This window comes from Chenopodium quinoa, unplaced genomic scaffold, assembly GCF_001683475.1.
Source record: "Chenopodium quinoa cultivar QQ74 unplaced genomic scaffold, ASM168347v1, whole genome shotgun sequence".
Taxonomy (NCBI): Eukaryota; Viridiplantae; Streptophyta; class Magnoliopsida; order Caryophyllales; family Amaranthaceae; genus Chenopodium; species Chenopodium quinoa.
In genome coordinates, this window is record NW_018744464.1 from 371,993 (window position 1) to 444,081 (window position 72,089).

At 38.3% G+C, this 72,089-nt stretch overlaps 2 protein-coding genes, 1 long non-coding RNA gene and 1 pseudogene across 4 annotated transcripts; 2 read left to right on the forward strand and 2 right to left on the reverse strand.

The window, feature by feature from the left end:
* Nucleotides 1-19,233: 19,233 nt before the first annotated feature.
* Nucleotides 19,234-30,265, forward strand: LOC110697476. Its single transcript, XM_021874848.1, has 16 exons — nucleotides 19,234-19,398; nucleotides 20,204-20,802; nucleotides 21,078-21,306; nucleotides 22,118-22,389; nucleotides 23,079-23,246; nucleotides 23,379-24,152; nucleotides 24,240-24,334; nucleotides 25,050-25,112; nucleotides 25,190-25,275; nucleotides 25,391-25,453; nucleotides 26,052-26,624; nucleotides 26,794-26,868; nucleotides 27,199-27,266; nucleotides 27,348-27,405; nucleotides 28,492-28,717; nucleotides 29,293-30,265. Exons 2-16 carry the CDS (start codon nucleotides 20,381-20,383, stop codon nucleotides 29,949-29,951), a joined length of 3,831 nt encoding a protein of 1,276 aa, XP_021730540.1. The 5' UTR covers nucleotides 19,234-19,398; nucleotides 20,204-20,380; the 3' UTR covers nucleotides 29,952-30,265.
* Nucleotides 30,266-32,724: 2,459 nt separating this feature from the next.
* Nucleotides 32,725-45,068, reverse strand: LOC110697477 (annotated as a pseudogene).
* A 12,156-nt stretch (nucleotides 45,069-57,224) lies between these two features.
* Nucleotides 57,225-62,543, forward strand: LOC110697479 (uncharacterized protein YnbD-like). The gene is made up of 2 exons (XM_021874849.1): nucleotides 57,225-58,012; nucleotides 62,046-62,543. Exons 1-2 carry the CDS (start codon nucleotides 57,469-57,471, stop codon nucleotides 62,276-62,278), a joined length of 777 nt encoding a protein of 258 aa, XP_021730541.1. The 5' UTR covers nucleotides 57,225-57,468; the 3' UTR covers nucleotides 62,279-62,543.
* A 2,062-nt stretch (nucleotides 62,544-64,605) lies between these two features.
* On the reverse strand, nucleotides 64,606-66,859 carry LOC110697480. Of its 2 annotated transcripts, none has more exons than XR_002506486.1 (4): nucleotides 66,515-66,859; nucleotides 66,191-66,297; nucleotides 65,328-65,421; nucleotides 64,606-65,196 (listed from the first exon to the last, which is right to left on the reverse strand). It is a non-coding gene; the product is annotated as an uncharacterized LOC110697480 (long non-coding RNA). The 2 variants fall into 2 exon arrangements; XR_002506485.1 differs by having other exon boundaries at nucleotides 66,187-66,297; nucleotides 66,515-66,856.
* Between the last annotated feature and the right edge of the window lie 5,230 nt (nucleotides 66,860-72,089).

A 72,089-nucleotide genomic window follows, 5' to 3' on the forward strand; every position in this document is an offset into this window, starting at 1 on the left:
GAAAATTCCGTCGGAAGAGGTATATTCCGATGGAAATTTCCGTCGGAAGAGGTATATTCCGACGGAAATTTCCGTCGGAAAAGTCAATAAAAAAACAAAAAAAAAAACGCCTCCACCACCCCCACCACCAGCCCACACCACCAACCCCCCTACCACCTTAACCCACCTCCCCACCTTAACCACCTCACCAGACCCACCCACCCACCTCACCGAAACCCACCTCCCCACCTACCACCTTAACCCATAACCAACCCAACCACCTGCCCCCATCGCCCAGCCCACCTACCACCTCACCAGACCCACTCACCCACCTACCGAAACCCACCTCCCCACCTACCACCTTAACCCACCTCCCCACCTCCTCACCTCACTAGACCCACCCACCTCACCGAAACCCACCTTACCGAAACCCACCTCACCGTAACCCACCTCACCACCGAAACCAACCTCACCACCACCGAAACCCACCTCACCACCCAAAACAACCACCTCACCACCCAAAAAAAACATAAAAAAAATCCATAATTCACCAACACCATTTATTTCAAAAAAATCTGAAAAATCAACAAGTTAATTAAAATCAAAATTAAGAAGAAAAAAAGAGACACATACCTTAATTTGACAAAAAAAACGTCGAAATTGGGTTTATAAGGTCAAATTCGACCATAAAAACTCTAGATCTAGAGTTTTCATGGTCGAATTTGACATGAAAACCTTGATTTTCATTGAAAATCTTGAAATTACCTTGAGTTGAAAACCAAAGAAAACGAAACGAAAAAGAAAAACAGAGGGGAAGAGGAAAGAGAAAGAGGGAAGAGGAGAGGAAGGAGAAGGAGAGGAAAGACAAAGAGGAGTGATGCGCCGAGGAAGGAGAGAAAGGAGAAGGCCGAAAAGGAAGGAGAAAGAGGGGAAGAGGATCGGAGATAGAAAGAGAAGAGAGGCGGGGAGAGGAGAGGAGAGAGAATAGGGTTTATTAAGGTTTTTTTTTAGGTTTTTAAGGGTTTATTTTTTTATTATTATTTAATTATTTTCCGACGGAATATTCTGTCTGAAATTTCCGACGGATTTTAATTATGTCGGAAATTTAATTTTTCGACGGAATATTCCGTCGGAAATTTCCGACGGATTTTATTTCCGTCATAATATAAAATTTCCGACAGAATATTCCGTCGGAAAGCCCATAAATTCCGACGGATTTTTATTCCGTAGGAAATCCGTCGGAAATTTCCGACGGAATATAAATCCGCCGGAATATATAGGATTTCCGATGGAATTTTGTGTCCGTCGGAATCTGGCCTTTTTCTTGTAGTGGCAACTCCTCGGAGGCATCAAACAGCCTGCCTGAGGTGCTTGTTTTAGGTTTGCTGTCAGAGGAGTCGGACCTATCCTCCACCTGACGGGCTTGATCAATAGAGCCTGGCATGTCATTTTGAACTTCTTCCCCTTATTCTTCTAAGATGAAATCACTAGGGGTACTTGGGGTGCCAGGCGGCACGTCAGAAAGCTCACTGACAGGCGCATAGAAGGAGGAGCCGTCTGAGTTTGTCACCCTTGTAGTTCTTTTAGTTCTGGCCATGGTGTCCTGCACAGACACATAGACAGTCGGACTAAGGGAAAATCGCAAAGGGTGTTCCAGAAAAGGGTAGTTGGCACTCCTAGTTTTAGATTTAACCGTCCCCGGTGACCGGCTGATTACTAACCTAGGCCAAGGCATGTGCTTTTGGGATACCATTTTAAAAAAAGAAAACAAACAAAGAGAAAGTATAAGAGAATACAGGCGGTTACCTTTGGTTTAAAAATATTGAAGGTGCTTGAAAAAATCTGGCGGCTGTAAGAGCAGGCGGTCAGGTAGCAAGCGGCAATCGTTCTCCAAGAAAATGTCAAAGGCTAAAGTCCAAAGTCTGAAAATTCTAGAACATCCAAACAAATGATTTGGACATCCCCTATTTATAAGGGGTGAATTTCAAGAGACAGTAAAAAAAATAAAAAAAATAAAAAACAGTAAAAACCATTGGCCAATCAAAGTGTGACACCTGTCACAAGCGCCACGTGGCAAGCCACGTCACCCCTGTGAGGGGCTGACGAGCGCTAAATCGGTCGCACAATTTAGGCTCATTCAAACACATTTATAACAAACACCTCACTCAAACAAGTACAATGGCAAGCAAAGGTTCGGTCCACGGAGAACGGGAATCAAATGCTAAATAATCTTAATGCTTAAGCTAAATCGAAATCAAGGTATAAGTGGTGATTAACTAACAAACTACAACTAAAGGTTGAATTCAAGGGATTAAAACACTAGGGGAATGGGATTCACTCAACCAATAGCAATTAGGCAAATAGGGAGGAATGAGGGTAATGGAATAGCAAAGACCACATGTAAGATCAACATCAAACGATATGAAAACAACTCAGATTACTAAGCTTAGATCCCTCATTAACTTAGCAACAAAAGATACATAATCATATTGCAATAGGTAATGAAACATTCAACTCACATTTCCATGTCGAACCAAACATTTCATGCCATCAAGTTCAATAATCTAGGTTAATTACTCCTATCATGAAGAACTAACAAGCAATCCCATATAATCAAGTTTAGTCGCAATCCATCATCAAAATCACTCCCAAACTCACATAATCACCAATAGGTTGAGTTTCACCCAACCCCTAGCCAAGAGGACTACTCACAATTCATTGTGAGTACATGCAAATTCCAAGTTTGGATTATAAGCGATTCTAAGATTTGGAAAAACAAGTGATTATCTATGGACAAAGCTAACATGCAACAACAATATATCAAGATTGAGAGAAAATCAAGTGGCTTACAAAACAAAAAATAAAATCAGAAAATAATGAAGGACAAATGAAAGAAGTTACTATTGAAGCTTCAAAAATGTTGGATAATTGCTGAAATTCTTGAGATAAATCTTGAAATTTGCTTCTACAATGATTAGATTTGAGAGTTTCTAAAACTAAATCAACTAATATAATGAAGTTGCTAACTAAGAGAGAGTATCTTTTTTGCTGAAAACTATTCTACTGTTTTTCTTCTCTCTCCCAAAAAAACGATCTCAAAAGGACCTTAAAAAGTCCGTACAAAATTGGCTGAGATCGGGAAAAGGTCCGACCGAACTCTGGGTAGGTTCGGTCGGACTCAGGGTAGGTTCGGTCGAACTCTGTGTAGGTTCGGTCGAACCTCCCTGATCCTTGTTTGGTCGAACTTTTGAGGTTCGACCTCTCCTGCAAAATTGCTGAAAACTGGTTTGACACTGCCTTCACTGCACCCAGGAGGTTCGGTCAAACTTTTCAAAAGTTTGACCACACCTAGGTTCGACCGGACCTTTCAGAGGTTCGGCCACATCTCCTCTTGCACTTCCTTTTCTTGCTTCCTCTCCTTCCCTTTTGCTCCTCTTGCCTTTGTCCATGGCTTCCATACTTGGCCAAGGGGCCTCCCACCGTGCATAGGACCGTCATGGAACCTGTAGAAGATACCAAAGTTCACGAGAGCATGGGGATGATAAAATAATGCATAAAGATTATCAAAATAAGCGCAAATAAGCATTACTTTTCATCAATACATAAAGAAGCCATAAGAGGATAAATGAGGTGGAAAAAACTAAGAAAAATAAGAGGAAAAAGACCTAAATGCTACCCCTAAGAGTGACATAAATGTCACTCATCAAACTCCCCCACGCTAAGCCTTTGCTCGCCCTCGAGCAAAGAAAAGGAAAATGAACAAGGGAGAAAGTATTAGTTATTCAAACATGCAAGGAACAAAAGAAAAACCGAAATTGCTTTTAGCAAAAGCAACAAGCCATTTAAACCCCAAGGTCGCCGATGAGGACGAGTTGTGATCTCGTGAGGGTTTCCAAAGAGCATACCCCACAACTCTTACAAAATTGTGTTCAAGACAAACCAAAAACAAGGGAAAGAGAAACAACAAATCCAACACAAATCATAGCCAAGTCGAGCTTTTGGAGATAACAAACATGAATGAGTGTCAAACTTTCTGAGTAGTAGAAGTGAGAATGTAAGGGGATGCCGAAAGTTGATTGAAGGATAAGTCATGCTAAGCATAGAGAACTCAAACATGCATCACTCCCCCCGCATTCCATACAATCTTACCGCGTTCCTTCATCTAGATTCAAATCCGCCCTTGGAGATAGCATCAAGTGACTCCTCGAAGGAGTCGGAACAAAGATAAAACACTGCAAAATAGAGGAACCCGACATCTCACCAAGTCATGCCTTCTCCATATGCTTGAGTTCCAGCTCCCTCCACCGACTAGTGACTCAACCAACCTAGGTCAACAGGGCATTGAAAGGGTTGTAACGTTGACTAGGGGGTAAGGGTGTGGAAGAATTTGGAAATTGGTGCTTAGCCTAACCGTGAAGCAAAGGGTGATCAAGCCTCTTTTTCAAAATCAATCATCAACCAATTTTCAAACTACGTTGCCACAATCTTGAACTATAATGTCAAACACTTTTGAGCTTTCGCTTTCCTCTTACATCTTCATTCATCAACTCTTCGTTTGTCACATTCTCTCTGTTTTTTTTTTTTTTTTTTTTTAGCTTCAAAGGCTTTTTCTAGGATTTACATTTGCTTTTCTTGAACACATATTCACAAAAACACTGCTTCACTTTCCAAGTAGAACCATTCCCTTCCAAATTTCAAATCAAAACTACAATAAGCCCTCATGGCTTGAGCTTCACGATTCTAAGGGTGAAAGTAAAACCAAAGGGCCATGGGCTTGCAATGTGCTATAATCAAGGAGGGGAAGACTCAACATGGTAAGGGCAAATGCAACCCAAAAATACAAAAGATAAAAAAAAACTAATACTAGAAAACAAAAATAGTCACCGAATGAAGAATGCCTTTGTCATTCGTAGGTTAGTTCGGTCTCGATCTCGGGAGCCAGACGCCAAGTTCTAGATCTAAGCATGCCTTGGTGAGGATCCTACGCCGCTCATACAAGTAATGTTGGAGGCTTGAACAATAAAGCTCACATCGGGTTACAAAAACCATCTCTATGGCTTCAAATCCCCTAATGAGAGCAACACCTTCTTACCACAAACAAGTGAATTTGGGTTCGATGGGCCTAACGAGTTCTAGAACAACTACCTTAGCATGAACATGTCCCAAAGTCAACCAATGGTAATCCTGAAGCATGCAAACTTATAACACTCAAGAAGCAAAGCATTCAAACACACGAGTCAACATTATTATGCTCGAAATGAAAATGAAACAACTAAGCTTTTCGTGGTTTGCCATGAATAAAAAGGAAAATCTTTTTCATTTTTTCACATTTTTCGATTTTTTTTTTATTTTTTTTTTAATGCAAGGAGTACAAGAGAGATAAGAGGCTAGTAAACATATAATTCTCAATCGACAAACAAAGATCGTTCGGCATCAATACCAACGATCACCAGATTCCGTGGAATCAAATGCAAACAACCTCGAACAATCAACTCCATTCTAGTCTAAACTAACTATGCACACAAAGAAAAATAAAGGAAAGTAGGGAAAGATCTCACCAAATGCTGCTTGAAATAGAACACAAGGCAAAATTGCGATCTCACCAAGGTTTCCGGAGCTTGAGTTGCTCCTTATTCCATCATTTTGTGCTTCCGTTTTCAAGCTACAAGGAAAGTGAGCCAAAAGAAAAGAAACACTACAACTATACAAAGAAAAGTTAGTGAACAAAAGGAAAAGACTAGAATTATAAACAAAAGAAAATGATTGACAAAAAGCTATCTACAAAATTTGGATTAAGGGATTTGGATTTTGGGATTTGGATTATGGGATCAAGAGAGAAGAGGGAAAAACAACTTCAAAATTTTTTTTTTCTTTTTTTTTTTTTTTTTTTGGAAATGAAGCTTCATAACATCATCATCATAAGAATATTACCAACCAAAAATCATCTCTAACTACAATAAATTCATTATCCCTGATGGTTCTCCATATGCACAAGCTACCATCCTACCACACTACCCTCCTATGTACACTTCAACCAAAAGGAACATCCTCCCCCACGCTAGTCTTTTGCACGTCTCGAGCAAAAGGAATAGGCATGAAAGTCCGGGGGGAAAAGGGAAGGAGAGAACCCTCATTGGGGGTTTCTATCCTCCCGTTCCTTAGGAGGGTTCATGAAATCAAACCCCGGGCGATCCATGAATGGATGGAAAGGTTGGTTAAAGTGCTCATAGGGCCACCCTTGTGTATCCCAACCACCATCAAAAGGATTCGGGGTTGATGGACTTGCCGGATCATAGGCGTAGTCACACCCACCCGGCCGATAAGGGTTGTATGGTGGGGTACCAACACGTTGGGATGGGTCGATAGGACCTTCCCAATAAGCATAGGTGTTGGGGGAGGGGTTGTTAGGGTCATAGGGGTCCCAATGTGGAACTGGACCCTCTTGAGGCGGGTGGTAGGGATAGTTAACATAGGGCGTTTGAACGCCCGCTTGCACAAGACTATCATAGTTCATCCTTGCGTAGTACCCCCATTGTTCAATAGAAGCCTGATTATCATAACGAATACCATCGAGGGTACTACGCAGGGCACTCATATCAAAAGGAGAAGAGGAAGAAGAAGAAGATGTCTCACCTCCCCCACTAGGGGGGGGGGAAAGGGATGCTCCACTTGGTAGACCGGTTGAGGGTGAGGGATTGCACCGCGGACTTGATTTTTCCTTAATTCATCGGGGATGAATTTTCGCGCAATCTTCCACCTTAGCGGGTTGGAAGGGTCTACCGAAGTGTGAGGAGGATCCGGGAGGACACACCATTCTTCTCCATTATCAACCAAGAGGATAAATTTGCGATTCTGGGTGGTGTAGTTGATGAAGCGTTGGTTGCGGAGAGCAACAATAGAAAGAGCATAAGGAGGGTAGCCGACGGCCTCTTCTTCTTTGTTTTGGAGCACATGGGGGAGCAAATCAATTTGGTCCTTGTAAGCTCCACCATTCAAAGAAAGGGCAATGAGGGTGATCATGCCCCCCATGTGTATCTCATCACCAAGCCGCCCATCTCGAGTGTCCAACAATCTCGAGATAAAAGTGGTAGAGCATTTGAACTTTAAACGCTAAGGATTGTCGGCCAAGTAAAGGCAAGCTACCTCATCTTTCACCATAGAGCCGAGGTTTGCCTTGAAGAATACGGCATACTGAAGGAGCCGGGCAAAGTATCTCAAAGCAATATGGATGATGTTGTTGACCTTTGCGGTGTTAGTTCGAAAGACGGGCTTGGTGGAGATGCTCTGCCACCATTCTTGTTCATTATAGGGAATGCGACACATTGAGGTCATATCGGAAGGTCGATGCATCCCGGTTGCTTGCCAATGGAAGATCTCATTGAGCTCACTCTCGGTTAGGGAATGGTCTTCGTTGAACATACGAAAGTGAAGAATAATTTGAGATTCATTCCCTTCATCATCTTCTTCAATGACTTCCTTGCGGAGGGAAGCAAGGAACTCCAATGTGACGCGCTCATAGGTGTGAGCGTGGAGGTCAATGAACTCGCCCCAACCAAAGTTTTGTGCGAGCCGGACTACTTCATCCATGATGCCAAGCTTTCTTAAGGTGTTCCCGCAGAAGAACCTTGTAGATCGTATGGGACGGTCTATGAGGGTTTTATAGACATCCCAAAAGTGTTTGTTTGGAGCGATGATGCCATGATCATAGATGCCAGGTGGAGGTGGAAAATTGGACGATGAAGATTCACCCGTCCTCTTCCTCTTGGACTTGCTTTTGCCAAAAAGATGCATTGTGAATCTACAAAAATCGCCAAGAATTAACATTAGGAAGATTCAAGCCAAAAGGAGGCACAAGTAGCTCGCCGAGATAAAAAGTGTGTGCAATGAGAGTAAAAGCCATGAGTTGTGAAATAGATGTAGACGGTAGCAACAATACAATTCAAGGCATTAATGGACACTTATAAACCAAGGCATGAGCTAAAAATCCTATGGCAATCGAATGCAAATCCTAAAAAAACCTAGGCGAAATTGGGCATGATGTCCCCTAAAATTCATGAAATCCACTCAAAACTCATCGAAATCAAACTGAGAACAATGAGTAATAGTCACAAAATTCCATCCAACTCAAGAATTTCTCAATCAAAATGTAGCATGAACAACCTAGTGAAAGATTAACACATTCAAGCAAACAAATTGAAATCATGAAAACCCAAGTCATACATGCATATTCATCATGAAACAAGTTCTACTAACAACAACCAACCAATTACAACAAGGAAATCCCAATAACCACTTAAATCAAACAAGCCATGACTAACAATATCAATTATACCACATATCATACTTGAACATGTAAAACATGGTAAAACAAAGAGAAATTGAAGAAATGAGCTTGCAAAAGCTAGAATAACCATACCACAATTGATTGGAAGTAAGTAGAAATCAAGAAGTTTCAAGTCACTCAAACCCTATAAATTGGGGAAAATTTAAGGAGATTGTAGGAATTGAGTAGTGGATGTTAATGAAGTGAGGAGGGAAAAAGATTGGAGTGATTTTTATGGAGATTTGAGGTTGAAGGAGGGGTGACAATGGAGTATTAGGGTGAGAAGGAGAAGAGAAGGGAGAGAGAGAGCCGAATGTATGAAGTAAGAGCGAGAAAGCAGCGGCTCAAGCCTATTAATTCTGGGCAAGCTCGAAAAAGGTTCGGTCGGACCTTATGAGGTTCGGTCGGACCATAATAAGTTCGACCAAACTTTTGAAAAGTTCGGTCGAACTTTTGGATTTTCCAGAAACTGCCAGAATTCAGCCTAATTTGATTTCCAGAACAGGAGCGGCCGAACTTTCTAGGGGTTCGGTCGGACCAGCATAGGTTCGACCAAACTTTTGAAAAGTTCGGTCGAACTTTTTGATTTTCCAGAATCCGACAGTTTTTAGCCCATTTTGAGTTCTAGGGGAGGAGCGGCCGAACTCTTGGGTGGTTCGGTCAAACTTTTGCAAAGTTCGGCCGAACCTTGTTGCAGTTTGGTCGAACACCCCTAAATCCCTCTATCTGAAAATTTGCACAAAACTTCCCCTCAAGACACACTAAAATACAACACAATCATGCCTAAGGTATATGGAAAATGCATTCCTTTTTAAGGCAAGACAAACAAGAATACCAACACAAACCAAATACACGCAAAACCATCAATCCAAAGTTGTGAAAGAAGAAAAGAAAACATCAAGCAAATAGAATAGAGGAGGGTTAGAAACTCAGGTTGCCACCCGGAAGCGCTTCTTTAACGTCACTAGCTTGACGTACTTCACACACTCAAAAGATGAGATTGCATTGCATTGACTCAATAAAACCAACATGAGCATCCTCATAATAAAGCTTGAGGTGATGCCCATTGACCTTGAATGACCTCGATCCATCCAAATCATTTAGCTCAACGGCTCCATGGGGGAACACCTCCTTAACGGTGAATGGACCACTCCACCTTGACATGAGTTTTCCGGGAAATAGTTTCATCCTTGAATTGTAAAGCAAAACCTTATCTCCAACATTGAAGGTCTTCTTTTCAATTTGCCGGTCATGCCACTCCTTTGACCGGGTTTTGTACAAGCTTGCACAATCATAAGCATCCATCTGTAGTTCCTCTAACTCATGCAAGTCTAGCCACCTTTGTTCACCCGCACTCGCCAAATCAAAGTTGATTTTTTTGATAGCCCATTGAGCACGGTGTTCAAGTTCAACCGGAAGGTGACAAGACTTACCATATACAAGCCGGTAGGGGGTAGTGCCGATGGGGGTTTTGAAAGCGGTTCTATAGGCCCAAAGGGCATCATCTAGCTTGTCCGACCAATCTTTCCTATTCCTAGCCACTGTTTTCTCAAGAATTACCTTGATTTGGCGATTGGAAACCTCCGCTTGCCCACTTGTTTGTGGGTGATAAGTCGTGCCAAAGCGTTGATGGACCCCATTCTTTCTCAGCATCTTTTGAAACACATTATGAATAAAATGAGAACCATTATCGCTAACCACTGCTCTAGGGATCCCAAATCTTGGAAATATCACCTTTTTGAACATCTTCATCACTACCTTGTGGTCATTAGTTGGGGAGGCAATGGCTTCAACCCATTTAGAAACATAATCAACCGCCACAAGGATGTATTGATTTCCATTAGATGAGGGAAAAGGTCCCATGAAATCAATGCCCCACACATCAAACACCTCAAGTTCAAGAATCGGTTGTTGAGGCATTTCATTTCTCTTCGAAACATTACCGGTTCTTTGGCAAGAGTCACATGTTTTCACAAAACCCCATGAATCTTTGAAGATATGAGGCCACCATAACCCGCTTTGTAGTACTTTCAAGGTTGTTTTGTTGGCACCCATGTGCCCTCCACAAGGATCGGAGTGGCACATCTTCAAAACACTCTTCACTTCATCATTTGGCACACATCTACGGAGTAAACCATCTACTCCTCTTTTGAAAAGGATCGGATTATCCCATATGTAATGCCTTGCTTCCCTTTTCAACTTCTTCTTCTGGTTCCTTGAAGCATTTGGAGGAAACTCCCCACAAGCCAAATAGTTCACCAAATCCGCAAACCAAGGAAGATCTTTCTCGGCCAACAAGTAAAGCACATCATCTTTTAACTCATCACAAATTGGGACCCCATCGTCATTATCTTGCACGTTCTCTAACCGGGATAGATGATCCGCAACCACATTTTTGGCCCCCTTTTTGTCCCGAATCTCTACATCGAATTGTTGAAGTGATAGCACCCAACGAAGAAGACGAGGCTTGGACTCTTTCTTTGCCACAAGGTACCTAATAGCTGCATGATCAGTGTAGACAATAGTTTTGGAACCAATGAGGTAGTTCCAAAACTTCTCAAAAGCATGAACCACGGCAAGAAACTCTTTCTCCGTTGTGGTGTAGTTCCGTTGAGCTTCATTCAAGGTCTTAGACATGTAGTAAATCACGTGAAGCCTCTTCTCTACCCTTTGCCCCAATACTCCTCCAATCGCAACATCACTTGCATCGCACATAAGTTCAAATGGCAAATCCCATCTTGGCCCTTGCACAATTGGAGTTGAGATTAAAGCCTCCTTTAATTTGTTGAAAGCTTGGAAACACTCTTCATCAAAAATAAAGATGGAATCTTTTTGAAGAAGAGCATTTAGGGGTCTAGCAATTTGTGAGAAATCCTTGATGAATCTCCTATAGAACCCGGCATGCCCCAAAAATGACCTTACTCCTCTCACATTGATTGGTGGCGGAAGCTTTTCTATCACTTCAACTTTGGCCTTGTCAACCTCAATCCCTTTGTTTGAAATCTTGTGACCAAGGACAATTCCCTCTTCCACCATAAAGTGGCATTTCTCCAAATTCAAAACCAAATTGACCTTCTCACATCTTGTCAAGCACTTGCCCAAGTTGGACAAACAATCCTCGAACGAAAGGCCCCCTACCGAGAAATCATCCATGAAAACTTCCATTTCGGCTTCAAGCATGTCCCTAAAAATACTCATCATGCATCTTTGGAAGGTTGCCGGTGCGTTGCAAAGCCCGAAGGGCATCCTCCTATATGCAAAAGTTCCATAGGGACAAGTAAAAGTTGTTTTCTCTTGGTCATCCGGGTTTATAGGGATTTGAAAGAAACCCGAATAACCATCAAGAAAGCAATAATACTTGTGCTTGGTTAGTCTTTCAAGCATTTGGTCGATAAAAGGGAGAGGAAAATGATCCTTGTTGGTGGATGCATTTAGACGTCTATAGTCTATGCACATCCTCCAACCAGTCACCGTTCTAGTTGAAATGAGATTACCATTCTCATTTTCAACTACGGTCATTCCTCCCTTTTTAGGGACCACATGAACGGGGGAAACCCATCTAGAACTCGAAATGGGGAAGATGATGCCGGCATCAAGGAGTTTGGTGATTTCTTTCTTCACCACCTCCCCCATTTGAGGATTGAGTTTCCTTTGCCTCTCAATGGAAGGCTTAGCACCCTCCTCAAGTGTTATGTGGTGCATACATAAAGCGGGGCTAGTACCTTTGAGGTTATCTATGGTATAGCCTAAAGCACCTTGGTGATCTCTCAAAACACCACATAACATTTGAGTTTGGCACTCGTTCAAAGAAGAATTCACAATAACCGGAAAAGTTGAATTGGGGCCCAAAAACTCATACCTTAGGTGTGATGGTAGAGGTTTCAACTCTACCATTGGAACACCCTTACCTTCTCTTGAGGTAGCTACTTCTAATGCATCATGCGTTGTGATTCCCATGCACACTTGCTCATTGCTTGATTCTGTACTTCCTTCAAGCATTTCTTCATACAATGCCATCTCTTTGCTTTGGTCACCTATCTTTTCCTTGTTCAAAAGGACATTCTCAAGGGCATCGTTAGTAGTGAGCAAGTGCTCATGCATAGAATTTACAATAGAATCAATAGTATCAATCATCATGCAATTATCAAGACTAGAGCTTGGATATTTCATGCTCTCATTCAAATCAAATTCTATCACCTCATCTCCTACTTTTAGTGAAATTTTAGCACTTTGAACATCTATTAAAGCACCCGAAGTAGCAAGAAAAGGTCTTCCTAGAATTATTGGAATGTTAACATCTTCATCCATCTCTAACACAACAAAATCCACCGGAATTACAAACTTTCCCACTCTTAGGGGAACATCCTCTACCTTACCCTTTGGAAATTTAATGGATCGATCGGCCAATTGTAAGGTAATGTTAGTGGTTAGAAGTTCCCCTATCTCAAGTCTTTGATATACCTAATATGGCATAAGGCTAACACTAGCCCCAAGGTCACACAAGGCATTATCAATTTGCATTTTATATATTGCACAAGGGATTGAAAAGTTACCGGGATCTTTTAACTTTGGTGGCATCTTATTCATGATAATAGCACTACAATTCTCGGTGAGATTCACCGTTTCCACCACATCACACTTTCTCCTTCCACTCAAAATATCTTTTAAAAACCTAGCATAGTTAGGCATTTGCTTGATAGCATCGGTAAAAGGGATTGAAAGGTGAATTTGCTTCAGCGTTTCAAGGAATTTTCCGAATTGCACATCTAATTTGTGTCTCACAAATTTTTATGGGGATATGGAAGTCTTTGCAATTGTTTGGTTTCTTTTTCACTATATTTTTCTTTTTCATTCTCTTTTTCTTTTTCATTCTCAGAGGCTTTCTCTTCTTCATGCTCAAAATCACTCTCAAGGGGAGGCTCACTCATGTTCACTTTCTCATTGTTTTCCTTAGGGACACTCTCTTCCAACACTTTCCCACTCCTAGTTGATATAGCATTCACCGGTTTCTTGGGGTCAAGTCCTTGGGGTGGAAGTTTAGAAGTGCTAGCTCCTTCTTTTAAAGCATTGGCCAATTGAGAAATTTGTGTTTCAAGCATTTTGTTATGGGTCATTACTTCATTAAACTTCTTATCACTAGTGGCCATGAAAGTGTTGAACATTTTGTCTTGGCTTTCCATCATCTCTTCTAGGCTAGACTTTTGTGGAGGTGGTTGAGTGTAACAATTGTCTTGTTGTGCTCTAGGACCTCTCACATTGGAATTAGCATTTTGGTTGTTAAAGCCTCTATTACCATTATTATTCCAATTGTTCCGATTATTAGAACTCCCCCCTTGGTGGTATTGGCCTTGATTTCCATAGTTTCCTTGATTGTTATGATTATGGTTACCATAACCACTTTGTTGGTTGTAATTACCTTGGGGATTTTGGTCCCTTTGGTTTCTACCACCCCATTGGTTGTGGTTGTGGTAATCATAATCATTTCCTCTTTGATTGAAATTATTCCCTTGCCCTCTTTGATTGGGTGGTAAGTATCGTTGGTTGTCATTCATAGGTCTATTATCATAAGACAAGGCATTGACATGTTCATTTTCATACTCATTACCATCATCATTAAGGGGTTGGGATTGGGAATCAAAATTACAAGAAGATGTATCATGGTCATAAGACCCACAATTATCACAAAATAAGCATCCGCTGGGCATGTTATTAGATGTAGAAGTAGAAGGGTTAGAACTCATACCTCTCCCCTTAGATTGGGAGGAAAAGTCTTGGCGCGAAGTGGAGGACTCAAGCTTAGCTTTGATCGATGTCATCTCCTTTCCAAGATTTGTAATTTGGGATGTCAAGTTGTTTATAGCATTGAGGTGATCTACCGAATAAGCCGCCCCCACTCTTGCTTGTGGATTCTCTTTCATTTTCTTGCCAATCCATGTGGTGCCTTACCACATCTTCAATGATCTCAATCACTTGATCTTCGGTTTTATTCATGATTGGCCCACCGGCTCCCGCATCCAAGCTTGTTTTGCCTTGAGAACTCAAGCCTCCATAGAAGATTTGTAAAACTTGGTATGTTGGGATTCCATGGTGAGGGCACTCTCTTTGGTACTCCTTGTACCTCTCCCAAGCTTCATAGATAGTCTCACTACCCCTTTGCCGAAAGCCTTGAATTAGAGCTCTTGCCTCGGCCGTCTTCTTTTGAGAGTAGAATCTCCCTAAGAAATCTGTGGTGACCTCATCCCAAGTCCTCAAAGAATTGGGTCTCACCTCCTTCTCAAGCCATTCGAGAGCCCTTCCTATTAAGGAGAAAGGAAATAGTTTTAGTCTCACAAACTCTTGAGTGACCCCATTCACCTTGATCGTGTTGCAATATTTCTCAAACTCGTTCAAATGTGCAAGAGGGCACTCGTGTTTTGCTCCACTAAATTGTCTCCTCTCAATCAAATTTATCATTGCGGGCCTAATCTCGAAGTCATTGGCCGGGGTGTTTGGGGGAGCAATCCCACTTGAAGCTCTATAAGCTCCCGGAGTTCCCATCTCCTTCAAAGGTCTTGGAGGTGGTGGTGGTGGGTTGTCACCCATTGGATTTCTTTGTGGTTCCGGGTTGGATTCTCTTCTTGGGGAAGTGGAGGACCGCGAACGAGATCTCCTTCTTCTTCTAAGGGTTTGCTCAATCTCGGGATCGTAAGGCACCAACTCACGATGTTGAGTCCTACGCATACGCACTCAACAAACACAATTAGTAGCAAGGCTACAAGCGTAGCCAAAAAGGAAAACAACTCTTTTTGTGTTTTTTTCAAAGGTGAATTAGACTCAAGCAATCAAATAGAAATCAACAACACCGCTCCCCGGCAACGGCGCCATTTTGACGAGCGCTAAATCGGTCGCACAATTTAGGCTCATTCAAACACATTTATAACAAACACCTCACTCAAACAAGTACAATGGCAAGCAAAGGTTCGGTCCACGGAGAACGGGAATCAAATGCTAAATAATCTTAATGCTCAAGCTGAATCGAAATCAAGGTATAAGTGGTGATTAACTAACAAACTACAACTAAAGGTTGAATTCAAGGGATTAAAACACTAGGGGAATGGGATTCACTCAACCAATAGCAATTAGGAAAATAGGGAGGAATGAGGGTAATGGAATAGCAAAGACCACATGTAAGATCAACATCAAACGATATGAAAACAACTCAGATTACTAAGCTTAGATCCCTCATTAACTTAGCAACAAAAGATACATAATCATATTGCAATAGGTAATGAAACATTCAACTCACATTTCCATGTCGAACCAAACTGAACCTCTTGATGTAGGAGCGCAGTCCCTCCTTCTCTCCCTGCTGTACGACCCCTAGATCAAGGGTGGTCTTCTTAGCAGGAATGTTCATTGCAAAATTTGAAGTGAACAAGTAGGCGAGGGTCTTAAAATTGTTGATACACCCGGCCGGCAAGTTGCCAAACCATTGTTGGGCAACTCCTTTCAAAGTGGCCGGGAAACACTTGCACCATGTGGCATCATCCAACCCTTGGAGGTACATTAAGTTGGTGTATGCCATCATGTGATCTTCTGGGTTGGTAGTGCCATCATATGCCTCTACCAACACATTTTTTACTTTGGCCGGCTGAGCGGCCTCTATTATTTCCTTAGAAAAGGCGGATGGTTGTTCTCCAAGTTTGAGCAACCTAAGTTGCCAGTCCAAAGGCTGGACATTCCTTGCCGCTTGTCCTCCAAAAAGAGTAGGTTACATGAAGTATTGGGACCGCGGGACGTATGGTTGAGGGACATACAGGGCCACCTAATGCTTTTGGGAAGCAGAACGAGAGGAGGCTTCGGGCGTCTGGCTCTCATAATTTAATCTTGAATACCTCAGGGAGGTATTATGTGGGCTGTCCTGAAAATCAGACGTAAAGGACGACTTTGACAGTCGGTCACTCTTCTTCTACTCAAGCAACATTCGAGCATCAAAAAATGTTCTCTTTGACCCATCCGGCTGAATATGACGAATGGGCTTTCTCTTCCCTGGTGAGGGAAAGCGATACTTAGTTAGGTCGATCACTGGCGCCCCCCTCTCCCTAGGCTTAGGGTAAGGGGTTGCCTCCCAATCCTTTACAAGCTTCTTCCTCCCAGATTGGGAGGGTCTTCTGGCCGACTGTTCCTTTGGTGGAACAGGCGTCCTCTTATTGATCAGCTCTTGGATCTCCCCTTTGAAGCTATTCATGAAGGTCATGAGTTTTCTTTTAGTGATGGGGGCAGATCCCTCGGTCGCTTGTTGATGGTCAAGCGGCTGGCCGGCTGGTTTACTAGATCCAGCCAGGCAGTCCTCCCGTTCCCTCCTTTCGGTGGGACGGGTGCGTCGAGCTCTAAGGGTCCCGTCAGGGGTCGTGCGAGTCTCGACCTCGGTATCATTATCTGTATCCTGGTCAGTGTAGACCTGAGGGTCATCCATGGGACGCATGTCACTTAAAATCGATACAGACTGTGATTCCATCTCGAAAGTACTCTCCCCACAGACGGCGGAAAAATGTTTCGGGGTTTTTTTATGTCCTGCGGGAGAGTTACAATTTCGGGACTAGATCCGTGCGTCTGTACCTGCAAAACAACGAAGACTTCGGGTGGTGGGAGCTCCGCCTCCGACGATCAAGTTAGTACTGGTATATGGAGTAAAAAGGTGCGAAAAGTAAAAGGGTGATCTGGTTCCTCTAGGGAGAGGAGTGATAAGGAAGTGCAAATAATGCTAAGTTTGGTCTAGCGATTAGTATGCACGTGTGCTTAGGCTTCTCTTGGTGAGATGATTCTTTCTCAATGTGTTAAATGGAGGCTTAAATACTGTATTTATAGCCTCGAAGCGTGTGTCCAATACTAGGTTTTAGGTAAACCTAGGACTGATTAGGCCTTGCCTCGGAAATCGGGCCTTGGTGGCCGTTCTCCAAGTTGGCATGTCATGGGCCACGTGGCGTGGCACGATTGGTCCATGCTGGACTGATTTCTTCTTGACACGTGTCAGGTCCTTGTTGGTCCATGTGGCGGACACATGGCAGGACCTGATTGGTCCACGTGGCAGACAGTGATTGGTTGGGGGAAAATCTCCTAATCAAATAGTCATTCATATTTCTGGTTTATTGCTATATATACTTAATAAACGATCTATCCACAACCCACACCAAAAAAATCCAAGATTTCAAACAAATACAATGTCTTCCATTAGCTCAACCTCTAATTCATCTGATTTGGATAAATATGCACAATTTGATGAACTAGTTGACGAACTCTTCACAAACCACTTACCAACTATGTTGCTTTCCCAACCACAAGCCCATCCCGTAATTGAAATTAATGTAGTCGTAATATATTTATCTTTGTAATGTTATCAAACTTCTAAAAATAAATGAGTTTTTAATCAAATGGTTGATTGTTCGTGTAAATTCTTAATTAAACTAATAATTACTGTCAAATAATTAATTAAATAATTACTAATTATAATTAGATTTATTTGTTTCCTAATCGTTATTTTATAAAAGTATATACTTTCTTCGTTCTTTTTTTATTGCACCATAAGGGATTTCACGCTTGCCAATGCATTATTTTGACTATTAATATCTTTAATTATACTTTATTAAAAATTATAAAAATTTGATATTTGAAAAGTAGATTTCGAGACGTATCTAACTAGACCTCACACAACTATGTTTTTCTTTACGGATAAATCACAAAAGATGGTCAAAGAAGATTATGTGAATAGTGTAAAAGTCCTTATGGTACAATAAAAGAAAAACGGAGGAAGTATTTTAATAAAAACATAAGTTAATAAAATATGGTGATTTGTAGGAGAGAGAAAATGTTAGTGGGATATTGAAAAAAGTAAGAGAGAGAGTGGTAAGGAATTTTTATTTTTATTTTTTATTTTTATCATTGGTGGGATAAAATTTCCTCACCAAATTTCCTCACGAGGAAAATGAGGATTTTAGAGAGATTTTTCTCTCATTGTTGACAATGCTTTTTTCATGCTCAATAACTTTGGAACTTGTGAAACTATATGGCTTTGGCTAACCATGTAAGTTTGAGCAAGCTACAAATATTTCTTCCAGACTAGCTAGCTTCTACCAGTGCATTAATATTCTACCGCTGTTGATGCTCTTAGTCATTATAAACAAATTCGTGGATTTGAATTCAAGTTAAAAACTAAAAAGGTTGGATTAATAACATGTCAAGTCTAAGACTCACTAGATTAAATAAAAGTTAAGTTTATATGTATTGAACAAGTGATTTTGAGTAATAATAATAACAATTTGGTACTAAGTAATTATAATGTCGAGTAATATTATGTAATTTTTGGATATAAATGATTTTGATTAAAAGGTTTTTTGTTATAAAGTGGGTGGTTGATAAGTAAAATTTCAAATTGACTATATAAGATGGGTTTGAATTCGAGGCTTATCGACTGAAACCAGACTCAATTTAACTTAAAATTTTCAAATCGAGTCAGTTTTTAATATCAAACTAGAGTGTGTCCCGGGTGATGCCTTGGATTGTTAGTTTGTACTTTGTACTTCTTTAATTTGATAATTATGTTCAACTGTTTGTATAACTAGTGTGTGATACGGGCATTCCTAGGAAGTTACGGTTTTTTTTTTACCTCATATGTATTTATTTTCAATCTTGTGAAGAATAAATAAATTAAATAAAATCTAATTTAAAAGGAATATATAATGTTAATTATGTGAAATTTAAAACACTAATAAAAGTTGGTTGAGATGGTAAGTGCATAACTTTTGCAAGCTTACTTGTCGCATGTATTTCGAATAGTGACGTGACATTGTGACATGGTGTCATATAAGTTGAAGAGTGTCACGTGACACCGTTCCTTTAAAAGAAACGCCTTCTAATATATAGTATAGATATGAGTTGATATTATAGGCGTGTCATTAATATTCGTCTTAGATCTATATTTTTCTTTTCCCCCTTTCGATCTTTTTCACGTTTGCGCTGCACCCCTTCCCCCTCTTCTCTCTCCTCCATTGAAGCGTACTCTGAATTCTCCATTGAAGCGGCTTCGAAGCTTTTTCTCTACAATTGAAGCAGCTTCTAAGGTAAGATGTTTTATATTTCAATCATCGAATTTCAATTTCACAATCTAGTGTTTAATTGTTAATTTAATTTTCAGTTATAGTCAATTTAGGGTTCTTCTAAGTTGGATTATTAAACTATTGATTGTAATTACTGAAGTTACGAAAGATTATAACGAGCGATCTCGTTGCTATAATTTTGCAATTCATATTGTTAAGGAAGAAAAATTAGCGTAATTTATCGAGTTTAGTTTGATAATTGAGTCAACTTTGGTTGTTAATATGTTGCAGGCTTTGGTTTATATAACTCTTTAATGTCAGGCGAATTCATGAAAATAGTTATTTTTTTCTTAGGCCCAGGATGGGTTTGTTTTGCATATATGAGATTTTTATCTTGCTCAATTTGGGTTATTTAAAATAAAAAAAAAAACCTAATTTTGGTTGAGCTAGGGTTTTGAATTTTTTAGGTAATTATTTTTGTTTGCTTACTTGATTTGTGGTACTCTAGTTGTTTATTAGTTGCTTAATTTGTTAATTTTTTTGTCTATTTTTTTGGCATGATTTAGCTGATATTTTTCGAATCCAATTGGGTTTATTAATTATGTTTATTACTTGCTTTAAATTAATATTTTCTTAGATTTTTGCTGAATTTTTTGGAAAGATGATCAGTGTGATTATTGATGTGTTTAATCTTTGCAAGCAATTTTTTAGTAAGGAAAGTAGGTATCTTGGGACATTTTGGGTGGAGGAATAAGTAAATAGCCTTTTTTTGTTCTTAATTCCTTTATTTAATGTGTATCATGGCTTCATTTATTGCTATTTTTGACAGATTGTTTGCTAAATTCTGGTCTGAGTTATGGGCTTATTGGACTGTGGGTTGTGTCCTTGACTTGGTACTTGAGGAATCATGGGTCGTTGATGGGCTGATACTTTAGCTAGTTAAGTTGTTCTGGGGTAGAAATTTATAAGTTTTACTGGACATGAGTTAGTATTTGGACTTGAGCTAATGGCTGGAAATGCGAAGTTTGAATTGAGTTCTGCCAGTCCGGATAATTCAGGCTTTTCAGGGAGCTATTCAAATGGACAGCGAAGTAGTTATGCGGGTCCTACTTTGGATAGGTCCGGAAGCTTTCGTGAGGGAAGTGATGGTAGGAATTATAGCTCTGGATCTGGCACATCGAAAATGAATGCTTCACCGATGGCCGATTTGCCACCATTATCCCAGTGTTTGGTTCTGGAGCCCATTACAATGGGAGATCTGAAAAATATACGGGCAGGTGAATTGAAGAGGGCATTAGGTTATTCCTTTGGTAATGCCTCTGAAGATAATTCTCTTGGAGCAGGTCATGCTAAGCCTCCACCGAATTCGGCTACTGAAGAATTGAAACGCTTGAAAGCAGGTGTTTATGAAGGATCTCTGAAGGCTAGGTACTTATTAATGCTAAATGCATGCATATAATTCAGTGGTCTTGTATCATTTTGATGATTTTGGTTATACTATCTCCCTTTGGAGTATTTTATGTAAACCCAGTATATTTATGCAGGAGAAACATTCATGTGCTGAAAGTTATACTGATGTTATCCTTTTGTCTTTTTATTTATTCATCTATAGTGTTAGCATTGTATTTGCGCTTCAAATGTGGGTGTCTTTTTGCCTAGATTTGATTTTATGCTTAAAAGAGGTATGCTAATGCTAAATGCAGGACTAGGGTCAAAAGATTGGATGATTCGTTAAATAAATTGAACAAGTATTTTGAAGCTTCAAACTCAAAGAAGCAATTGCCAAACGAAAGATCAGGTGGTTCAAACTTGCTGAAGATGGGAGCCCAGTCACACCGAAACTCACCAGATCTCGCAACCCAAAAGTTAGAGGACAGAAGTAAGAACATGGGTCACAATAAGCGTGCCCGTACACCAATGGGGGAAATGCGGGTATGTATATACCATACACCAAGTTATATTCCTTTTTCTTATGTAGTTCAATCCTTTGGCTTTGCCATTAAATTTGTTTAATTTTATGCTTTACTGGAGCGCCATAGCTAGCCATGTCTAGGGAGCTCTTTTGGTTTGGTCTTATGTCACAAATTTAGTTGTTGGCAGTATTAATGAGGAAAAATATGTAATGAAATTTTTTTGTAGGGGTATATATATCCGCACACTATTCTCTAATATTCGAAAAAGAGGCAATTAACATAAATGAGGGAAAACAAATGAACAAACATTTTTAGGGGTATAAATGTCCGCACACTTTTCATAACATGAATGAGGGAAAAAAATAAACAAACATTTTTATGGTATACATGTCTGCACACTATTCATAAGAGTTTGCTTGAACTTTTTAAAAGGTAGGGAAGTATCATATGCATAGTAATTTTATTGGCATTATCAATGACTGATTGACTGTGCTTTATTTTTGCTAATCACTGAAGACTGAAAGATACCTTTTTGAATCTCACATATATTGATGATTAGAAATATAAAGGAGGGCACATCTCTTGCCTTTTCTGTCAAAATGAGCTTTTACATTCCCAGATCCCAGTTCTGTTTCCATTATTAGCCTTTTGTTTAGATTGTCCTCAATCGGTTAATTTTAGTTATTAGTTGCTGTAATCTATGGGGTTTGTTGGGGAAATTTGCCCTGCTCTTATTTCCAGTGGCTTTGAGTTATGTTGACAGTTGTGCTTTGCAACTGTTGATGTATCTGTATAACTTCCATTAATTTTTGGTTGTTTAAAATTTTCAGTCAGAAGGACGGAGCAATGGAGTCCCAAGGCAACATTTAGTGATGGGAAAGGATAAAGATGGACCTAAGGAGGGTAGCTCTGAACTTGGTGAAGAAAAAATTCGCAGATTACCTGCTGGTGGAGAAGGATGGGACAAAAAAATGAAAAGAAAACGTTCAGTAAGTAGTGTATTCCCTAGGTCGGTTGATGGTGATGGAGAGCTTAAGAGGACCATGCACGGTAGGCTTGGCAATGATTCTGGAATTCACTCTTCAGATGCTCTTGGCTTCAGGTGTTTTACTTTTTCTTCGATCTAAAAGTTTGGCCTCATGCCTTCTAATATGGCTGAAAAGCTTCTATATTTTCTTGGCCATTGTATATTGCACTCCTCTTGCTGCATGACCAGTGATAACAGTAATAAGGCCTTGGAGCTGGATTAAATTTTTGCAGGAAGGAACTGTAGGATACAATCCTAAAACCCTTAGGAAGACTAACTGAAATCAGTTTTGAGTACTCCTTAGCAGCCTTTACAGAACTCTAGGCACCAGCAGTGTTACTGTGACTGTTGGGTCAACATATATGTCATATGTCATATTATTAGTCTACGACCTGTTATCTAAGAATGCTTTTCTATGTGGATAGGAAAAAATTGCACCAGGAGCATATAGTTGATTTAGTTGATAGGTACCTAGACCTGATTAATAAAATTATCTTGCTATAGATGGATACTTTTTTTTTTTTTTTTTTTTTTAATAAATTCATGGGTCAATCTCTTAATTCTACTATGTCCATTCCAGATTTTAGATCAGCCTTGTTAGTTGCCTTTCACACGCTCAATCTCTATAAAAATTGGCAAGGTGAACTCTATCGGTTATGGAGACTGAGTTTGAAACCGGCCAAGTTTGGCATTTGTTCTTGAGAATTCTTTCTTCCCGTGTCTGTTTTGCAATTAGGTCAACTGTGAAAGTTTAAATCTTGCAGATCCGGATCTTCCAATGGTACTAATGGAAGCAACAAGTTAGAAAGAGCTCCATCACCTGTGAGCTTGAGCGGTCGTATGACACCTAAGAATGAATTGGACAAGACTTCACTTTCTAGGGAACTTACTGGAATGAACAAGGAACGATTACTACCAAAAGGAAATTCTAAGTATGTAATAGCTCCAATTGTTTGGATACTAACTGCTTTGAGTTAAATTTTTATGATCATAATTTTGTGGCAGCTTAAAATGCATGCTGATCTAGATTTTTAATGATGACCTCTCATCTTTGTATCATTTAGGTTAAATATGCGTGAGGATCCCCATGTGTTCAGCCCTGGTTCCATTACGAAGGGCAAGGCTTCAAGAGCTCACCGATCTGGTCCTGCCTCTGTAGGAAATTCATCTCCGAGCTTCTCGCGAATGTCTGGGGCAGCAGAAGACTGGGAACAACCCCTTAATGTAAATAAGGTCCATTCTTTGGCTGGAGTGAATAATCGTAAACGTCCCCTACCCTCTACCGATTCATCATCTGGAATGGCTCAATGGGTGGGTCAAAGACCACAAAAAATTTCCCGTAATCGGAGAACAAATATTGTGTCTCCTACTTCCAATCATGATGAAGCACAGATTTCATCTGAAGGATGCACTCCCAATGATTTTAGCACCAGAATATCTGGCTCTGTGAACGGGTCATTTCCTGTCAGAAATATAATGAGTAGCTCACAGCAGCTAAAGGCTAAACTTGACAATGCATCTTCTCCGGCAAGATTATCTGAAGGTGAGGAAACCAGTGCTGTTGACAACAGACTCAAGGATAAAGAGCTTGGTGGTTCTGAGTTGGATGATAAAAGTTCCAACTCTCATCAGCATGCTAGTCCTTCTGGCTTGTTCACAAAGAAGAGCAAATTGCTTGTGAAGGATGAAATTGGTGATGGTGTACGTAGACAAGGTCGAAGTGGGAGGGGCTCTTCTGTGCCAAAGGGTAGCATGTCTCCTTTAAGGGAGAAGCTGGATAATCCAACAATGGGAAAACCTGTTAGGAGTGCAAGGCCTGGTTCTGAGAAGAATGGAAGGTGAAGATGTTTTAAGTGATCAAGAGTTTACCCGTTATATAATCTAACATGGTTAGACTGATATATTATTTTCTCTATGTACTGCAGTAAGTCAGGCCGTCCTCCTCTTAAAAAGCAATCAGATCGTAAGGGATTTACCCGTCTTGGACCTCTGCCAAATAGTAGCTCTCCAGATTTCACAGGTTTGACATCTATTTGGTGTGTAACCTTTGCTAATTGTTTTTTTTGCAAAAACTGAATAGACATTTTTCTCAAGAGCAAGGGCAGTGGTTAGTTTTAACATCAGAGTTAAGGAAAGAATTAAGTTCCAAGCTGATTAACCAGTCATTGAGGCAATTTTATGAATGTCATGTATATATTAGTCGTAGAACATTGTTATAGTTGATGCTTAGTACATGAGGTGTTTTGCTGATATATTCTGAGAAAACCACCTTTGTAACCATAGTGTGATTTTCTCTTATAATTTTAGCAAAAACACCTCATGTACTAAGCACCAAATATAGCAATGTCCTAAGACTATTATTTACATGACATTACAAATTTGCAAGAAATAGATGCGAGTATGTGACCATTCAGGAATAATGTTTAAATTGTTCATCATAGAACATCTGATTATATCTGCCATGATATAATAAAAGAAGTGTTTCACTTGAGCTGTTCGCCTGTCCCTAAAATAAAATTTAGTGTTTTGATCCTGAAATCGATTGTTCATACAATTAAATATACTATCTTTTTGGCACTATTGTGTTTGACTGACTAGAGTTGAAGTAATTTTTAAAGGAAATTAATTACTGACTTAGTTGACACTTGATTTTTACTTGTGACTGTGATCAGTAAGCATGGGCTGCTTGTGCCTGTCACTTCTATGACCAACATGCTTTTTGTGTGCTGTTTCAGGTGAATCTGATGATGACCGTGATGAACTTTTAGCAGCGGCGCAGTTTGCTTGCAATGCCAGTTGTATGCCTCTATCTGAATTTTGTCTGATTTGTAATTTCATGTGGATTTGTTTTCACAAATGGTGTTTGATTTTGCAGATAATGGCTGTTCTTCTTCATTTTGGAAAAGAATGGAACCCCTTTTTAATTTTACACCAGAGGATAAATCCTTTTTGGAAGAACAGGTGATTTTGTCGTGTACAATTTGTGTATTATGTGTTTAGCAGAAGCTCCTGTATCTGTTTGATTGGAATTTGAATTCTATTTTTGCTGTTGTTGGTGGTTATGCACATGTAACAGCTAAAAATTGCAGAGGATCGTTCAAATGAAAGTGAGTCGACAAGCTTTGGCGATAATACTCTGGTATGTGCTTCTAGCATAGATTAATCTTTGATAGTTAAGTAAGTTGTTGAGCACCTTTCTAGTGCCTGTTTCACATGCCTTGAGAAATTTGTCAAAGTGAATTCCAAATGAAAGTAATATAATTGCTTTTCTTAGCTGTAAAATATGTCGCTATAGGTGGTGTGTGCTACTGTAAAGTATGTCATTGCTGGACAATGTTCAACTTCAGCTTTCAGAAATATAAAGGGCCCTTATCCCGAAATTTCTGGATGATTAATATAGTCTCATTCATAGAAGGCAGAGGGAGATTTTTGTGGCACTAAGATTCCTTGCATATCTATATTACTTAGTTTTTTATTGGTCTCTTTGATTGTAAACTTGAGTACTAGGTTTTAGGTTGTTATAGTTGTTATTTTACTTACCTTTTTGTGGCACTTGTTTTTTTTTTTTTTTTTTTTTCCTTTTTTGCGTGTGTGTGTGTGTGTTGTGGATTGCTTGCTACATTATATGCTGTTACTCTGTTATTTTAAGGTAGCACTGTATTATAGTTTTTTAATGTTGACTATATATATATATACTCTTAAAATGCATGTGGTTACTGTTCATCCTCATCTTGCAGAGAAATGTTACTGAAATAGAACATTTTCGGACACAAAGTTTTGTTTCCGGAGAAACCAAGATATGCACCCTGGACAATGGGATGACAGAATCAGCCAAGACAGGAGACTTCATTAATCACTTTCAGGATTATGATTCTTCATGTAGAGGATCAGACTCTCAAAAAGGGCCTAACAGCCTCACCCCATTATACCACAGAGTCCTCTCTGCTCTCATTGTTGAAGATGATTTTGAAGACTTTGAAGAAAACCATTTTCTTAGCAATGCTGCTTCTGTAGCTAATAGAGATGATCCATGTATGGCTGATAGAATATCTTGCAATGGCAATGCCAATCATAGGTTCTCAAATATCCACGTTCCTATGCATGATGAAATTGAGGAAGATGATTACGGTTTTACATACTCTGTTGGTCAGGCCGGTCCTGTGCTTCACAGAAATGATACAAATGGGTCACTAGCTATTCACATGAATGCATCTGGTAATTCTTCATTTGAATGTGAATATGATCAGATGTGCATGGATGATAAACTACTGCTTGAGTTGCAAAGCATTGGCTTATATCCAGAGACTGTGGTATGTATTTGTTTCAGCATCTAAAGTTGAACCTTTTGTATTTTCCTTTTGGTCTTGCTCCAACCTTGAGGTTATTTAACATTAGCCTAAACCCTTTTTGCATGCAAGTCCATACATGTGATGCTTGGTAGCATTCTGAAATTTAATCGCTTTTATCTTTTCCTTTCAGCCTGATCTAGCAGAGGGAGAGGAAGAGTTGATTAATCAAGACATCGTCCAACTTAAAAAGCAACTTTCCTCACAGGTTGATTTTTCTGTGCTTAGATTCCAGATTATTTTACTTTTGTATGTCGATGATGCAGTTCTGCTTCGACAAAATTTCACTTTCTTTTAATCCACCAATTCTTTGGATTCCTGATTATTTACCATAATGTGAAAATTACACTGCAAAATTATTATTTTTTTTGACGAGTACTATGCATTACAGAAATAAATAGCTTGCCTAGGTTTAGTTAGTTTTCTGTAGGCCCTAATGCACCACGTCAGTGTATTTACAATAGTTTATTGTAACTTCTCTTTACTTGAATTGTATTCTCTTAATATGTAATTTACATTATATACTGTGATTCTGTAGGCCATGGAAAGGAAAGCATACTTGGACAAATTAAATAAAGCTGTAGAAGACAAGGAGGTTGAAGGACGGTAAGATTATTGACTTTTTACTTACCATCTGGAGTTAACTGATGTATGTGCTACAATTAATCTTTATTTAAATTTTTTCAGGGACCTTGAGCGGCTTGCAATGAACAGGTTAATTGAGTTGGCTTACAGAAAGCTTCTGGTACTTTTTTCCCCTTACGGGCCATGTTGTTTATCTTGAAGTTATTTCTATGTGGTTTTGTTGATATTAGTGATTATCCCTGCTTGTTCTGTGTGTATATCAATATAATATTATGTCTGTAATTCTGTAGGCTACAAGTCTATTAATGCATTAATGAATGAGTGCTTTAAGTAGTTTGTTGATGGGAAGCAATTGAATGTTAGTGCGTAGTTCTTTGTCCGTCCATAAATATCAGTCCCATTTTCCTTTTACTCACATTTTTAGGAAGGTGAATAATAGAAGAAGGTAGGGTCTGGTTTGATTAAAGGTAAATTAAAAAAGAGAGTGGGATTTGGTTGATTATTGGTGAATATAATAAACAAGTGAGTGGGATTGGTTGATTAAAAGTAAATAACAATATGACAGTGAATAAATGGCACTTTTATTTGGAGACAAGATCTTTGGGGTGAAATGGGACCTTTATATTGAGATGGGAATAATAATAATAAATTTGAAACAAAAAACTTGACTTTTATCAAGAATGAAGCGAAAAAAAAGAGGATGCTTATCAGAGACAGAAAGATTTATATTGATGAAGTTTGCAATGGCTGAAGTTTCTATTGTGCCATTTTCTTGCTGTCAAATGTGAACAAGATACAATGTAAAAGCATCTCTTGTTTGTACATGGATTATGTTTAGGTGCCTGTCCCTGTCCTGTCATTGCCTTACCTTCATGTAAATTGGATAAATACGGCAAATTTATCTAGTTATTCTATACTAGTTATATTTTGGAACCTTTCTCTACCATTGTACTCTTGTGTGAACTGTGTTGTTGGAGTTTTTCTGTGGTTAGATTTCAAAGTTAGATGAATGATATCTAAAATCTGATTTTAAAAGAATGGAGGTTCAACCCCAAGAGCAACTCCTAGATCTGTGATATTAAATCTTTAGAAAGAGGTGAAAGTTATAGGATCAAATCAGTGTGTTCACTATTATATTGAATCTTCAGTACTAGTTGTGGAATTGAAGTGCTTTTGCTGCGTCATATATGTATTCATTTTTTTATCATCTAATACATAAATATGATATCTTTCATTTTCTCACCAGGCAACACGTGGAAGCAGTGCTGCTAGAATTGGGATCACTAAGGTCTCAAGACACGTGGCCTTGGCCTTTATTAGAAGAACCTTGGCTAGGTGTCGGAAATTTGAAGACGCAGGGAAGAGTTGTTTCAGTGAGCCTTCTCTTCGTGATGTTCTTCTTGCTGTACCTAGCAATAACACGGGTGGCATTCAAGCAGAACAGAACATGCGATTGGACTCCAGATCATCAGGTATTATTTTAGAAAACATCCGATCATACTAGCTTTTTTAGCTGTAGTGAAAATAAATCTTGTCTCTCCGGGACTCTGGTTTAACTCATACCACAAACATGTACCTAGCTGGTCTCTTATACTTCCTCCGTTTTTTTTTTAATTGCATCATAGGGGTTTTGGAGGCAAAATTTGGTAGTGGGAAAAAGTAAGAGAGAGAAACGTAAAAATACAAAATTGTCCATGTAATGTAAGATAAAATAAAAAGTAAGTGTGAAAAAGTAAGGGTATGTTGGGTATTTGCAGTGTGAACATAGATATTTTTTATCCTAAAAAGGAAATGATGCAATAATAAGTAAACTTCCTAAAGTAGTAAGTGATGCGATAAAAAAAGAACGGAGGAAGTATAAAGAATACTTAAACAAAAGAAGTAAATTTTTGAAGTGGGTGCAAATTATTATCATCCTATCACCCACTTAAGTAGGATGAGAAACTGTTTAACTGAACTCATGGAGTCTGAAAAGTCCCTTGATCACAAGTTATCATTTTTATTTACATACCCCTTGAAAATAACTTTCTGCTTTTAATGTTTACAGGAGCATATGTTGCTGGTCCTGAACAGCTTGATTTTCAAAATGATAAATCTGGTCGGGGTCCATTTGATGCATATGAAGCTCTTTCTCATCAGTCTGACCATGCTTTTGCAAAGAATGGACCTATATTGAACAGAGGCAAGAAGAAGGAAGTGTTGCTTGATGATGTTGGTGGAAATACTGCCCTAAGATCGACAGCAACTCTTGGATCATCTCTTTTGGGTGGAGCAAAGGGAAAGAGAACTGAAAGAGATTCCGGTGCCAAAGCTGGCCGCCCTTCAATATCTAATTTAAGGGGTGAACGGAAAACAAAATCGAAACCTAAGCAAAAGGCTGCACAGTTGTCTACACATCCAGTCCAACCTTCAGCTAATGTTTCCAGTGACATGGTTGCTAACAATAGTAATAGGAAACGTGAAGGGTTAATCTCTCCTGGAAACATTCTTGATTCATCGAAAGAGTGCAAAGATGTTATGGACCTTAGTAGCTTGCCCTTAAGTGAAATAGACTCGATTGAAGACCTTAGTGTAGCTAATGAATTTGAAGGACATCAAGATCTGAGTACTTGGTTAAATTTTGACGAGGATGGTTTGCAAGATCACGACTCCATGGGTCTTGAAATACCCATGGATGATCTATCTGAGTTAAATATGCTTATGTGAGGACAAGACACTGTACATTTCTAGCTTAAGTTGATGATAATAGTTTAATTGCTGGGAAGGAAGCCAGCTGTGTAATTTATGCCTCAGGAAATCAGCACTTGTAAATTATGCCCATTCTTTTTGTATACTTAGGTTTAGATATCACGAAAATTTGTTTATGTGATTTAAATAGTTCCACCCTTGTAACAAATCACAGATTTTACTAATAGCAATCATTTCATAATCTTTTTCCCCCCTTTTGTTTTTGTACTAGCTTGCTTCCATTTGTACATAATTTGATATTTCATAGAAATAAAATAATAAAGTTGAATTAATTTTATATTTTCTTTTCTTACGGAACACATTAATGTAATACTTGCTTTCTTTTTTATTAGATGCATCACTTTTGAAATTGCGGACTCCTGAATAATTTTTTGAGTAGAGAGAGATAGAGAGAAAAATAAAGAGGGCCCATGTGATATGTGAGAAATAGAGAGAATTTATTGACTAAAGAGAAAGTGATACATCTAAATTAATACTTCCATACATATAAAGTGATGCCTATAATAATACGGATGAAGTATTATAATGACATGATTCAGATGAATATATTAAGATCTGACATGACTATATGGAGAAAATTTGTCAATTATTGCCTCAAAATAGGGTCTTTGTCAATTACTACCCTAAAAAAATTGCTATTTACTACCCTTAAAATTGATTAATTGTCATGATAAATACCTTTTCCCATTTTCTTATGACTTAAAGATAATATAATGACATCATTTTCCAGCGAAATTGTAATTATTGGCTTTTAAATTCTAATTCATTAAAAAAGACCCCTAAATTACTATCTTTCCACCACCACACCATCATTGCTCCACCTCTGGCATCCCCTTTACACCATCCCCACGCCAATAAATTCCCCCTTCCATAGCCCCACCACCATAAACCCACCCTCTCCCTTTCTCCCACCACTGAAAATCCACTCCCTGCCTTCCCCCACCGCGAAACCCATCCCCAATCCCCGAAAACCACCCATTCACGGTCTAATAGAGGGGAGAAATGGAGGGAAATGAGGAAAAGAGAAAAGATTGAATGTATCATTTTTGTTTGGATATCTGATCTAATGCAAGGAGGGAAGGGGAGATCATTGGAATGATCTATATTTCCTTCCTCTTTTTATAAACCAAATATCTCTCCATTGTTGGGGAGATTTGGAAGGACAATGGAAGAAATGGAAGGTCACTTCTCCTTTTCTTTCCCTTCCCTCTTTTTCCTTACCCTCCCTTTCCCTTGATTCACTATTGTTATCCAAACATACTGTAAAAAAGCGAAAAAGCTTTCAGTGCAATTCCAGTATATGTGGATGATATAATTATAGAAGAAAACGATATTACAACGGTGCATCCTAGAAAAAACATTTCTATTAATTCAATTCCACATGCATGAAAGATGTGGGTGAGCTTAACACATTGTTTGGATAGAGGGATTTGGGGGAAAAGTAAGAGAAGGGAAAGGGAGGGATGCAGTTTCCTTTGTTCAGATACTAAATTAAGGAGGTGAAGGAAATAGAAGAGAAAGAAATAGGGGTTTGGGGAGGGAGATATTTCATTAATCATGTACAAACAATTCCAAATTTGAAAAGATTTGGAAGGAATATACATCATAAAATTGATTTATTGTTAAAAGACAACCAGACATGTTTGTATTCGTAAAATTGATCTTTTATTTTAGCATGTGGTTTCCTCTCTCCTCCTCTAATCCAGCCCAAAATCCACTCTATTCATCCCTTAAGCAACTCTAACCACCCTAAAATTAACTCCAATCATCACAACAAATCGCCAAGCAATCGGATCTAAAGAGCTTTTAAATACACATACTCAGAGAGAGAGAGAGAGAGAGAGAGAGAGAGAGAGACTAATGTAAAAAGGAGGGGTGGCGTTGGTGACGGTAGCAATAAAGTGGTGGTGGTGGTACCCTTTTTGATATTAAGACAAAGTGTGTAGATTTTGAGAAAATACAAGTTTAACTCCTAGATAAACAAGCAATGTTTATCCATTGGCAATTGGGTAATTAAATTTCTTTGATATTTGTGTAAAAACAATAAAAAAAAAATCTATTAATTCCCTGTTTGTACATCTGACATCAGTTTTTGAGCTTCTTGTTTCACCATTAATGGAGATCAATAGCTCACAAGCAATTTCAAAATGAAAAGTTTAACTTCAATGGAGGAGGGAAGCTCACCTACCATTTGGGGTTAACCATACCCTTTATTCCTCCCTTTTCTCATAGGGTTTTCGTTTAATTCAACGGCAAAGCTGTTGGAAATTGTGGTGCCGATGTTGGCAAAGTCTCCATTGAAATAACTTGAAGAAGAAGATGAAGGTGAGTGGAGATCGAAGGAAGGAATAGATGAAGAGGATGGAGGTGGGTGAAAGAAGGAGAAGGAAGAGATTCGTGAAGAAGATGGAGGTGGATGAAGTATGGATGAGGAGGAAGATGAACTAGAGTGCAAATTACAAATATATCCTTTATTTACTCCTTGATAAACATCAAATGTTTATCTAGAAGATAAACTGGGGCAAGCCCGTAGATTTTGGGGTTTTGGTGTCTATTACCTTGTTTCGCTTTCTCAAACCTTTTCCCTTTCCCTTTCCCTTTGTATATGAAATTTAGTAGAATTCTATTAGTTCATCTTGATATAATGGTATAACAATTACTGAGCGAAAGAGGAAAAAAAAAAAAAAGTGACCTAGAAAGAAAGCAAAAAGTACACATTTTAAACACTCTGTTTGAAGACAACATAACCAATGGAAAATCCAGAAGTAAATTTAAAAGCCATTCATTTGAAAAATGCCTAAATATTTGTATATCCAAGATGGTAATGTTGACTCAAATTACAGTTATCTTTGATTTCACTCCCACGGCCTAGATCTATCTGGTTTACTGCATAGCAATTAATATTTTTGTCCTGCACCCTTCAGCTCAGATTAATCAGATTTTAAACTTAGTCAGGATGTAAATCTATACTCATGCTCCTAGCACCCTAAAGAAGCAGGGCTAATGCTGAATCCTTGATGAGAATTAATTGGGAATGAGTTGCTCCACAGTTCTCCATATAAAACTTGCATTAGGAAGATTGAACCCCAAACCATATTCATCTTCAGTGAAATCAGTCTGTTTAAGTGTTCTCTTGAAATTCTCAGTTGCCATATGTGGAGAGCCTCGAGCAATTGAGACCTGTTGCATTAAGCCAAGTAAGATGACAGAATAGACAACAGAAAAACTCCTTCGCACTTTGCATATAAAGAGATGAAGACAAGAACAGATAGATGCATATCTGTTTATATATCTACTTCATATTCGAGAATGAACAGCATACTAATTACCAGCATACATATGCATGAGCACCATATATAAGCTAAGACTCCAAAAGGCAAAATCAACTTTGCTACCTGAAGAAACAATGTTTCATACTTTCATTTCCATTGAATTCATTTCTTTGGCATACTCGATTGAGAATTTTGGCCATTGAAGCTACTAGAATAGTCACACTTACTATCCTGTACAATACCAAAGTTGCAACTATAAATTTGCATATGTAAGAACACATTCCTATTGTACACTGTCCATCAATCAAAAAGTGGATTCGATTGCAAGACAAAGTAGCTAAGAATGTAGAGAATTAAATGAGAAACTTACATAATGCCTCCTCTTTAGTTCAAAATGCCAAAATTTCCAGTGCCTCAGTTCTTCACTCTGTAATTTCACAGAAATTCTGGTCAAATTAATGTGATTGAACTCTAGGGCATCCAGCTTGTACCTTAATCCACTCCCTATTGCTTTCACAAATGCTTCCTTCAGACTCCAATATCTACCTCAATTGTCTGAATCAGTACAAAAATAATTGCATAACATCTGAAAAGAGTCTCAAATTACATTACAGTCAAATGAGACTTAAGAGTCAAACTAGATGGAGCCAACATTTAGGTAACTGATGTCGAGTAGCCAAAATTTTGAGCACTAACATCTGTAAAACTACAGAAGGGATTGCCTTCCATAAAACATCACCAACTGTAATTTCCCCTTCGCTAACAGTGTGACTCGATGTTAAACACATGTTTTGTCTAAAATTTAAGAGAATACACTGTAATTTAATACATAGAGATGGAAGCTCGCATGTCTAGAACAGGAAGGAGTAATCCCTGCAATCAATTTAATGATAAAATTGATGAGAACTAAATCGACCTCAAGACCCATTAAGAAACATATTTTGTTAGTCCAAAATGACGACTTCTGCTACAGTCTAAACTTATTTTCAGTTTTCAATATCTGTTTCAGTCCCAACTCCAAACAACCCCCCCCCCCCCCCCGGCACCCTAGCACTATTTTAATTTGAGCCCCTCATTCATTTAATTTGAGTAAAACCTTTCCATCTCCGGTGAATAGCATCAGATAAAAAAACTAGTCATTTATATATGATTAAAGCACCCCCAAATGCCACATAGGGAAGGCCTTCACTGCAGTTTACACTTGGAATGGGAATGATGCATGTACAATGGGTGTATCAGTTGAAGTATAAATTAGCTATTTTAAGTATCCAATATAAGCAACAATGCTTTCATCTCACTTTTCTTTACCATTGATACCCAATTCCAATATAATACCTAAAAAATGAAGGTTAAAAAAGTGATTACCAACTACAGGTAAATAATGTTAAAATTATTCTCTAGGTAAGAACAAAGCCACAAGGAGACCCATCCCATGTGTAAAACTAGCATTATACTACACCTTTTTTTCCAAGTGTTAAAATTTGACTGCACAAATTTTAGGAGGTTTAATTGACATTATTATAATACTAAGATGTAAGTGGGAAAGTTTGGGTATTCAAATAATGTAAGAAAATATAGTGAAGTTAATATTTTATTGAATAGTAAAAGATGTAAAAGGGAAGAATAATTTTTTATTTAAAAGAAGAGGAGTTAAGAGTAGGGATGAGAAAAGAGAGATATTATATTAACATGTCATACATAATTTCCTAAAAAAAATAAGGAAAAATTGGTTTTACTAAACCCAACTTTGAGCCATTTACTATTATTAATCCCAAATTTCGATTATTTTTTAATAATTCAACTTTAGGGGGGCATTTACTTTTAAGCCAATTAACTTGTGACCGGTTGAAAGGGTTATTTTAAAAAAAAAAATTAAAATGCCATGTGTTTTAGTAATTGGTTAAAAAAATTAAGAAAGAAAAACAAAAAACAAATCAGATAAAAAATATTAATCAGCCACCCCACCACCTCTCCTTAACCCAACAAACCCCCCGACTGGTCGGCCACCACCGGCGGCCGCCCCACCCCAACCCCTAAAGTCGGCCGGCCGGCCCACCCTCTCACTTTCCCGCACCGAATTGAACCCACCGAATCGAAACCCAACCATCCTCAAAACCCACCGAATCGAAACCCATCCTTCTTCAATATGGACCGAAAGGGAAAGGGGTGGGGTTTAATGTCGATCTGGTGGGTGGGGCTACTCCGACAGGTTGGAAGTCGAGAACGTTTAGGGATTGGAAGTGGTTGATTTGGGAGGGAGTTGGAGCATGGCTGACTTTGTGGTTGCGGGGAAGGGGTTGATTTGGGGGGTTGGGGAAGAGGGAAGGGAAGATGAGGGTGGCCGGTCAAAGATAGGGGGGGGGGGGTTCAATCGACGGAAGCGAGGAAGGGAGTGGCTGTGGTGGTTGTTCAAGGGGCGTGGCTAGTGTTGGGATTTTTTTTTTCATTTTTTTTATTTTTTTGGACCAATCAAGGCTTGACACGTGTCAAATAACCTATTATAATAGGTCGTTGACTTTTGTTGACCAGTCATGACCTGTTAAAAGAAAACGCCCCCCAAAGTTGGGATTATTAAAAAGTAATCGAAAGTTGAGATTAGTAATAGTAAATGGCCAAAAGTTGGGATTATTAAAACCAATTTTTCCAAAAAATAAAGAATTGTAACACTTTAGCTGATTAATTGAACAAATTGAGGGAGTAATTGAAAATGGGAAATATTGGGAGCTCAATCCAAAATTAGCTAAACCAAATGAAGAAATGACCTCATTATTGTACCTCAGGATCAATGTGAAGACGTGCATTGAGTGAATATCAGGTTGGATAATTACGTGGTAGTAACACGGATTAAATGGCATGTAGCAACTAGACCACAAGAAAATGATTGATCTCATCAAGGGTACAATGTGACCTTATAAAGCAGAAGACAAAAACCTAGAATTTCTGTAAGCAAAGATTTGATTTCTTCAAAATAATTATGGACATCTTTTAAAACAGCTAATTATAAATTAACAATTCACAAAGATGATTTATGAACTTATAGTTTGCTAGTAGTGATAGAAACAATTGTTCAAAAGATGGGAATCCAGATTATAACAATCTTGGCAACTACTCCCTCCATTTTGTAAATAATTGTAACATTTTCCTTTTACGTTCGTTTCGTAATAATTGCAACACTTCCTTATTTGGTAAGCACCCACTATTATTTTATTATTTCTCTCTCCAACCAACCCCACTTCACTATTTTTTTTTCTCTCTCCTACTAACAATTAAATACATCCCCGCTAACTATACTTTATATTATAAAAAAACTCCTTTTGGTCCCCACGCTATAATTTTCCTAAAACTTTGTGCAACACATAGTGTTACGATTATTACAAAACGGAGGGAGTATACTCCTACACTAACCTCTTTCCTATCTTAAGAGACTCAAGAAAATAAATCAGAGCAAGAAGAAAAACCTATAGAGCCCTTGCAGCATATCATCACAAGTGCCAGCATAAATTATCTTGTTCCACTCCTTACTTGAAAAGTATGATGAGAAACTGTTGACGAATTGCCGAGTAGTCTCCTTTACAGGTATTTGAAAAGAAACTACATCCAAACCCACAAGGCAGAATGGTTCAGACGCAATAGCCACAAGATCACCATGATGGCTGACACTGAAGTTGAAATTCGGAAATTCCGGTCTCACTTCATCAAAGTGCTGAAAAAACACAGTTACATTAAGAAAATGCAGTGTGTATACGAAATCAGAAGAAAAAGATAAATAAAGAGCTAGTGCCTGTGCAGCAGCTAGAAATTATAGAAGTTTAAGAGTCTCACATAAAAATGAGGTTAGTACTAGGAAATAATTTTAAAGGCTAGAATGAGAATGTTCACATGTAAAATCTTATCAAAAATGAAAAGACCTAAGTGATAACCACTATTTCCAGCTGGAATATAAAATTTGACATTAAAAATGTCATGTCCATACTAGAATCAATTTGGGCAGCTTGATTATATACATAATTCTGGGCACTGAGGAAAACTTCACAATTGCAATTGCAAGCAGATACAATTATACAAACTAAAAGCATTCCTTAGCATAACTACCTCAATCTAAGCAAGAAACAGGCATATAGAAAGTGATAATAATCAACATAAGCTTCATTCTTAGTTAATATAAGTCCATACAAATGCAATAAGTTGATGTATCATGAAACAAGATACATAAAAAATTTCACACTTATATCTACCCAAAAAAAAAAAAAAAAAAAAAAAAAAAAAAAAAAAAAAAAATATCATAGATACTAGATGGTACACTAATTTGGTCTGCTAGAAGAGGTTTCACTCATTTAATGTACTGAAAAAGGTTCTTAATACTTTGTCCATTTCCGAATACATGCAGCAAGTTGACTTTTAATGAGAGTATGATAAAGTCAATTTGTTGCTTGTATTACGAAACTAAAAAAAGTATGGGAAATCTAAAAGATATTTGAAGAGAGAATTTGGTACAAAGAAAGACTCCAATCAAGATACCGTGTCACTAAGAGTCTAAAGGACCTAAATACCTATTTGTTGGTACTTTAAGTATTTGAGATTCATCATTCAAGGTAATGAAATATAAATCAAGATATTTACTCATTATGGTCACTTGCTGATGGAGAGTAGCATCTTGGAATACTAAAAGATAACAATATTGCCTTTAAGGGGAAAGAGAAAAGTTTATAGAGCTGTTATTTGGTTAGCTTTGTTATACACGTCAAAATATTGGGCTTTCATGATAGCAACTGTTGAGTTGAATATGGTTAAGATACATATGTTGAAATAGGTGTTTGGTAGCACTCGAAGAGAAAGACCTACATGAAGAGATTCACATTAAGGTTTTAAATGCAGCTTGCAAATACCAAGGATAGGTTTAAGGTGATCAAGCTGCACTGGTTTGAATATATCCACTATGACTAACACATTTAAAGAAGTCAAGGTAAACCAAGGAAAAATTGGATGGAAGAATAAAGAACATAAAAAAGAATTAGTTATCCAGATCCTATTTTATTAGACAGAGGTAAGCAAGGAGAAGAATTCATATGGGTGACCTAATGAGATGCCATAACCGACACCATCCTTTGGGGATAAGAAATATAACAAATATTGTAATGTTATCATAACTTAAATACTTTTTTCTTTTTCAGATATGAGATTTTGATAATGATAATACAGAAACTTAGGATTTCTAAATGATGGTAAAGTCAGAATCTCGTATCTTTTTTTTTTTTCCCGTCAAAAAAAAGATATGAGATTCTGACTTTACCAAAATTTGGAAATCCTAAGTTTCTGTATTATCATTGAGGTTCGCTTGCAGCAAAAACACAGAATATATAAAACAGAAGAAGGCTTACCAATTGCTTTTGTGTTTATACTTAAGGCACTTTTGAATAAAGTAGATCAAACTAAGCAGAAACAGAGTAATTAAAACAAAGAAGATGATTATAGAACAAGGAGATGATGATTAAAGAGAGATTTTCTTGAATTGATTCTCAGTGAATAGTGTTACAGATAAGGCATTCGAGAGGCCATGAACTCTCCTAAACAATAATATGGAAACAAAGCTCTGAATGATGTTTTCCCACTGCCCCCAGTCTGTTTTTATCGCATTCTCATCGCCATATTCTTTGATTTCACAAGCTAGCCATCTCATACATTATGTTACTTGGACTCTTCATTTTACCTCGTGTCAGACCCTCGGCACTTGGACATGGGTAGGACAATTAGACACATCATTTTTGGTTCAAAACCATGGATTTTTTTTTCACAAAATAGTTGAGTTGGACACTTGGACACATACCCGTGTCAGACATGGGTAGCCGAGTCGAGTAACATAGCTCATACATTCTCTAACAGAATATCAGTGCATTCGCTCAATAAACCCCTGGGACCACGGCTAGGTCATTACATGATACCATAAAAGTATGTTCTTATTAGAGCTTCACTTATTAACCTGAACTAAACTACTATAACTATCTGTATCAAAAGTTCTCCAGTAAAGCCAGCACCTGATAATCTTTTTATCTAATGAAATGAAAAGCAATTTCCAATTTCTGCCAGTCACAAAGCCGTTGAACAATGCCAGCACTACCTTCCAGTCGAGCAAGAGCGGTTTTAGATATAGTCATATAGAAAACAGCAAGAAGCTCAGCTTGACAAGAATCTCTATCAATAAGAAGACTATTTATGTCACTTCTAGGGTAGTCTTTAAGTTAATGTATAAGTTATTTTCTTCATTTTTATACATTTTAACCTTTAATTTTTCTTTTTATGTTTCGCAGCCGAATTAGATTAATTAGTGATTTTTACAAGTTTTAATTTTGTGATTTATTCATCATAATCATATGCACCTTTAATTTGATTATTACCCTTGCTCAATTAATTCTCATTTTACTTTAAGATTATCTTTTGTTTTAATTATTGGATGCATTATACTCACCCAATACATAGCAGCATAGCTTTATATTTTCCATTACACACTCCAGCAGGCAACAATACCTCTCCAAAACAATGAAGATTCTGACAAAATTTCATCATCAAGGACTACCAGCCCAGCATCACAACTAAAAATAAGTTGACACAGAAGAGATCCATCCTTGCACCGCCAAAGCCGTCACCAGTTCTGTCAACCACTTCTTGAGCCACCAAATAATACCAATAATTCAATAAACAACAGCCCTCTCCCCACACTCCCCACCCCCCGGTATAACCCGGAAGCCCCTTACACAAAGTCACAAACACACACACTCTCTCTCTTTCTCTCTCCCACACCATAAACACCACTTGCCACCCACCAATGACCATCACCACAACCACCCTCCACCTCCTCTTTTTAACACCTCCCAATTAGGCTTGATTATTGAAAGGGTCAGGTTAGGGTCAATGCTTCCTTTACTTCTTTCTTCATAACCAGGTCAATAACCTTGGTTTGGGCAAACATTTGCCCGGTTCTTTATTAATATATTAGGAGATAATTAAGCTATTTTTGGCCTGGTGTTGTAGTTAGAACATAATCATTCCTATACTAATCATAGCATTTTTAGCTTAATCTAGAGAGAGAAAACACTTTGATTATGGCAACTTGAAGACTTTGTAACCCATTTTGTTGAAGATTAATAAAGCATCATTAGTAACTTCTCTCCACTTTCTCCTTCAGTCTAGCTTTGTTTATTTCATTCAAAATCCTAAAATATGCACTTTTGTTTGTTTTGATATTAGTTTATCCTTAATTTACTCTTGTTAGATATTTATTGCTTTTGCAATATGAATATGGATATTGTTATTGTCGATTGTTAGATTAGATTTGAACATAATTAGTAATTAGTTTCATAGCTAGGAGAACATTGATGGGTTGATTGATGATTTATGAATTAATGGGGTATGTTTTGGAAATTCAATGATTAAATTCTTTTGCTAATTTGTTTAATATATGTTGCATGTTAAGCCAATCAATTGTAGCATAAGAGCATACTTGAATAGAGGTGCACAAAAGTGTGGTCTAGAAGAGTCTATTTATTGATTTGTTTAATTCGACCTCAAAGTGTGAGTTTAAGGAGAAAGCATAGGTTTGCATGTTTAGAGAAAGCATTCACTATCAAAACATATGGGGGCATGCAATCCTAATCAATATATTTGGATTAGTTTAGTTTAATGTATGTTTCAACCCTTATCCTTACTTAATTTCATATTCATTACTCATACTATTCCCCTAGTGCTTCCTTCATTTGAGATCCTAGCTAGTTATTTGAATTGCTCACTCAATTGTTGTTTGAATTGTAATTTTAGATTTTTAATCTGCCATATCTCTGAGTTAATTTTGCACATAGATCCTGTTGATAGTGGTCTTTGTCATTCTCATGTTTCGACCCTATACTTGTCGCTAAACTAGTCCAGGTTAGGTAGGGCTATAAGTGTTATTCAGTTTAGGGTGTTTTGTCTAGCAACATGAAAATTCCCTCTATTAGACGTCCAAAAATATCCAACTTACATGTCACCTTAATATCAACATAGAACAGGTATCTTCACTCTTTACTAGATCGATAGAACATAAATGATTTTATTTCAAGGAACATAAATTCTACAAGATGGACTAATTGGTTCACAGAGTAACAAGTAAGCTCATTGCCGACATTTACGTAATGATGTGTTATATGATAGAATATGCGATAGGCAAGTTCCCTACAAATTAGGAAAGTACACAAAACCATTAATAAATTCCAATTACCTATCCACACACATTTAACAAGTAAATAGTCCACAGATCAGGAGTTAGATTCTTTGACACATAGAGCACAAAGAATATCACTCTCATTGAAGGCGCCCTTCTTACTTTTTTGCTGATCCACCTATTTATTGATCTTGCAGAGCCCATGTACAACATGGACTTGACCCCAAGCTTAAATGATCCAATATGATAATATGATCATGAAAACAAAAAAAGGCTAGGCACATTTGACTTGCATACTTCAAATCCACTAATGAGTTTGATGCTTCTTAAGATTACATGTATAATAGGTCCAAACAAAATTTATTTAAAAGCAACCCCAGATTCAAAAACCTTTAAGTAGGTAACTAAATTACTAAAGAAGATACCTAACTCGCACACTGTGCAAGTTTTTCATGACTACAAACAAAATCCCAAGCCTGCCATGTTCTATAATAAATGCCCACGACAAGCTAACATTATTTAGAAAACCTTAAACTTTTGTGCGTTGTTCTTCTTCCTACACTCCGATTGTTCTATAAAAAAAACAAATTCCAGCGCACAGCTTTCTAGAATTTAAATTTGGTTAGGTGAACCAATAGCTTCTCTCTAACGCTTTGTTTGGATAGAAAACAAGGAAGGAAAGGAAGGGGAGGGATAGAAGAGAGGGGAAGAGAGAAGAAAGGGAGGGGGAGGTGAGCTCCATTTTCCCTCCAAATCTCTCCAATTTTGGAGAGATTATGCTTATTAAAGAGAGAGGGAAAATGGATCCCTCCCTCTCCTTTCCTTTCTTTCCCCCAATCCTTTACCCAAACAAGAGAGTTTGTCCCCCTCCTTTTCTCTTCCTTTCTATTCCTTTCATTTCCTTCTATCCAAACAAAGTGTAAAAGATTGGAGTCCAGGCAACATAAAATTACATGTTTATGAGACACTGAAGCTTTTTCTTAAAACTGATCATACTTCTCCTTTGTACAGAAAATCAGGAATCATCCTACCCAAAATAAAAAAAGGTTTTTCAAACTATTGGCATAATTAACAATATCTTGCTAGATTAAGAATATTAACTTCCTTATCCTTTGGATCATTACTAGCTTTGACCATTCAGCTTAAGAATAATGCTTTCGAAACACCTTTTCAGAGTTCTAGCTATAAGTCTCGGCCAATCATCTGGCAACAACGTTACAAAATGGCGTGTGTACCACTTCTCTTTCTCTCCTCTTCTTTGACAGATGAGCAATAACAACCTCAAATGTTCAGAAGAAACTCTAGGATAGTTTTAAATTCCTCACATTTCCCTTATACTTCTCCTGCCAATTCTACATCTTGGAGGATTTCAGGTCTCAACGAAAAGGTTCCTCCATTCCTGAACCTATTTTAACTACTAGTCTTTAAAAGAAGAAAGATGTTGTTTATTGAAGGATATTGAAAAAGAAGTTATAGGCAATTCTTAAAAAAGGGTTGAGCCATTCAATTTGCAAAGGTATTTGAGAAGAAATCTTAATTTGATCTTTGGCAAAGCACAAGAACCTGCCCCCCCCCCCCGCCCCCTCTATGTTCACAAGCAACCTGTTTAGCAACATCAACTCAATCACTCTCCCGAGGAAAGGATGGGGGAAGGTCCAGTCGCGAGAAAATTTTCAATATTTCAAACAGAATACATTATATAAATGGAAGAGAAGTACCATTTTTCAAAATTAAAAAAGAGAGGATGGAGCTTTACCACATAGGGCTTGCCTTCAGCAGTTGACCTGATAATTATTTCATTAAAGGGAATTCCCAACACTTGATGCACAAGAGCATACTGAAGCAGCCTGCTCACCACCGTTTCCGGTCTTCCAATTTAAGATATCTATAGTTTTTAAGTTTTAACCATTATAAGTTTTCTAGTCTGATTTAAATAAAGTTAAAAACTGAAATTGCAAATTTAAAACAAAAGGCACACAATTCACATCCCAACACATTTCAAGTGTTCAATTTCTGTTATGAAAGCAAAACACTTATTCTCTCTTGATTAATGGTACATACAACTGATCTAATTAAGCATATATTCTAATCATATCATTTTGGTTTAATTTCTTTCTTTCAATCAATCAATCAATCAAAGCCTTAATCCCATAAGTGGGGTTGGCTACATAAATCAAATTTGATTATTCCGTGTGGTCATCCACAAAAATCTTCTTCCTCCAACCCTTACAATCTAATACCTCATCCTCATGCTAGTCCATATACTTCATATCCTTCCTAACTCCTTCCAACCTAGTCATTTTCGGTCTCCCTCTCCCTCGTTTAACCCCTACATGGTCCCACTCTTCCACTCTTTGTACCGGTGCACCCTCGGGTCTCCGTCTTACATGCCCAAACCAACGTGAAGATTTTCCCTTAGTTTGTTTGCAGTGCCTACCACACCTACTTTCTTGCGATTAACCTCATTTCTGATTCTATCCCTTAGAGTGTTCCCACACATCCACCTTAACATGCGCATTTCTGTAACCTCCATCTTTTTAATGTGCTCCTTCTTATAACCCAAACATTCTGTACCATAGAGCAACACTGGTCTTATGGCAGTCGTGTAGAATTTTTCCTTAACTGTAAGGGAATGCTTCGGTCACACAACACTCCCGTGGCCGCTCTCCATTTCAACCACCCTGACTTAATCCTGTGTGCCACGTCTTGATCAATGTCCCCATTTTTCTGGATGATCGATCCAAGATATTTAAAACATTCACTCATGGTCAAGTCCTTTCCATCCAAACTCACCACATTATTGCTTGTTCCCCTCTAACTACCAAAGAGGCATACCAAATATTCAGTCTTATTCTGACTGGTTTTACTTCTTTCTTTATTTAACAAAATGTATAAAATTCGAAACACAACAATTTCAAGTAACAATTGTTCTTATGCCTTCAAATGTCTATAGGGTAAATGAAACCGGCCTTCTCAAACTCTCCCATTCGGAATTAATCTTCACAACAGTACTTAGAATATCAATGTTGCATAACATAATTCATAAATAATGAATAATACAACCTTTATTTTTCAACAAGTATCCAAAATCCCAATTTACAGATAACATAACAGTATAATACATTTGTATTCATTCTCAACCATATATCATTGAACAATTATCACTTTACACTGATTCTTCATACCAAGAATATAAAATTATACCCTTTCTAAAATAATTAAATTGAAACATATAATTCGTCAAAAGCAAATTAACTCCAGAATAGTTAAGCAAATATAAATGCAATGCAATTGTAGTAGAAGAATGGCAGGAGTTTTACCTGTATATAAAGGAGTGCTGATGTTGGGGAAGAACAGAAATTGCAGAGCAGAAGTCAGCGGGTGGAGGGTTCCATTCTGATATGTCAACAACCCATCGTTGTACTCCTCTTTCCATTGTTTTTCTAATCATTCATTTTGAGTGTCATTTTTAAATACTCAAATTCCAAAAAAAAAAATCGAACGGTTGCAATTAAGGACTTGTTTGTAATTTTTTAAAAAAATCTTTAGCTATTAGTTTGACGGAGCTAAAAGTTACAAATAGTTAGTTTTTTTTTTTTTTTTTTTTTTTTTTTTTTTGAAAATTACAATTAGCCTGCTTGGTCAAGCTAATTTGCCTATGAAAAAAAAAATTCTTACAAGATTAGAGATTGGTAAATAATATAGGTATTAAATACTTCGTATCCTTCCCTAAAAAAAACAAAAAAAAAAAAACTTCGTATCCAATAAAAATTTAAAGATTCAATTAAGATAACTATATTCGAAACTAATAATCATTTAATGGTCTATTATATTCGAATAAATCAAAAACAACTTTATTTAATTAATTTTTCGAATTATCAAAATTACAAACTTATTCATAAAATAGGGTTTATGTGATTCAATTTAAAGAACTAATTCCATCAAAGTTTTAATCTTATGAATAGATGAAACTTATTAATTAATAAATTATAAACCTCTACTTAACAATTCAATCATTAATTTAATTTAAATAATCATTTGCAATTTCAGGTAAATTAGGGATCATATTAGAATTAGGGTTTTTCTAAACTACTTGATTAATACAATCCATTTATACATAAAAAGATTAGAAATACATGCAATAAATAACACATAAATCGTCCATATAAAATTAAAACAAACAACAACCAATTGATGTTATTCGACCCCTCGAAAAACCTATTTTTTGGGCGCAATTTGACCTTTGGACAGTCCGCTCTAAGGCCTTGTTTAGTTCAACTTATTTTTACTTATTTCAGAAAAAATGAGTTCAGATCAGAAAAAATAAGTTCAGATCAGAACATCATTTTATGTGCGGTTTTTTATCGTTAAATATTCTTAATTTCGTAATGAAAAAAATTGTGAAAATTACATATTAATAAATTATACATTATTACGAATCTAACAAGATCCCACTTGATATATTTTTTCCTTATAGATTATCGTACACTTAAGGTCAAAGTTTGGTCAAATCAGACAATCAGATCAGACCAGACCAGACCAGATCAGTAAAAATAAGGTGAACCAAACAAGGCCTAAGTGTTTCGGGGTTTTCTGATGTCCTGCGGGAGAGTTACAATTCCGAGACTGGAACCGGACGCCTGTACCTGCAAAACAAACGGATGCTCCGGATGATTGGAGATCCGCCTCCGACGGTCAAGTTAGTACTTGATTAAGGAGTAATTAATGCGGAAATTAAAGTGATTGGGTCTCTCTAGGTGAGAGTGTTTAATGTGTGTAATCTGCGTAATCTCCCTTAATGAGGATTAAGGGAGGTATTTATAACCTCGGGAAACGTGCCAATCTAGGTTTAGGTTAACCTTGGGCTGATTGGGCTTCCCTCGGAAGTTGGGCCTAGGTGACCGGCTTCTCCATTAGGCATGGAGTATGCCACGTGTCATGACATAATAAGTCCAGGGTGGACGAATAAGTGTGTGCCACGTGGCAAGCCCTGAGAGGTCCAACTGGGGGACACTTAGCAGGACCTGATTGGCCCACGTGGCGCATTCCGATTGGTGGGAGCAAAATCCCCTAATCATTTGCCCCTCACAAGTGGCACGTGACTGGTCACGTGTTACCTGTGACAGGTGTCGCCCTGTAACAGGCGACGGCCTGCTACAGGTGTCACTCGGCGAGAGGCCGAGAGATTCTCCCGCCAAAATTTTGAATTCTGGAAGTGACCCTTCGCCTTCTCACTTCGCCTATATAAAGGAGTGTTGACTTCGGTCATTTTCACACTTGAAAACTTTGTGAGAGAAAATTCGGACCCCTGAACTTGCTCTGACATTTTGGACCCTTTCTGCCTACCGCCTGCTCTGACAAGCCGACTGCAAAGGATTTTCAGAACTTCATCAATCGTCACTCGTTCAGGTAACCGTCGGTTCTCTTACTCTTAATTTTCTCTTTACTTTATTCTTTTTTGAAATGGCACCACGGAAGCACACGACACGACCTAGGTTAGTGATCAGCCGGTCACCGGGGACGGCTGAATCTAGGACTAGGAGTGCCGCCTGCCCTTTTCTGGACCCATCTTTGCCCTTTATACAAAGTCCGACTGTATCTGTGTCTATGCAGAGCATGATGGCCAGAACAAAAAAGACTGCCAGGATCTCAAACTTAGACGGCTCCTCCCACAGGGTGCCGATTAGTGAAACATCTGACCAGGCGCCAGATGTGGAAGTGAAACAAAGCGGCTTGAAAGCCGGCAGCTCTGAGGGAGGAGTCAAAGTGACCCCTTCCCATTTTACAGTTGACAATTCTACATTCTCTCCTGCTCCTTTTAAAGGAGAGGAGGCGGGCCCCTCCAGGAGAGGGGAGGAGCTGTCCTCTTCGGACTCGTCAGAGGACGAATCCGAGTCTAGCTCTTCTGGCCATGCTTCTCTGGACACAGAAGAGAAAAACAGTCGCCTACAAGAGGCGAGGCTTTCTCACGCAGTTGAGAAGGGGGACGATTGGGCGGAGCCATCCGCCTCTCACCGAGAGCAAAATACCCCCTACTACTACACGGTACCTCGGGGCCGGATCACGGCCATGCAAGAGAAAGTGGGGAGCTTTATCGCAAACCACACAATGGGCCCCGTCTTTTTAGTGTTCGTGCCGGATCTAGAAGACACAGTCGTCTGGCCGGCTGGTACCAGTTATGATGGCGCCTGCTTTGGCTGCTACGAGGCGGCCATCAAGGCTGGGCTGCGCTTCCCACTACATCCGGTTGTTCAGCGGATCTTGGATGGGTATGAGTTGGGGTTATGGCAGTTAGCCCCAAACTCCTGGGTCAACGTACTCGGCTATGTGGTCGGGTGCGAACTGCACGGGGTGGAGCCGAACTTCGAGGCTTTCGCCCACATGAACTACCTCAGCCGGACCCCTAAGGCAGGCGGTACCGGCTGATATCAATTGACGAGCCATAGGGGCTACCTCATGACGAGAGGTAAAGCAAACAAATGGAAGGACTGACGGAGCACCTTCCTTATCATTGAGAGTTCAGACACAGAGCTGAACAAGCGCTTCAACAGGTGGAACAGGAATCCGCCCCTTCTTGCAGGCGGCCGCAGCATGCCGCCTGTTCCCCCCAAGGCTAAGAAAGAGATCCTAGATAAAGGACTCTTCAAAGTAGAGTCGAAGGTGAACTCTACTTCAGGGGTACGAGAGCAAGTACCCCTGCACTGCGTCCCGAGCTTCAAATGGCTCTACGACGAGTACTTTTTGGCCGCCTGTGGCCTCAGCAGTCGGTGCTCAAGAGGTAGCCGGCCTGTCGAATACTCTGTTGTTCCGTGCATTTCTTGTTATGACTTTTATTAACTTTGCTATTTGTTTTTGCAGCGGACGCCATGAGCAAAATTACCGCCTCCAAGACTGCGGCGGCCATGTTGCGGGCCTCCATCATGCAACAGTCTTCAACCGACTCCCCCAACAAGGGGGAACCCATGGTGGGCTTCGAACCTTTCACCCTCTTTTTGGAGTTGTGTTTATGCATATACTGACTCTTTTCTTCTTTTTTAGACGGGCGCTCCAAGAGCTTCTTCTTCCCAACAGCCGGACCCCAAGGCCCGGAGGACGACTGTTGCGAGCTCTCCTGGTTCTGCCAGGAAATATGCGGCGGCTGAGAAACAGCCGGCCACTTCTTCTAAAACTCCAGCTAGGCCACCTAGAAGTATGAAATTGTCCTTGTAAATTTTAGACTTGCTCCCTCCTTTACTAGGTCTAATCCGTTTGTTTATGCTTGATGCAGCCGGCCCTCAGGAGCCTGACTTGGTCGAAGTGGCCAAGTCTATGATCAAGGCCGTACCTCCAGCTGAAAGGGAGGCGGTCAGGGGTGTCGGCACCCTTGACCTAAACGGGATTGCAGGGGTCCTTGCTGAGGTATACTTAGCATATTTTTGAGTATTTGAATTCCAGGACGCCTGTTTTCTTTTTTGTTTGGAAACTGACGCCTGTTCCCCTTTTTACTTAGGCCCTGCTCCGAGTGAACGGCCTTCGCAAGCCGCTTGACCGGAAGAACAAAGAGGTAAAGGCTGCAAAAGCTATGGCCGCCTCTGACTGTGATAAGGCAATGTTTCAAATTGCCCAAAATGAAGTTCTGACAATTGATATTCTTTATTATCAGGCGCAGGCTACCGCCGCTATCCGGGCTCAGTTAAAGGCGGCCCAGAAGAGGAATAGCGAGCTGGAGGCGACCATCAACAACCTCAAGACCGAGCTGAGACCTCTTCGCCAAAAGATGTCCTCATACGAAACCTTGGAGAAATCCTTGGCGAGCGTAAAGGAACGCCTGGTGACCCAGGAGAAGAGTCTTACTCAGGAGCTCTCGGAAAAGGCCGAGCAAGAAAAGAAAGAGCTGGTCCGGGAGATGATGGAAGACTCTGCTCAAATCCAGCGCATGACTTGGGGCCGCCTCTTCCCCAATGCCGACTTTGCCTCCTGGGAAAAAACGTACCGCCAGTGTTCTGATAGATATAATCAAGAGATCCTGGCGGCTGCTGAGGAAGAGGCGTTGGAGGAGGAGGAGCAGCCGGTAGTGGCGCTTGTGCCGCTTGGGGGTAATGCATCGAAGAAGGATGCAGCTGAAGCCGAGTCCAGCAAAAAGAGTGCTGACCAGGCGGCAGCTGCTAATATTGAAGATCTGCCCCCTTCATAAGCTTTATGTCTTCTTTCCCCGGCCTGCGTGCCGTTTGTTTGTATTTACCCGGCCAGGGGGCCGGGGCTCTGAATATTTTACCGGTCTTTAATGACCGGCTTCCTTTTAATGAATATTTTTGTTTTGCTTCAAATTTGTTCAAGTATTGAATATTCTGATATCCAATTGTACACTATACCGACTGTTTTACATGGCCGATAGTTGCAGACAGGTACGGATAGTTAGTCACGCCGCCTATGCCCCTGGACGACTGGTTGTCTGTTTCCAGGCTAGACGATCAGTCGGCCATTTTTCCAATCGGTCATTTGTAAAATTAACCAAGTAGGAAAGTGGTTTCCTACTTGTCATGTTTTTAGGCTAGAGACTTTAGGCCGTCTAGGCCGACTGTTCCCCGCCATATTTAATCTAGTGTGAACAGGTGCTGTATGAACACCTTTTTAGTTTCATACTAAATTTTTAAGGAGTGACCAAGTAAACATGATTGTTACCTAGTCGCCAAGTAACTGAGTAGTAGAGGTATCAAGCGGTGGGTACCGGTTGTTCCCCTTTATTCGCCAATGTTTGTTGGCTTTTAACTCATAGGTTGTTAACCGAGCAGGAGTAGTGGTTGAGAGCCCCTGTTTGCTAAAACCAGGCGGACGACTCATACCTTTTAGGATCCATACTAAGTTTGAGAGAGTGACTATGAGTTAACTTTGGTGTTACTCAGTCGCCGTCACTCCTGCTTGAGTAGTAAAGGTACCAGGCGGCGGAGGCCGGCTGAACCTTTTGATTCACCAATGTTTGTTGGCTATTAACTCAAGAGGTACCCCCTGCATTTATCCCAAGTAATACAGGCGGTCATCTGACTCAGATGTCAACTGCTACCACTGGTTTGGTTAGTGATAGAGTTATCCTTGTCTCAAAAACGGCTACGTGGTTTCCCTTGGGGACAGTCGTATAGGTGTCGTGTAATTAGTTTATAGAGCAATGTTCCACCCAAAAGGGAGCTGCTCTCTGCGACGAATTTCATCCGGAGGGATGCCGCCGGACGCCTGCTATGATGTTGGGACATGTCGTATTAGTTTTTAAGATTGGATCAGTTGGTTTGGCGCCTGGTCTGATCATTCGGCCTGTGGCCTTGGTTAGTCCTTTGGTGGACGCAGATGCTAAGTAAGAGGAGGGCAGCTGCCTATTTAGGCACAGGGTCGGCCAGGCCACCATCATTTTTTAGCTAAGTATAGGAGGGTGGTCGTCTGTCTTGGAATCGACTGTATGTCCAGACGGCATGCCCCTATGGTGATAGAGTAAAATATTCAATGGAGAGTAGCCGACTGTAAAGGTACAGGCGGCATGCCCCTCTGAAGATAGAGTAAAATACTCAATGGAGAGTAGCCGACTGTAAAGGTACAGACGGCATGCCCCTCTGAAGATAGAGTAAAATACTCAATGGAGAGTAGCCGACTGTAAAGGTACAGACGGCATGCCCCTCTGATGATAAAGTGAAATACTCAATGGAGAGTAGGCGACTGTAAATGTATAGGCGGCCTGCCCCTCTGAATCAGTATCAAGTATTGAAATCATTTCAAGTGTTAGAGCAGATGGATCACCTAGTTCCCTTCCATAAAGGATGGATGGTGTTATTAATGAGAGTCGGCTGCTTTCATAGCTACGAGACTTCATTGTATAGGGGGCCGGCTACTATTCATGCCGCCTCTCTTACTGTCACACAAATAAGTGGAGGTAATCCCTGAAGGGAGACGATCTTCAATTGGTTACTGACTATGCTGCCGGGTTTAATAACCTTAGGCAATTTTATTTTTTATTTTTTTTTTCGAGGGAAAATCATAATAATGATAAGGACCAATGTAGTGTTATTTATCAATGCCAAACATTGAAGTGCCGGCCACTAAAGTTCAAGCGTCTACGAGGTGGTACTTGATTTCATTGAGTCATCCGACCACTAAATGCTGATTGTTCTTGTGACCATAGAACTCTTGTTTCCATAAGAATTCCTAAAATTTATCATGCTTGGTTATAGGCCGGCTGTTACCATGATGTGCCGGTTGGAGTTTGAGCTGCCGCCTGCTAGCCTATTTGTGAGGACCAATGAAGGTGCCATCGAAGTGCCGGCTACCCAAGCTGAAGCGTCCACGAGAAGTTGCTAGATTTTATTGCGCATCCGTTCACTAAAATAAGAGCAATAAAGGTTCTGACTTAGCAAGAAATTGCCGGTTGTTCTCATGATGATTTGCTTGATGATCTCGGCCATCCATGCTTATTATGGCTTGTCTAACAAAATACGAAGGTTGCTCTGTTTTTCTCATATCCAACCAATAAGGGCTGCCCACTTTAGTTAACCACTGACTTTTAAGTGAGCATGTGCCACTTGCTTTGTAACATTGCTAGCTCCATTGCCGGTTAGTGGCTTTCTTGCTTTCCTTGCTTAGCCAAGTTCGAAGGTTAACCACCTTACTGCCTGTTTACTTGTGAACAAAGGTGTCGTTTAATCATGGCTTTGTTCATTGCATCACAATACAATAAGCCATAATGTAAATGCCGGCTGAAGCTAGGTGACTAGCGCATGATGCCGGTTGCATGCTATTTACGTGCTTGGCATTATTTAGACAAAAATGATCATAAGACTCGGCCCCTATTTAAAAAGTATGAAGACCCACTTTTGCTCATGCCCTTTCAACCAAGTGCCGGTTGTTTAAGGTGAGTCTAGCTGGGACTGGGCTTGAGTCTTGAAGAGCACTTGTGGCCGCCTGTTTTCATTAACAAGGGTGGCCGACTATTTGATTTTATTGAGCGTCTGAGCACTGAATGCCGGCTGAAATAAGAGCAATGAGGATTCCCTAACTTAGCAAGTTGAGTTATATACTCTTGGGCTCATAAATTTGGCTTGGATGATCACTTCATGCGGCTCTTCAAACACATGGATACACACTTGGTTGAACGAATGGATAGCTTAGCATCTACTTGGCATGTACTCGTACCCAACATCAACGTCAAATCTCAGCATGATATTTGAACTTAGCACGATAATTGTGTTTCATGTGCCGCATGTTTTACTATGGCTAGCTTCTTTGGTTGCAAGTGCCCCCTGCTAGCTTGAGCTACGACACCTAGATGTCGCCTGCTCTCGAATGCTTCGACCATCTGAACTCAGCCAAGCCGGATGTGTTTTAGAGACGCTTCCTTGTTGTGTTGCTAGGCGGCTGTCTATAGACATACAAGGGACTTGCTGTTGCGTGCATACACATGGTGGCTGTTTCTTTACAAACAATAGCAATGTGTCGTTTGCTTCTTGATGTTTACCCATGATACTATGAAATTTCAAAAGGCACTCATTTTGAGCTTACATGGTGCTTTGGTAAGGATGCCGAGCTGCTCTTCTCAATGGAGCTAACTTTCAAAACTTAATTCGGCCACATGATGCCATATGATCAGCTTGCCGCTTGTTTTAATTATGTTTTGATCGTGTTGGGCATTATTTAGACCAAAGTGATTCAAGACTCGACCCTCATTACAAAACATGAAGACCCATATCACCTCACGCATTGCTTGATGCGTTCGCTGTGGATGCCGCCTGCTTTCATGAAAGATAAGTGGTTTGTTGGATTTACTTGATGGCTAGACAAGTGGTTCTCTTCTCGTCTTTGTTTGACGACTGCTTCTGTCGTCCTTCTCTTTTGTCGGACCTTTTCCCGTCTGACTGTTTTACCGTACTACAAAGATCAGTCGCTTGTATATAGGCTTCCGCTTCAATCAAGGCCTCTTGAAGAGTCGCCACCTTCTTTCGGACCAAATCAAATTTGACGGTCGACCCATCTTTGAGACCTCAGAAAAAGTCAGTATAGGCTACTTCATCTGGTAACCCTTGAATCTGTATTCTCATCAGGTTAAATCGCCTGATGTAAGAACGAAGCCCCTCCTTCTCGCCCTGCTGAATTGTTCCTAAATCAAGGGTCGTCTTCTTCGCAGGGATGTTCATGGCGAAGTTGGAGGTGAATAAGTAAGCAAGCGTCTTGAAGTTATTTACACAACCAGTCGGCAGGTTGCCGAACCATTGTTGTGCGATTCCTTTGAGAGTCGCTGGGAAACACTTGCACCAAGTGGGATCATTCAACCCTTGAAGGTACATCAGGTTGGTGAATGCCATCAGATGGTCTTCTGGGTTAGTAGTGCTGTCATAGGCGCCTACTAATACATTTTTCACTTTGGCCGGCTGAGCGGCTTCAGTAATTTCCTTGGAGAAGGCCGACGGCTGTTCACCAAGTCTAAGCAACCGTAGCTGCCAGTCCATAGGTTGGACATTTTTTGCTGCATGTCCACCAAACGGAGGTGGCTGTAAAAAATACTGTTGTTGCGATACAAACGGTAAGTTTGGTACCGCCTGGTCGCTATGAAAGCCGGACTGACGGGAGGTGCCGCCTGACTGACCCTCATGATACGACTGAGTATGCCTCATCGAGGTATTTCGCAGACTGTCTTGGAAGTTTGAAGTAGAGGCCGACTCTGACAATCGGTCACTCTTCTTCTGCTCTAGCAGTAGCCGAGCGTCTGTGTATGTTTTCCTCGACCCGTCCGCCTGAATATGACGAACAGGTTTCCTATTTCCTGGAGTAGGAAAACGGTATTTTGTGAAATCAAGGGCAGGTGGCTCCCACTTCCTAGATTTAGGATGAGGGGTCGCCTCTAGCCCTTGAACTGGCTTCCTCTTCCGTGAAGTGGAGGGTTTCTTAGCCGACTGCTCCCTGTCCAGAGCAGGCGGCTTCTTGTTGATCAACTCTTGAATTTCTCCCTTGAAGTCCCTCATGAAGGTCATGAGTTCGTTCCTTGTGATGGGAGCAGACCCATCAGTCGGCTGCTGCCGAACAGGCGGTGCGCCTGCTGGCTCGCTTCCAGTTTGAAGATATTCCCGTTCCCTCCTTTCGGTATGACGGGTACGTCGGGCCCTTAGGGTCCCGTCTGAAGTTGTGTGAGCTTCAACTTCAAATTCATTCTCAGTATCGTGGTCCGACTGAACTAGAGGATCGTCCAGGGGACGTCTCTCTTCAGGAGCCGGTACAAACGTGGGTGCCATCTCAGAAGTACTCTCCCCACAGACGGCGCCAAAATGTTTCGGGGTTTTCTGATATCCTGCGGGAGAGTTACAATTCCGAGACTGGAACCGGACGCCTGTACCTGCAAAACAAATGGATGCTCCGGATGATTGGAGATCCGCCTCCGACGGTCAAGTTAGTACTTGATTAAGGAGTAATTAATGCGGAAATTAAAGTGATTGGGTCTCTCTAGGTGAGAGTGTTTAATGTGTGTAATCTGCGTAATCTCCCTTAATGAGGATTAAGGGAGGTATTTATAACCTCGGGAAACGTGCCAATCTAGGTTTAGGTTAACCTTGGGCTGATTGGGCTTCCCTCGGAAGTTGGGCCTAGGTGACCGGCTTCTCCATTAGGCATGGAGTATGCCACGTGTCATGACATAATAAGTCCAGGGTGGACGAATAAGCGTGTGCCACGTGGCAAGCCCTGAGAGGTCCAACTGGGGGACACTTGGCAGGACCTGATTGGCCCACGTGGCGCATTCCGATTGGTGGGAGCAAAATCCCCTAATCACTAAGTATGTTTGATTCTGATTTTATTTAGAACTTCGTGTCCACTAAAAAATTTCACTACTCATACGTCTGATCTTGACAAGTTCACAAATCAACGCATCTAATTGAAAATTGTCCAACAACTAACGATATCCTGATCTAATTAGGCGCAACACCTTAATTAGTCTAATTAATTAAATTCTAGATGATTATTCAAATTTAAATTTGAGCAATCAATATTTGATCACATTGAGGGGCTCTTGATAATACCTTTGGATTTTACTCTAATTAAATAAGAGTGCGGAAACAAACTCTATGTCCAAATATATGTATAACATAAATGATTAGAATACTATAAGTATAATCCATCTATTGAAAATCCACCCGCACGATCAAATACCGCACAAAATTCCTTAAGGTTGTGTGTGTTAGATACTTATTTATCTAAGTGATTTCCATAGAATATACTCAAAATTCCTAAATTCCTCAAGTACGCTACATTTTACAAAAAGTTCTCGCATACAATCCACGACACGTCTACCAAAAACTAGGGTTTTTTTTTGTTTATTAAAAGGTATATAAACCGCTAATTGAATTAGCGGTTTAAAAAACACACATATACCAAAATTCAATTCAGTATTCTTATTCTTAATAAACCGCTAATTGAATAGCGGTTTCATTCAAAGTACAACCATTAAAAAATTCAGTATCGTTGTAGTATTCTGTTTTTTTATTTTTTTGTTGAAAATCATATGATATATGATATATGACATATAATGAATCGTAAATTGGTTGAACTTATTAAACCAAAAAAATTTTGCAAACTGAAAGTAGAAAAGTGAAAACACTTTTTCTTGTTTCCTATTTTTGTTTCAGAAAATTGAAAACAAAAAAAATCCTAAACAAGCCCTAAATTAACAATTTTAGTTTAAACCGAGAAAAAAAAACTTGTGCTGGTATGGACACTATGTTCGGAAAATTGATAAAATGTGGCATAATTATGATATTTAATTATTTTGAGATACATACCGTGTATCTCAAAATCTTCAACCATTCATCCTTTTGAACATTGTATGGTTTGACAAACAATGATGAACTTCATTATGACGATTTTGGTAACTAATTAATTGTGTCACAGTTTGTGATACACAAATTTTCGGGAGATTTACGAGAACATTCGTTGACAATTATGACGCTCGAACCTTCTCCTAACCTTATCATTAAGAATTTCCAGTACCAAAGCCGTAGATAAACCTTTCCCAGACCCTTGTAAAACATTTCCAGGACCTTCGTCTTATGACTGTTTATGATTTCCGGTACCTTTATCAAACTACCGGCTATGATGTTCGGGGGCCCTTAGCTACCTATCGGCTGTATTTTCCGAGGCCCTTAGCTGCCTACCAGCTGTATTTTCTAGGGCCTTTCATTGTTTAGTGATTGAATTTCAGTTTCATTATATATGATAATAAAATCAAATGCATTGTTCAAGTGAACCTGAGTGTACCATAAAGGGAAGATTGGATAATAAGATACGACAAGTGGCTTCGTAATAATAAAGAATGAAATTAAGTTGGGTTTATAAAAAAGGGTAATACAATCTTTAGCATATTTAAGTGTCATTTATAAATCCTGTATTTAGGTAAATTTATATTGCATTTAGGCCTTCTTTGGTAAAGAGCTTTTTATAAAGCTTTTTACTTATTGATCACTATTAAAGGTTTGGTCATTTTAAAAAGTTAATTTGGGTGTTTGGTAATTAGCTTATTAAAAGAGCTTTTTGGGTCCGAAAAGCTCTTTTTGAAAAAGCTCATTTTTAGAGCTTTTTGCAAATAGCTTATTGAAAAATTAGTTTTTTTGGGTATTTAATACACTAAAACAGCTAATAATAAACAACTATTTACCAAACACTTTTACATAATCAGCTATTCATAACTAACTAGTTAAATAATCCAATATAATCAGCTAGTCAAACCACTTAAAACAATCGGCTATACCAAACAAGGCCTTAGTACTTGTGAAAAAAGAAATCAGCCAAAAAGGTTAGGCTACTACTTGTATGTTTCTATTGCTTGATCAGAGTTTCTATTGAATCAAATAATAATCAGTGGTTGGTTTATTTTCACCTTCAATTCTTGTTCTTGTTCTTCTCTATCCTTTTCATATTTTAAGCATCTACTACATTTATACAAATCCAGTTAATTTATTGGTCCTTTTCTTGCAATACAAAAAATCCAACCTCCAAAAAAAAAAAAAAAAAAAAAATGGGTTGGGGTATTTCAAGGTTAATACTCCTGAAATCATTGCTTCATTTCATGATATTTGTGTTAATGAAAAGCAATGGATTCACAATTTTAGCAATTCCATTTCTATATGCATCATTAGTATTCTTGTTGGTTTCAATTGCTTCAAACCCTCATATTAATCTTCCTATGCTATTGGGGAAGAACACAGATGGGTCATTCCCAATTTGGTCAATTGTTATGTTTGGCCCTTTTTTGTTTTTTGTACGGATGTTTTCGACGCTTCGAAGATTGTTGAGTCATGAGGAACCTTTTACTGAGATTTGTGAGGGTGTGTATGTTGGAGGATGGCCTTGTTCATTGGATAAGTTTCCGCCTAAGAATCCTGCTGTTATTGATTGTACTTGTGAATTTCCTCGAAATTCGGAGTTTACAAGAAGTGGGTATTTGTGTATTCCTACATGGGATACGAGGTCGCCTCAGCCGTCGGAGATTGAGTCTGCTGTTAAATGGGCTTGCAGGAAGAGAGCTCTAGGAGTGCCAGTGTTCATCCATTGTGCTTATGGTATGACTTGAAACATAATGTTATTTTTCGCCAAATTGTTTTATAGCTTGTTTATATTGTTATTGTATTACTTAAAAACATGTTTCTTATGCTATACTTCCTCCGTTCTTTTTTACTTAACCCGCTTTGATTTTTACACTATTCATCACCCCTATTTTGACCATTTTTTGTGAATAATATGTAAGGAAAAACATATTCGGTTGGATCTTGTTAAATCCGTCTCAATAAGTACTATCATAATATATAACTTATTGATCGTCAAAGTTCTGCATTGGCAAACGTGATAAAAGAAACGGGTCAAGTATAAAAGAACAGAGGAAGTATTTGTTATCTCTTAGTGCTTGTATACTTATTAATGAAGTTCATTGTATCTGTCTACCTTTGTTATGAATTTGTTGTTTGGGGTGCTTGATGCTATGATTAGACTAGTGAAAATGCTTGGAGAAGTAGTTTCTTTTCGAGCGGATTCCAATAAACAATTATAATGCAGTTTCTTTTGGCAGTATAATATTCTGAACAAGGAATGGTTTTGAGGATTATGGGTTATCACAATCCCTTGGTTTCTTGCTAAGACATGTATTTTTGAGCCTTTTTGATGAACTCTTTGTGGTATTGTTTGAAATTGGCTTGCCATGTCAATTGAATGTTATTATGGCTTAGAAACATGTATAATTCCTGGAAAAAATTCACTATGACGGTATGACCACTTGAGGGCATTTCAGTTGCTGCTTCTTAGCTAGGATTGCATTGATTGAGCCAATGTCTTTGTACCTCTTGTCGTGTGAATGTTTTCTTGTTAAAAAATCTATGATTTTTATTCTTCTCTACCTTTTACCTTCTTAGTTGATGTTTATTAAGTTAAATTTTTTAAAAAAGGTACTTCAAACAACTACTTGTTCATTATTGAAGCCACCCCAAAGCATACCTCTAGCCAAAATGCATTGTTTTTACTAGGATAAGCAGCCGCAAGAAGCAAAGAACCTCACCACATTCATCCTGTTATACATCTTAGATTAACTTTCTATCTTGCCTCAAAAAACAACATTGTTTCAACATCAAAACCTTAGGTAGTGCGCACTGAATCTCTACAGCAATAACTGCGCTGATATCATCTTGGGCTTAAACCTTTGCTAGAACTATCAACCATGATGATCATGGCCAGTCATCCCCTTTTTCTTTGCTGCAGTCTCTATAAGCCTCCACAACTCAGTCCCTAAAGTTCCTTGCTGCTCTTTAATCCAGGTTCAAATCGGGCATAATCTGATCCCAAGTATCTAGCACTACCATGTTTCTTTCATGTTCCCCCTAAATTAATATTCTTTATATGTCAATTCTCATCTAATTATCTCCTTAAAGTCATCAATTCTCATCTCTTGCGCACAGATCAAGAGCTAATTATTCTTACAATAATAAGGCTTTGCCCTTCAATGTAACTTGAAGGTCATTTTTCTAGGTGCAAAGTTTACTGCCCAAATATCCTTCTCCAAAGCTCAAGCCCAAGAAAGTTCCACGAGAAAAAGCGCCTTATATGTGGCACCTTTATATCCTCCACGTCAACCAAGTCGAGTTCTCTTGCATCATATATTCTCTATGTCTTTAACCAAAAGCGCCTAACACTCATAATACAAAGGTATAAAATTTCAAAGGCAGTTTAAGTAACTGGAGATTTAACTTTTATATTATTATTATTATTAGAGCTAATACTAGAGTCCTTAATAGTACAAAGTAGACCAAATAAGCTGTAGACTTACATCACTGGTATTACACTAAATATAAAAATTTTGATAAAATTTGCATTTCAACAATCTGAGCAGGAGTTAGAATTGGGTTCAATTTTTTAAGGCTGCTAAGACTTCTCATATGATGTGGGTGCAGTGATTGTATTTGTATCGTCCTTGGCAATTAATCTCAAGTTTGTGCAAATGCCCTTGTCAAAAGATCAAACAGCCCTTTAAAATAAATATTATATATTTTCGCTCACCTATTCTGTACGTGAATGCCAAGATTATAGTCTCCCGCTCCCAGTATAGGTTTTGAGGACTCAAACTGCCCTTCAAAATAAATATAATCATTTTTCGCTCACCTATTCTGTAATCTTGAATGTCAAGATTGTACTTTTTTTCTCCCAACTTAAAGCCTGCAAAATGAGTTATAGAAACGTACTTATTTAATTTCCCTTTAGATTCAAAACTCTGCCAGCATTCTCCTTTAGCAGCAGGTTATCAACATCCCTCTTCAAATTCACATGCGGCTTACTGGCGCATCAATATGGTCTGCTATTTACACAAGAGTCTAGCTGTTCTCTGACCTTCCTCCACTCTTTCTACTTCATCCTAATATTACATAAGTATTGCAACAGCCTTTGAGATGCCCTGTTTGTACAACCTTACATCTTGGAGCACCTATTTATAAGTAGAAGTAAGCACAAATTTTCAACTTTCAAACCCAAGGCATTGCATCGTCTCTTTCTTTGTTACTGTATCTCATTAAAATGAGTGGAGTATAGTTTGACTTTAATGATTTAGATGATAAATCAAATGCGATGATGCCTGTACATCCATATACCGCTGTATTGAGTCTATCGACACAATTAAGACGCTCATGAACACCTTGGTTATCTCTCATTGATCCTACAAGATGAGAAAATGGACAAAAATATAGTGTGAGCTCTCAAGACCACAAACTTTTGAATCCTTAAAAGTCATCCATCAGATTTTGTTGATAAGGGAGCCACCCATTTTCCCCTTTGAGGATTTGGTTTAAGGGATTAATAAACCTAGTCCTGTTATCAAGCTGTTAGGAGTTTGACCTCACTAGTTACCACTTGCCAGGCTATTTGTTTCTTAGTCGAGTCTGGCTGTCTTCCAGCCGTGGAATCTAGTTGTGGAACTCTCTTCATGTAGCAACATTGTTATGTCAATATTTATTAAACAATTACTTATATTTCGCTCGAGAAGATGGATATCTTGGAAGTCCCCAATTGCCAATTGAAATTGATCTACAGGAACTCTTGCTGGTTGGATTCTTTATAACAACTCTTGTCCATGGTTTTTTATTCGGTTACATGCCCTCTTCCTTTGCCCTTTCTCTCTTGTATTCTGCAGTCAAATATGATTGACCTTGGCTATTTCTCACGTTGAGTATCATTATCGTCAAATAAAGTCTTTGTCTTGCCAAGAGTTCATTATATTCTTTTTGAAATCTTCAGGATCTTAATCTCTCCTTCATGAACAGAATCAATGTCAATCTCTTCATCAGAAGTATTCAATTCGTTGTCACATACTCACATGTAGTCATGCAAAAATAGCACCATGACCAAAATAGCCATGAGGATAGCAGGGGTCTTTATTCTTTAAGCTTTTCTAATCAGAACTATACTACGCAGCAATGGTTTAATGTGTATAAGACGCCCCTGACAAAATCCTAAATATATAATTTAGGGCAAGGTTCTTATGTATGGCAGTATGGGAACAAAATTTGACTTCAGTGATCAAGTGAGACACACGCCTATTGCGATTATTTACTGCCTGGAATATATAATACAAAGTATTTGACTATACTTCCTTTTTTTGCATTTTCCAGTGTGCTAATGCGCAATTGTTCTTATCATCTTGGAAAGAAATCTTAAGCTAAATTAATTTCTTCCAAGTTCCTAAGTTTAACATCTCAAAACTATCTCAAATTTAAGAGAGAATTAATTACTGCTAATTTATTCTTTTGGGGTGGGGACTTAGGTATCAAGTCTGCTTTATGTAGTGGTAAATTTTCCCTCAAAAATAAAAATAAAAAATGTAGTCGTAAATCTGTTTTGCCATGGTCTTGTGCTTTTCTATGTTGAAACTTTATGATGTATACAGTACTGTTTTCTGCATTTTGACATTCTATACTTGTGATTTTTTTTTTTTTTTTTTTTTTTTTTTTTTTTTTTTTTTTGTATCAATTGATTTTGTGATCTTGTAATTATTATGTTCTTTCAGTTAGCAAGTCCTTTACATAATTGAATTGCCTAAGTTTTGGTTGTATGATTTTCCAGGACATGGACGGAGTGTTGCAGTGATGTGTGCATTACTGGTGGCTTTAGGAGCGGTGGACAATTGGAAAGATGCGGAGAAAATGATTCAAGAAAAACGACCTTATATCAGAATGAATTCTCTCCATCGAAAAGCCTTGGGAGAATGGGCACAGCATCGATTATCTCCAATGAAAAGGAAGAATGAATCAGATGTGAGTTCTGTCATCATGTCAAATTCTTTGGGAAGAAAGTAGTTGTACATTGAGAAAACACTTTATATCTTCAGTACTGTGGCTTTTCTTGGACCCAACTATTCCAGGAGAAACTCCACAAACTAAACCCCTCTTGCTTAAATTTGTCAATAGCAATAGAAATTAATCCTAGTGGAAACAGCTTGTGAAATATCGTTCTTCTACGCTAATTTTGTTTTGCTAAAATTATTTACTGTGTCTCCTTTTTATTGTCATACTGCATATTAGGAATCTGCATAGTTTCCAATGTAATGTTGTAGTTACGCTAGCCTTGTTTGTCGGTAGCGTTTAATTTATTGGTTAACTCAATATGCTATTTTTAGCATTTGGGTAGTTTTTTCTCAAACGTTAAAAAATAGGATATTTTAAATTTTAAAACCAGATAAAAATTCGAAAATGGTTTTTAACACCCCATAAAAAATAAAAAATAAATAATTTTAACACCAAACAAATGTTACAAAAATGGTTTTTACCACCACTTAACTGATTTTGTTTAGGAATCCGTTAAATGGGGCCATGAAGCCATGTGTCACTTTATTATTGGCCAAGAAAAGAAAAAAATTTTAAAAAATAAAAATAAAATAAAATAAAAACCTAAAACTACCCGGCCACCCTAGCCCGTAGCCCCACCACTGCCACCTTCTTCTTCACCTTAACCCACAGTCGCCGACGCACCACCTCCCCCTCCCTCACCGACCGACCTAAACCCATCCCCACCCTTTTCTCGCAGCCCTAAACCCAACAATCGAATTTCGATTTGCTTTGATTTTATGGTTGTTGCTCCAAGAATGGCCACGAATTCGGCTATTGATGGACAAAATCGGCCGGTTAAGGACACTCGGCCCCAACATTGGCCGATTTCGTCGTTATTTTTGGGGAAGGAGGGTTGCGGTTTGGGCGTTTGGCAGTGCTATTGGCGGTGTTAAGGGCGGTTTAGGGCAGGGGAAAGGGAGGGTAACACAGAGGGGGAGTGGATGCGCCGGCGGCCGTGCTAAGTGAGGGTGGAGAAGAAGGTGGAGGTGGTGGGGCTGGGGTGGATGGGTAGTTTTAGGAATTTTATTTTTATTTTTTCTTTTTTTTTTAATTTTTATTTAAAAACAAGTAAAATGGTGACACGTGTCACTGTGGACCCCACTTAATGGAATTTTGGACGGAGACCGTTAAGTGGTAGTAAAAACCATTACCCAACATTTGTCTGGTGTTAAATTTTTTTTTTTTTTTTTTTTTTTTTTTTTGGGATGTTAAAAACCATTTTCGGGTTTTAGTCTGGTGTTAAAATCTAAAATATCCTAAAAAAAAAGGAGTGTTATTGTTGGTTTGTTACAAAGGTAATGGCCTAATGAAGTAACGAGTAATGTTTGTGAAATTTTGGTTATTTTTAAAGTTTTAAACAATATCTACGGGTTTTATTGTATTTTAATATTTCAAGCTTTATTTTTGCTAAACACTTATACTATTAACTGTTATTTTAACAATTAACCTCTACCCATTATTAATTGACAATGACTGGCTACTCGACCGTCAAAAGTTAGTTACCACTAGTTTTTGCCGAATAGGGTTATATCTTTAGTGCAAAAATATTAAAATTTAATGTTTGGAAACTAAAAATTAAGAGAAATCTTTACGGCCATTTTCGAAAATAAAATACCCTTTATTTTTTTTATTTTTTATTTTTAATTACTAGTTTTTGCCGCGCTATACCGTAGATTGTTTTTGTTAATCAAAGTAAATTAAGGTGTTTATATAGTTGATAAATTTATTGAACTTAAAAATGGCGTAACACTTTATTTGCATACTATTTGGAAGTTTAAAATTGGGAGGAAAAAGTAAAGGGATTTAACTGCATATGACACATGCAAATTTGCAACAAGGACGGATTAACTATGTGACGTAAATCTGGATAATTTGCATAGTATTTATTTTTCGTGTATTTGCTAACAGGGTAAATAAAGATGTTTACTATAACTAAAAAATTCATTTAGGGGTTGTTTGGTTACACAAAGAAAATGGGAAAAGTAGAAAATATGAGAATTTGAAAATGAAGGAGTTGTTTGGTTGACAATAAAAAGTGTAAATGAGGGAATTGCAAATTCAGGGGAATTGTGACTTACCACAAAACATGAGAAGTTAATTACCCAACCCCTCACCCCCTAGATAAATCAAAATTCCCATGATTTACAACTTACTTCATTCTAACCAAATAAATTTATGCAATTCTCGTGAATTTGATGTAGTGGTTTAATTCCCATAAAATACAAATTCCTATGGGAAATAAATTCCCATAACAACTAAACGACACATTAACTTGAAAAATAACAACAATCTACAAGTTTAATAACAAAGTAAAAAGTACAGGAATTAGTAAAAGCATTCTAGTAGCGAATGTATTACAAAGGAATCAATTAAAATGTCAATTAAAAATTATTTATATTTTTGCAGCCAATCATAACTATATGTACACACTACCCAAGATTATAACAAACTATGCCTATGTCAAAGAGCTAAGTTCTCATGAGCTGACTCACTCAGTGAAGGCTTACAACAGCATAACACACAAATTTTACAGCTAATTGTCATATCCTTGTGAAAGAACCAAGTCCAAGTCCGTCAAATGCAATCATTCAATGATGGCTTAAATTAACATTTATTTTCTTAAGTACGCCAAATTGCCAATCATGAGCCTTAAACCCTCCAACCGTGTTATAAACATCGATTCGGTTCACATTCTCCCCATTCACCTGCACATCAAACACCCTTTGTCCAGCCTTAGTAACCTTATCAATCTCAAATTATCCAATCAATCAACATCAACATAACCCAAATTCGTGTTAATCTCCAAGAAATAATCCTTCAACCCAAGATGATCTAGTATGGTCTCGACGAAGAACATATTTGTGTCACTTACAATTCTCAAATCACACCTACACGTAAATAAACATTCAAAATTTAGTCATAACATCAATAATTTTAAAAGCATATCACCTATCAAGTATTATCAATGTGACTATAAATTCCATACCAAGAAAACATAAACAAGAGAAATTGAAATTACCCTGCAGCATGGGCAGCTTTGATTGCAGATCGTCAATGAAATCAGATCCTTGCCCATAGTTGATGAAAAGACCCATTAGCTGTTCTTCAGCCACCTACAAAAACAATGTTAGATCTTGTTGATTTTTGTGATATTAAATCATGTCGTCTGGTTTCTTTGACTCGCACAATTTTATTCATCCATATAACTTATAGCAAATTTTATTTATCCTAATAACTAATACCAAGTAATTCAAAATATGGAATCTAATACTCATGATGATGGACTTTTTTGTACAAGTATCACTCTAGTCATCATACAATCAAGTAAAGACAAAGAAGAATACCAGTCCCAGTATTTTGAGATAATCAAATTTCTCAGCCATATTTCTATTAAGGGTGATTTAATAGAACAATAAAAATGGCTGTGCATCTGTTTAACATACCTTTTTCTTTCAAGAAAACAAGAAATTACTAATTTATTATATAAATATCAAAAAGAAAACTAAACAGATCAGTTCATAATCACCAAGTAAATTGCTAATATCATCACTTCAATCATTATCTAATATGGCATTAACCATCTGATCGAACTATCCTACAACCTTTTCTTGTTCATTCTCTACATAATCTACAATGTCCATGTCAAACCTAATTACATCCTACCAAAACCCCAATGGCTGTGATCCCACAAATTCCCTTCATTTTTTTCTCAACACCCCACAACTTATCTATCTTGAAAAATGCAAGTTGAAGCCATTAGATAACTTAAATGTTACCCATTTCCTTGAATTTTAACCACAATAAAAAGAAACCCTTAATTGAAAATATTGACATTGTGAAATCAAATACAAAAGAAATATAATAGAAAACTGACTTACTGACATCTTTCAATTGTAGAGTTGCTCGATTTTACATCGATCATAGGCTTGGAATCCTTGAGTTGGCCTAAAAAATCTGGAAATCCATGAGCAATAATCCGACCAAGGACGCTGAAAAATGGATCATCAAAAAAATAAATTAAGTGAAATTGATAATAATTACTATGGAATAATCGATATATTACATTAATCTTATCAATTCAACCAAATTAAAAAAACACACAATGGTGGAGACCGAAATTCATAAAATCGAATGAACCCTAGAATTAGCTAAACTGAAATACGATTTAACGAAAAACCCTAGATTACGTAAAAAAAAAAAACTTACCTAGAAGCCGCTTCAATGGTGGAGACCGAAATATAATACATACCAGCCTAATCAGAAACAAAACTCATGAGCGACTTCACTGGAGTACTTTGTGATGTGATCAGAGGAGTAAGTTGTAGAGAAGAATAATTAAAAGAGATTAAACACTCAAGTCTGGGCACAATTTAGTTTAGAGACGGAAGAAAGAGAGATTGAGAGGTGAGGAGGAGAGAGAGAGAAAATCCATTTTTTTTTTGAGTCCTTCTCCCTAGATAACGTTGGGAAGTTAAATATGAGGGAGCCCAATTAATTTCAGAGATTAACTATTCTATTTTATCTCAACTTTATGCATGAATTTTTGTACCCCTTTAATATTTTACTTTTATTATTTAAAAAATAAAATAAAATGATTAGATTGTGAGATGAGATATATTCACAGATTTATGTCAGAGAGAAACTTGAATTTACCCATTAAATACAGCCAATCTTTTTTTAATTTCCAATCTACCGTCCATGTTAGCTAAAGGAAAAAAAACCGGTTTTTTTTTTAATCGGTCCAGCAACAAACCGCTACTTCAAGTAGCAGTTTCAATTTCATACACCACTACTTCAAGCCGCTACTTCAAGTAGCAGTTTATAAAATAGAAACTGCTACTTGGAGTAGCGGTTTATAAAATAGAAACCGCTACTTGAAGTAGCGGTTTGTTGCTGTAATTTTTTTTTAAAAAAACCTATCAGTAAAATATAAGGAGAAGGGGAAAGTGATTTTTGACCACCACCCACAATATAAAATAAAAAAAATGTGCAGGCATCGATTTCTAGCTCTCTACCACCAATTGTTCATGTACTCCAAAATCTGGAAACATAGATAATTTGATACCCCGAAAAAAAAATCACAAAATTAATAAAAAAAAAAACTTAGAATTGTATAAATTAATCCAGAAGATACGAATTGAGCAAGTACCTAAAAAAAACCCAAAAGAATTGCAAGTTCAATCGCCAACAGTGGAACTAAATTGAAATAAAATCAAATTAAACCCAAGTAAGCAAAGCATTTAACATGAAAAATTAGACCAAAAGGCCAAAAAATAAAGCAAAGTTAAATAACCCAGAAACCCTAGCTAACCTCGAATTTCTGATTTTTGGTTCGAAATTGTTTGAATTTGTTGTCGCTTGAATTATTGCATGAAAAACTATAAAATTGGCTCAAAATCAGGTGCGGTATTTTTCGATTTTGCTCACAAACTGTCTACCTTGACACCACCACCATCACAACCCAGTACCGTCTACCTTAACCACCACCACCACAACCCAGTAACCCCAACTTAACCCACCCAAACCAAACCAAGATCTACAACCCTAACCAAACAACCACCCAAAAATTAACCAAAAAAAAAAAAAAAAACCTTCCTTAAGACCGAAATTGGATGTTAATTTCTCATCGAATTTGGATTAATACGGACAAATTAGATCATGAAACCTCTAGATCTAGAGGTTTCATGGTCGAATTTGACCTGAATAACCATGCGTAGGTTGCGTAGTGGCGGTGGTGTTGGTGGTGTTGGTTGCGCAGCGGCGTGGGTTTTGTTGTTGGTGTAAGAAGGAGAAGAGAGGAGAAGTGAGAAGGAGGGAGGAGAGAGAAGGAAAGAGGAGAGCAGTTCAGAGAGAAGAGGAAAGAGGAGAGGAGAGGAGAGAGAAAGAGAGGTGAGGCGTAGAGAGAGAAGAGGAGAGGAGAGGAGAAGAGGGGAAAGTGAATTTGTATCAAAGTGAAAGGAGGTCACGTGCTATCTTGATTAGTTGAATGAAATGATCAGCCATTACCTCCCATGTTTAGTAGAATGTAAAAAACTTAGTAAATATAAACGCTACTTGAAATAGCGGTTTCTAATGAGAAAACTGCTACTTGAAGTAGCGGTTTGTAAAAAAAAAACCGGTTTAAAAAAATTTCCCACTGAACCGGTGACGTGGACGGTATAGTTGGAATAAAAAAGAAGTGGCTGTATTTTGGGAATTAGAGAAATTCTCAACATTATTTAGGGAAAGCATTCTTTTTTTGAAAGAAAAATAGCAGTAGTAGGCAGTAGCAAATCAGTGGTGCAAAATCGAGAAAAGGTAGAAAAAACAAATCAGCAAATGTTAGCTAAGGGCAAAGAAGTAATTGGACTTTTTTATAGGCTTAAATTGAGGGTAAATTAGTCCTCACACTATTCCTAAGGAGGTCATTTGGCTTTTATTTAAAGAGTTATAGATTTTTTATTTTTTTTTTAAGTTTTACACTTTGACTGTCACATACTTTAGGTAACTTAATTTATAATTTACTTGAATGAATATCATAAGAAGTAAGTGGGGTAGTTAGAATTAAAAATTATAAAAGAAATATATTGGGATTAATAGTTTATTGATCAGTATAGGATGCGAGAGAAAGTCATAACAAAAAAAATACTTAGTAATAGTGGGTTTAGGTGAGGATTATGAGAGGAGAGATATAATATAAATGTAGATTTCAAAACCGAACAAACTCATTCCTTAAACCAAACACGCGCAAACTATCCGGAAACTTCTGCAAAACCCTCGCCTTAGCCTCCAATCAAACCCAGAGCCAAGCAAGGTGCATGTGATGCACGTTAGTGCATCGTGCACTGTAAGTGCCTATGATTTGCAGACGCTAGCACTTTCAGTGCTCTATGCACAAGCCATGCGATAGGCGCACGTCTTTGTGGTGGCTCGCCTGCAGCCTGATTTGCCTTAGCTTTATTCCACTAAATACCCCCTTATTTGCCTCATTTTAGGGAGTCAAAAAATGTTAAGCTTATAAAAACTCTGCCAAAATTCAAGCTCATAAACTAATTAAGCACAAAAAACCTAGATTAATCACTAATTAATCTTAATGACAAAACTAAACACATCCTAAACATTGGATTTGAAGCATAAAAGGAGCTCATTCTCAAAGTCTCCGTAGGCCTAAGCAAAGCTGGTAAATATCTATGTCCCTCCTCCTTTCATCTCGTAGAAGTTGCAAAGAACATGGACTCCATTACCAGAAATTTCTTTTGGAGATAAATAAGGACAACTCCTCATTTCATGGATGAGGTGTATAAACCAAAGAACTTCGAGGTTTTAGGATTGCGTCGTACGTTGCTTCTTAATAAAGCTTTTAAAGCGAAGCTGGGGTGAAAGTAATCTCGGATTTGATCAACCTTTGGGTTCATTCTAAGTATTAGCGATAAGTACCCACATACCACTTCTTTTTTTCAATACACATCAATACAAAAGACTCCCCCACATTTAATTTGGAGAAAGATTCTAGCATAACGAGATATTTTTAGAAATGGTTACATTGGAAAATTGATGATTCTTTTTATTGACAATTGGGTCACATATTAAAGCTTACTTGAACTTCTTCATATAGACCCCAACCTTGTCAACTTAGTCACCAAAGTGTATGATTTCATCTCCGATCCGAAAAAATCTATGCGATGGATAGAAGCTTCGAGCTAATACTCTTCCTAATGATGATGTCTCTTAAATTGCCCCCTCTTCCCGATAAAGATAGATGGATAGGAGCCCCTTCCTCTTTTTCGAGAAGCGGTCCCGACTTCACTACTTTCCTGTTATGGATTCCCCTACTCTCTAACTCGACGAGAGATACTCAAGTAGTGTGAGGTCTTACTCCACTCGAGAACTTCTTAGTCTAATCAACCACATGGCTAGCACATGTTCTTGATTTATTAAATACCAACGAATAAATGGCCTCATTGTTGGATTTGGAAATTAGATATTCCCCAAAATTTCAGATCTTCCTATGACAAATCTTGCATAATAGTATAATTAGTACCCGTAATATTCTCCACAAACGGTATATATCCCCTTCGAAATTGTAGAAATAAGTCAAATGAGACAATTAACCATCACTTCCTTACGTGTTCTTTTACTAAAGACGTTTGAAAACTTACTTTAATTTGGTAAAACAATGGTTATATTGTACCATTCCTTACACTGATCTAACTATAGCAGTAATGAACATTACCTTCCAATAAGATTATACCAATTTAAAACAAAGTTCATCTTCCTCATCTGGAATAATTGGAAAGAGCGAAACTCCATTACCTTACGATAAGACACATTTGGTATCCCCAAAATTTACCATCTGGTGCATACTGCGTTCAACGAGTGGCATAATAGAATTCTCATAGATTATTTATTTTTCTCCTCGGGGTCTCCTATCCAAAGAATCCCCTCCACTCCTTCTACCCACCCTCCTTCATCTAGAACTTGGGAGGCACCACCTCTCAACTTCAATGGCTCGGTTCTCAACAACATAGTAGCAATAGGATTCATCATTAACAGCGGACACCTTCTGGAATGCGTACCTTCATCCTCAACAACACTTAAGTCTTTATCGCTGAAGTCACAGCTTTGCACAAAAGTATACTTTTGTCATTGAACTTGGGGTAAAGAATAATGTTCTTATTGAAGGCGATAATCTCCTTATCATCAAGTCTACCAAAGACACCTGGTCAATTCCTTTGACATTTTAGCTCATTATAAGAGACATTTGCATTCTTCATACCAAGTTTGGTAACTAGATCGTATAGTAAGAAAAATGTAACACCCCATGTCAACATAAGCCCAGTAGTAGATAATGTCCTCACTAAGCCCTAGCCTGTAAGGATTTGCTTTGGTGTAATTATCATTACTTGTTCAATAATGATATACATTTCTTCAATCTTGAACAATGATCAACTTATCCAAGTGATCCTAAAACATAAGAATAAACCAATAAAGTTTAATCTAATGCTAGAAGCAACCAAAATATGCAAGAAAAGCCAAAATTAAGCAATAATGACATTTTACACGCAAACACAAAAATGTAATAAAACGTTATTAAAACCAAATAAAAATATATCAAAACTATGAAAAACTAACTAGAAATTCCTAGAAAAAAAGTGACATAATTGACACTTATCAGCAAGCATTTTATACCGAGATAGTTTGTTATCCCTGTTTATCCCTTTTCATATATTTTATTTTATTTTTTGACAAGAACATATAACAAAAACAACAATACAACAAAACACACATGACAACAACTACAATAAGTAACAAAGCCCCATCACACTTCACATGAGCTGAAAGTTTCTCATTTAGCTTCTTCTCTATCATTTGATGAGGGAATGGAATACGAGACTCATATGTTCTCAATGGAGCTTAGCTCTTCACTTCTCCCTCGTCTCTCTTTGAGGCACCCCCATCACTCATTTTTGACCTTCCTCTTGCCTCCTCACTCACTTCATTTTCAAACTAACTTTCATCTACCCAACAATCTCCCTCATCTCCCTTTTTGGCGACCTCTTCTCTCATAATTGGAGCTTCATACCCTCCTTCCAAAATCAAGGTGATTGATTTCGCATGCTCTTTTGGATTCATTACTGTTGTTCTTGGAAATTGACCGCCGGGGTTAGAAGGGCATCCAACTTGGTTCGCAATTTGAGATAATTGACTTTCAATCATATTGTTGTGTGCTTGGAGTTGTTGAATTGAGCTACTAACTTCCCCATTGATCTTGGTTTGTTGGGTCATGAAGGTTTCCAAAACT

Excerpts from the sequence above, each read along its gene's own strand:
- LOC110697476 (XM_021874848.1), top strand. The coding sequence starts at position 20,381 with ATGGCTGGAAATGCGAAGTTTGAATTGAGTTCTGCCAGTCCGGATAAT. Across the intron at positions 25,454-26,051 it reads GCTTTGGCGATAATACTCTG|AGAAATGTTACTGAAATAGA; the intron begins GTATGTGCTTCT and ends CTCATCTTGCAG. Across the intron at positions 26,869-27,198 it reads AAAAGCAACTTTCCTCACAG|GCCATGGAAAGGAAAGCATA; the intron begins GTTGATTTTTCT and ends GTGATTCTGTAG.
- LOC110697479 (XM_021874849.1), top strand. The coding sequence starts at position 57,469 with ATGGGTTGGGGTATTTCAAGGTTAATACTCCTGAAATCATTGCTTCAT. Across the intron at positions 58,013-62,045 it reads GTTCATCCATTGTGCTTATG|GACATGGACGGAGTGTTGCA; the intron begins GTATGACTTGAA and ends ATGATTTTCCAG.